Genomic DNA, 72,089 nt, shown 5'->3' with positions numbered 1-72,089 from the left:
ACTAAGTTGATGTGTTCAATTAAGTTCTTTGTCAAACAAATCGGAAATCGGGAAACAAACTGTTGGACAATAAGTAAGACATTGTTCCATGTATTTGTCCGGCTGATATCTCGAACAGAGGATTATATGATCACTTTTCTTAAATGGCGTATCATCATCTTCTCAGTTCTGAGAGACCTTGAAAGAGCTACGATTGCCGATCGGTTCCTGAAGTATTGTAGTTATAGTTATTAGACTTATCCAAGTGGGAGACTGTTGGATAAGGTGTCTAAGTCCATAACTATTTCTGGTATGTACTTGACCCGACCCGGCATGGTCCATTTGGGTTGCATGGCACCATGCAATTGGATAGACTAAATGAGAGAAATAACACTTGTGGATTATTAATATATTATAAGTTCTAATATATTAATAATATTATTTAATTAGTTTGATCTAGAATTAATTTAGAATTAATTAAATGATCAAAAGATAACTAATTAAATATATGGGTTGATTATGTAAATTATGCATAACTTGTATAGTGGGCTAAGAGGCTCCATGGATTATCAAGTTGGGTTAAACCCATAGGATGCTCCATGGATGCTCCATGGGAGTTACAAACCCATGGGTCATGGAAATGAAGAGTCATGACACATTAGGGTTTACATGGTGTAACCCTAGATGTGTCAACACTATATAAAGAACCCATGCTCCACCAAAATCGGTTGCACACAAGAATCAAGAGGGCTAGAGCCGATTTTGCAAGTGTAAGATTCTCTCAAAGTTTACTCCTTTGCATTTGGTGTTGTGTGAAGCATTTGAGGCATCACACTTGGGGTGCTAGGCTCACAAGGTTTCAAGGATCATAATCAACAACAAGGTAAGTTATTCTATCTTTCATTCAAGTTAAAAATGTTCCCCATGTATGCTAGATAGGAATATAACCTTGGAATTCAACTTTGCATGATAATTAGACAAACATAGATCCAAGGTTATTAGGGTTGCATGTACACTTAAGAAGTGTTAGAATGCTCAAAACCCATCACTGAAGGAGCAGCATCAGGCACCGGCACAGTCTCGGCCGGCGCCTAAGCGGTCTAAGACTGCTGATGCACGATCTGGGGGTCAGTAGAGCCGCACTTGTGGAAAGTGTGGCAAGGGTCATTCGGGAGTTTGTAGAGCGGGAGGTGGGTGCCACAAATGTGGCAAGGAGGGGAACTATGCCAGGGACTGCCGCCAGTCCGCCCCTCCAGCAGACATGAGGATTTGTTACCATTGTTATCAGGTTGGTCATGTGAAGACCAACTGTCCACAGGTCACCGCCAAGTCGGCACAGGGTTCCGCGCCAGCTACTGTGAGGATTGGAGATGGGAGGCCAGTCAGGGTGGAGCCTCCGAAGGCTCAGGGTCGCGCCTTCCAGCTCACGGCCGAGGAGGCCAAGGCAGCACCGGATGTGGTTGATGGTACGTTTTTATTCTCTGTCTCAGTTATTGTATTGGTGTTATGCTTATTGATTGTACCTGTGGTTAGGTATGTTTTTAGTGAATTCCTTGACCGCTTTGGTATTATTTGACTCGGGGGCGAGTCGGTCGTTTGTATCTCAGACCTTCTCTAGAGGGTTCAGTATGACGATAGATGATCTTGAGTGTCCGTTGCGAGTTTCGATCGCCAACGAGCACGGGGTTTCTGCTTCTTCGGTCTACCGGGGATGCGAGTTAGAGATTTTCGCGGTGCCTTTCCCGATAGATTTGATTCCTATCCCCATGGGGGATGTATGCGTGATTGTAGGGATGGATTGGCTTAGCCGTTTCAGCGCCATGATCGATTGTGAGGGACAGCGGGTAGTAGTTTGAACCCCAAGTGGGGGAGAACTGGTAGTATATGGTGAGGGCACCAGGTCGGGATCAGGGTTTTGTTCGGCAGCCAGGGCTCGACAATATATTCAGCACGGGTGTGCCGGTTATTTGGCGTATGTGATAGATACGCGGACTAGAGAGCAGCTCTCAGTTTCAGAGGTTCCGGTGGTTAGATAATTTGCTTATGTGTTTCCGGAGGAGTTACCCGGAGTGCCTCCGGAGAGGCAGGTTAAGTTCAGGATTGATCTAGTGCCAGGTACTGCCCCTACCGCCAAGGCGCCGTACCGTTTGGCACCGCCTGAGATGCAGGAGCTATCATCTCAGTTGCAGGAGCTGCTTGGTAAGCAGTTTATTCGCCCGAGTAGTTCACCCTGGGGAGCACCGATCCTTTTCGTCAGGAAGAAGGACGGATCGCACATGATGTGCATTGACTATAGGGAGCTGAACAAGTTAACGGTGAAGAACCGTTATCCGCTTCCGAGGATACACGATCTTTTCGATCAGCTGCAGGGTGCATCTTAGTTTTCCAAGATTGATTTGAGATCAGGATACCACCAGGTCAGGGTGAGGGAGGAAGACGTGGAGAAGACCGCGTTCTGGACTCGTTATGGTCATTACGAGTTCGTGGTAATGCCGTTTGGTCTCACCAACGCGTCAGCAGTGTTCATGGATCTGATGAACCGAGTTTGCAGACCGATGCTCGATCGCTCGGTCATTGTGTTTATAGATGATATCTTGGTGTATTCCAAGACCCGAGAGCAGCATGAGGAGCATCTCAGGGAGCTGCTGGAGATACTGCGACGAGAACGGCTATATGCCAAGTTCTCGAAGTGCGAGTTTTGGTTGCGAGAGGTTCAGTTTCTCGGACATCTCGTTAACCAGGAGGGGATTTTGGTCGATCCAGCCAAAGTGGAGGCGGTTATGCAGTGGGAGACTCCGAGATCTCCCTCAGACATCAGGAGTTTCTTGGGTTTAGCAGGGTATTATCGGAGATTCATTCGTGATTTCTCCAAGGTTGTCGTACCCCTCACTCGTCTAACGAGGAAGGGGGTGGATTTCCGGTGGGGCCCGGAGCAGCAGGGGGCGTTTGAGACCCTCCGACAGTGTTTATGCGAGGCGCCAATGTTGACACTTCCCGAGGGAGTGGAGGACTTTGTGGTATATTGTGATGCGTCCATCACAGGCTTGGGGGCAGTCCTTATGCAGAGGGGACGAGTGATAGCTTATGCATCGCGACAGCTGAAGCCTCATGAGACGAGATACCCCACGCACGATCTCGAGTTGGGAGCGGTTGTCTTCGCTCTCAAGATTTGGAGGCACTATCTGTACGGGGTCCGTTGTACCATATACACGGATCACAAGAGTTTGAGACACATTATGGATCAGCCAAACCTGAATATGAGGCAGCGCAGGTGGCTGGATGTAGTCAAGGACTATGATTGTGAGATCCTTTACCATCCGGGTAAAGCGAATGTGGTTGCGGATGCTCTGAGCCGCAAGTCAGCTGGGTCCTCGACCCCAGCCAGGTGTATGAGGATAGCGGTGGATTCCTCGCTGGTGGGTTTGGTCAGGGATGCTCAGGTTGAGGGTATGAGACCAGAGAACTGGAAGTTGGAGAAGATTAAGGGCGAAAGCGCCCGGTTTGTTCAGGATAGCCGCGGATTGTTGACCCGTTACGGTCGGGTTTGGGTTCCGATGTCCGGAGGGGTCCGACAGACGGTGATGGAGGAGGCTCATAAGTCTCGCTTCTCTATTCATCCGGGAGCCACCAAGATGTACCGTGATCTGATTTCGAGTTATTGGTGGCCGGGCATGAAGCGAGATATCACTTGGTTTGTTGAGAGGTGCTTGACCTGTAGGATGGTCAAGGCCGAGCACCAGAGGCCGCATGGTAAGCTGCAGCCCCTGGAGATTCCCATGTGGAAATGGGAACGGATCGTGATGGATTTCATCACGAAGTTGCCAAGGACGGCAAAGGGATTCGATGCTATATGGGTCATTGTGGATCGATTGACTAAGAGTGCCCATTTCCTAGCCATACGGGAGAGTTCGTCGGCGGAGAAGTTGGCCGACCTGTACGTCCGCGAGATTGTCTCTCGCCATGGGGTTCCAGTTTCCATAGTTTCCGATCGGGATGTCCGATTTACCTCCCGTTTTTTGGCAGAAGTTCCACGAGGAACTAGGTACGAGGCTGCATTTTAGTACAGCGTTCCATCCGCAGACTGATGGGCAGAGTGAGCGGACCATACAGACCATCGAGGATATGTTGAGGGAGTGCGTCATTGATTTCGGTGGGAGTTGGGATTCCCACCTACCGCTTGTAGAGTTCGCCTACAACAACAGCTATCATTCTAGTATTGGCGCCCCGCCTTTCGAGCTGTTGTATGGGCGGAAGTGTAGGACCCCAGTCTGTTGGGGCAGGGTTGGGCACAGGGTGATGGGTCGGACAGAGGTAGTTCTGCAAACTACTGAGATGATGTGACAACCAGGAACTTCAATCTTGTAAAATTAGTCAATTCAATCAATATTCAATTTGTTTTGTTGATTTCTGATGCTATTTAAGGGTTCATTAAAGTGTTCTAAGCTGGTATATAACCAAGGTTGAGTTTAGGAATGAGTCAGAGTGTTGAATAGTGATAAAATCGGGTCATACACACCTCTTGGAGGAGTGTACGGCCGTACACATGGGTGTGCGGCCGCACACCCACTCCTTTGGCAGCACACACTCTTTTGGGCAGCACCCTTACCTCTATATAAAGGGTAGCCCCCTCCCTTTCATTCCTTTAGCACTTTGGCAGCACACAACATCATTTCCTCTCAAGTTTCTCCAACTTTGAACCTCCCAAAGCTTCAAAAACGTGAGTAATCCATCCCTTAACTTGTTGTGCATGAAGAACCTCTTGATCTAGGCCTTGAACCATGAAAGTCCCGTCATGTTCTTCATCTCTTTGAAGGAGTGCGGCCACACACTCATGTGTGCGGCAGCACACTCCTGTGTACGGCAGCACACTCATGTGTGCGGCAGCACACTCCTGTGTGCGGCAGCACACTCATGTGTGCGGCCATACACACACACCATAGGACCTCAAACCCATTTCTAAGACCCTAAACTTGTATTACAACCAAGTATGGGCCTCGGACACTTCATGGATGCAAGTATGGACCTTGAAAACACCTCAAAGGCACCTTCCATCATGAGTGTATGGCCGCACACCCATTGGGCCGCACACCCATGGCCGTACACACCTATAAGGTGGCCATACACCTCCCTCATGCAATCCTTTGAGGTCCTAACACTTAGTGCAAGTAGTCCCAAGTTCTTAGTGTGGTTCTTCATCACATCTAGTGGTGAAATATCATCATTTGACTCCTTGATGCGTCATTACATGTTAATTAGGATCAAATCGTGTTCAAGGCTTCACTTGAACATCCCGCTTTCCGTATTGATCTTTCATTCGAATCGCTCGAGGTGAGTTCATGCGCCTACATTTTCCTTGTTTTTAATGTTTTCAGGGGGGGATACAAGCCAAACTCAAAGTATTTTATTAAGTTTTAAACTTATTAATGCAGTCCAACGATTTCCACGTTAATAACATATTCGGATATTTTATCTCCTTTTGTAATATGTTGAGCATAAGGGAAACTACTATTTTGGAAATCTAACTTCATAGCTTTCAGAAAGGTTTTTACAAAGCAGCTCCATATCAACTCTAATAAACTATAATGGGTATAGTTTGGGATAACCCTCTAGGCAGTCTCTACTTAATCAGATTTTCATAAATGAATATATGTAAACTATGGCAGATTTAGTTTATGTTATATGTTTTCTCAGAAGTATAAAGTACATTTATTCAAGGATAATTACTGTTTTATACTGATTTCTCGCTAGTAAACTAGATTATACAGAATTGTGAGGCGCTACTTCAATACTGTACCCTTAGGTGTATAGTGATAAAATCCTTTTAGTATAACCAGAGTCTCCTAGAGGGAGAGCGTGAGATTTGTGAATAGATCTATTCGGGACTGACAATCCCACATCTGAACTGCTAGCTACAGTTAGGCGGTCACGCCCGGGGTGAACAAATGTCATTTAGCTTAACGCCTGAAGAACGTTATAAAGGTTTTTCGGTCATATCAAGTATGGTTATACGACTCGCAAATAAGTATAAACTAACTTTGTTTACGGACTCTACCCTTCATTAGTTTTATTTTGAGTAATAAAACCACTTTTATATATATACTGATAGTATTCATGGATTTCTAAAACTGGCATCTCTACCTCTAGGACAGATAACATGTTTTCTAAAACTAATGGTTTATCACCTACTAATAGATACTCTTTCTAAACTACCGTTCATAAGAAAATATAGAATTTTCTTGAGGAACACTCTTCAAAGGAATCAAAGAACAATTTTTCTCTAAAACTAAATGCTTATGAACTCACTAGCTTTATGCTGATATTTTTCAAACTGCTTGTATTCTCAGGGCAACGATAGACAGGTACCTTCACTCACTTTTGGAAAAGCCGGAGCAATAAGAGCCATGTTTTCTATATTATACACAATTTTGATGTATTTAAAACAACTTTCAAACTGATGTAAACACTTTTCATATTTGTATTCAATGTTTGGTTGTGTTTACTATGCTTGCTATCAAATGTTGTGATACTACACATGACTTCCTTCACCCCGGAACGATTCCGCCATCACGGTTTTGGGGTGTGACAGATTGGTATCAGAGCCCTTGTTTATAGCGAACTAAGTATACCGAAGCTTACATGGTATACAAATATAAATATTAAGGGGCCTAAACGCTCTAAACTAAAAGTATACTTACAAAAATACAACTATTTTTATAAGAGTATATAAGTATACCCGAGTATCAGAATTCGTGTCATTAGTGGAACACTCAAAAAGTATTTGGATGTTGGGACACTACGGTCAAACCTGGGCAGTTATGTAATCATGTTTTGGGTGAATATAGCCTGATCAACTATATTCAGTCAAAACATGACCAACATGTGCTTAAGAGTGACGGTGGTGTTACAACAGGCCTAAAACTTACCAACAACATTTACTAGAAAATACTATAGGAGTATTTCGCTAGAGCCAAATTCAGTGAGGAGATTCATTCTTAGTATTACTACCTATCTATTTCGTAGCGATAACTTAGTTACATTAGTAACCTTTCCTGCTTATCGCTTGGTAGAACACTTGTATATCAGGACGAGATATATTTTGTTTCATATATCTTGAGGACTTACCATCCTCTTCTTCCTGATTGTTTCTAGAAGATGATGCCTCCCCGACCAAGACCCATCAGAAGAAACAACAACACTCCGCCACCACCACCACCCCCTCAGTTCGACCCCATCATGTTTCAAGCCGCAGTTACAGCCGTCGTGACTGCATCAATGGCTCAAGTGAACTCAGGTGGGGCCGAAGGTGGGACCAACCCTCAAAGGCAAGACGGAACCCAGGGACAACAAAAGGAATGTTCCTACAAGGACTTCATGACCGCGAAACCCATATCCTTTGCCGGAAACGGAGGAGTCATCGCTCTGACTCGATGGTTCGAGAAGCTCGAATCCATCTTCGAGATTTGCGCCTGTTCCGAAGCCAACAAGGTGAAGTTCGCCGCCCGCACCTTCACCGACAGAGCTTTGACCTGGTGGAATGGTCGAGTCAAAACCCTAACCCTGCCAGTGGCTAATGTCATGGGTTGGGAAAGACTGAAGGAGCTCATGCTTGCGGAATACTGCCCGAGGGGCGAAGTGAAAAAGTTGGAGCACGAACTCTGGAACTTGAAGATGAAGGGTTCCGACATCACTGCCTACACCGCTAGATTCTGTGATCTGGCTCTTCTCTGTCCGGGAATGGTTACCCCGGAAAGCAAGAAAATCGAGAGGTACATCTGGGGACTGACACAGCCAACCAAAGGAAATGTCCTGGCTGCTAGACCGGCCACATTTGAGAGCGCCAAGGATCTGGGACAAACTCTGATCGATCATGGAATCAATCTGGATGAGGCCTCAGCGGTCGCCGAGTCACAAAAAGAGAGTGGTGAGAAGAAGAAGAAGTTTTGGAACAAACGCAAGGGCCAGTCTCCTCAGGAGCCCTCCAAGAAGCAACAAACAGTGGTAGTCCACGCTGTTACTACTCCTACTGCTACCCCCACTGCTGTTCCAACCACCCAAGCTCCTACCGGTGGTTATTCATGGAAACTACCTCTGTGCAACAAATGTACCTTTCATCATCACGGACCCTGATGTGATTTGAATTGCAACAACTGTGGAAGGAAGGGACACACGACCTGATACTGCAGAGCACCAGCCCAACCAACCAATTCGACTCCTGGAGCGGGTGCCAGCCAAGCATGGTATGGATGTGGAGAAGTTGGGCATTTCAAAAGAAACTACCCCAAGGCGACAACAGGTGGCAATGCAGGAAGGGCGCTGGCAATGGGTCAGGAGGAAGCGGTCGCTGATCCTACCGTTGTTACGGGTACATTCCTCCTTGACAACTCTTATGCATGCATTCTTTTCGATTCCGGTGTGGAGAGGAGTTTTGTTAGTCATGCATTCAAACATCTAATCAAATGTCAATCCAAACCTTTAACCGAAACGTTCACCGTCGAGATGGCTAATGGAGAGAAAGAGAGCACGAACGAAATATTCATAGGCTGTACTCTTACCCTAGACAATCACTCCTTTCCCATCGATCTTATGCCGGTATCTATCAAGAGTTTCGATGTCATTATCAGTATGGATTGGTTGAGCCCCAATCGTGCTGATATCCTTTGTTTTGAAAAAGCTATTCGCCTCAACCTTCCCTCTGGCGAAGCCCTCATGATTTATGGTGAAAAACTCAGTTCGAACCTTTGTATCATCTCGTGCATCAAAGCTCAGAAGTACCTGCGGAAGGAATGCCATGCGTTTCTAGCTCACGTCGTTAATGAGACGCAAAAATTTAAAGACCTCGAGAGTCTTCCCGAAGTCTGCAACTTCCCTGATGTCTTCCCTGAAGACCTCCCAGGAATTCCTCCCGAACGTCAAGTCGAGTTTCGTATCGACTTAATCCCCGGAGCTACTCCTGTAGCTAAGTCTCCCTACCGTTTAGCACCAGCAGAGATTCAAGAATTATCCAGCCAGCTCAATGAGCTGATCAGCAAGGGGTTTATAAGGCCGAGTTCCTCACCTTGGGGAGATCCGATCTTATTCGTGAAAAAGAAAGATGGATCCTTTTGGATGTGCATTGACTACCGAGAACTGAACAAGATGACCATCAAGAACCGATATCCCTTACCTAGAATCGACGATCTCTTTGACCAACTTCAGGGAGCCAGTTATTTCTCAAAGATCGATCTAAGATCAGGGTACCATCAGTTGCGAGTCCACGAGAATGATGTGCCTAAGACAGCATTCCGAACTCGCTATGGACACTACGAATTTGTAGTAATGCCCTTTCGTCTGACCAACGCACCGACAATATTCATGGACCTGATGAATCGAGTGTGCCGCCCTTTCCTGGACAAGTTCGTGATCGTGTTCATCGACGATATACTTGTCTATTCACGGAGTGAGAACGATCATAAGCAACACTTGAGGCAGGTGTTGGAAACATTAAGGGCAGAAAAGCTATACGCGAAATTTTCAAAGTGTGAGTTCTGGATTAGGAAAGTAAATTTCCTTGGTCACGTGATTAGCAAAGAAGGCATACACGTGGACCCTTCCAAGATCAAAGCGATAGAGAATTGGTCTGCACCAAAGACACCCACAGAAATCCGACAATTCTTGGGTCTCGCAGGCTATTATCGCAGGTTCATCCAAAACTTCTCCAGAATCGCTAAGCCTCTAACCACCCTAACACAGAAAGGTGTAACCTTTAGTTGGGGAGTCCAGCAAGACACTGCATTTCAAACATTGAAGCAGGCCCTGTGCAGCGCACCTATCTTGTCTCTACCCGAAGGGACGGAAGACTTCGTGGTCTATTGTGATGCATCCAATCAGGGTCTAGGCTGTGTGCTCATGCAGCAAGGAAAGGTCATCGCCTACGCCTCGAGACAGTTGAAAACGCATGAGGTCAATTACACAACTCATGATTTAGAGTTGGGAGCAGTGGTCTTTGCGTTAAAGATCTGGAGACATTATCTCTATGGAACCAAGTGCACTATCTTTACTGACCATAAAAGCTTGCAGCATATCTTCGACCAGAAGGAGCTAAACATGAGGCAACAGCGATGGGTTGAGCTACTCAGTGATTTCGAATGCGAAATCCGCTACCATCCCGGCAAGGCCAATGTGGTGGCAGATGCCCTCAGCCGAAAAGAGTACTCAGGTCGTAGAGTGAAGGCACTGACCATGACTATCCATTCCCATTTATCCGCACGAATCATGGATCGGGAAGTCAAGCGTACGAAACAGAGTCGCATCCCGATAGTGAAGGTCCGCTGGAATGCCAAGCAGGGTCCTGAATTCACTTGGGAGCGTGAGGATTCAATGAAACAAAAGTACCCCCATCTCTTTCCAAGTTCATAATTGTACTTTATCCTTAAATTTCGGGACGAAATTCCCTCTAACGGGGGGATGATGTGACAACCCGGAACTTCAATCTTGTACAATTAGTCAATTCAATCAATATTCAATTTGTTTTGTTGATTTCTGATGCTATTTAAGGGTTCATTAAAGTGTTCTAAGCTGGTATATAACCAAGGTTGAGTTTAGGAATCAGTCAGAGTGTTGAATAGTGAGAAAACCGGGCCATACACACCTCTTGGAGGAGTGTACGGCCGTACACATGGGTGTGCGACCGCACACCCACTCCCTTGGCAGCACTCACTCTTTTGGGCAGCACCCTTACCCCTATATAAAGGGTAGCCCCCTCCCTTTCATTCCTTTAGCACTTTGGCAGCACACAACATCATTTCCTCTCAAGTTTCTCCAACTTTGAACCTCCCAAAGCTTCAAAAACGTGAGTAATCCATCCCTTAACTTGTTGTGCATGAAGAACCTCTTGATTTAGGCCTTGAACCATGAAAGTCCCATCATGTTCTTCATCTCTTTGAAGGAGTGCGGCAGCACACTCATGTGTGCGGCAGCACACTCCTATGTGCGGCAGCACACTCATGTGTGCGGCCATACACACACACCATAGGACCTCAAACCCATTTCTAATACCCTAAACTTGTACTACAACCAAGTATGGGCCTAGGACACTTCATGGATGCAAGTATGGACCTTGAAAACACCTCAAAGGCACCTTCCATCATGAGTGTACGGCCGCACACCCATTGGGCCGCACACCCATGGCCGTACACACCTTTAAGGTGGCCATACACCTCCCTCATGCAATCCTTTGAGGTCCTAACACTTAGTGCAAGTAGTCCCAAGTTCTTAGAGTGGTTCTTCATCACATCTAGTGGTGAAATACCATCATTTGACTCCTTTATGTGTCATTACATGTTAATTAGGATCAAATCGTGTTCAAGGCTTCACTTGAACATCCCGCTTTCCGTATTGATCTTTCATTCGAATCGCTAGAGGTGAGTTCATACCCCTACATTTTCTGTGTTTTTAATGTTTTCAGGGGGGGGGGATGCAAGCCAAACTCAAAGTATTTTATTAAGTTTTAAACGTATTAATGCAGTCCAACGATTTCCACGTTAATAACATATTCGGATATTTTATCTCCTTTTGTAATATGTTGAGCATAAGGGAAACTACTATTTTGGAAATCTAACTTCATAGCTTTCAAAAAGGTTTTTACAAAGCAGCTCTATATCAACTCTAATAAACTATAATGGGTATAGTTTGGGATAACCCTCTAGGCTGTCTCTACTTAATCAGATTTTCATAAATGAATATATGTAAACTATGGCAGATTTAGTTTATGTTATATGTTTTCTCAGAAGTATAAAGTACATTTATTCAAGGATAATTACTGTTTTATACTGATTTCTCGCTAGTAAACTAGATTATACAGAATTGTGAGGCGCTACTTCAATACTGTACCCTTAGGTGTATAGTGATAAAATCCTTTTAGTATAACCAGAGTCTCCTGGAGGGAGAGCGTGAGATTTGTGAATAGATCTATTCGGGACTAACAATCTCATACCTGAACTGCTAGCTACAGTTAGGTGGGCACGCCTGGGGTGAACAAATGTCATTTAGCTTAACGCCTGAAGAACGTTATAAAGGTCTCTCGGTCATATCAAGTATGGTTATACGACTCGCAAATAAGTATAAACTAACTTTGTTTACGGACTCTACCCTTCATTAGTTTTATTTTGAGTAATAAAACTACTTTTGTATATATACTGATAGTATTCAAGGATTTCTAAAACTAGCATCTCTACCTCTATGACAGATAACATGTTTCCTAAAACTGATGGTTTATCACCTACTAATAGATACTCTTTCTAAACTACCTTTCATAAGAAAATATAGGATTTTCTTAATGAACACTCTTCAAAAGAATCAAAGAACAATTTTTCTCTAAAACTAAATGCTTATGAACTCACCAGCTTTATGCTGATACTTTTTAAACTGCTTGTGTTCTCAGGGCAACGATAGACAGGTACCTTCGCTCACTTTTGGAAAACCTGGAGCAATAAGAGCCATGTTTTCTATATTATACACACTTTTGATGTATTTAAAACAAGTTTCAAACTGATGTAAACACTTTTCATATTTGTATTCAATGTTTGGTTGTGTTTACTATGCTTGCTATACAAATGTTGTGATACTACGCATGACGTCCTCCACCCCGGAACGATTCCGCCATCATGGTTTCGGGGTGTGACAGATGATACAGCAGATTAGACAGCGACTGCAGACCGCTCAGAGTCGGTAGAAAAGTTATGCCGACCGACGCCGATCTGAGCTGGAATTTCAGGTGGGTGACATGGTTCTCCTGAAGGTCTCACCCTGGAAGGGGGTGATCCGCTTCAGGAAGAGGGGAAAATTGGGTCCCCGTTACATTGGGCCGTTCAGGGTTGTTGCCAGGGTTGGCAGGGTGGCTTATAGGCTAGAGCTTCCGGAGGAGCTTAGCCGGATCCACAGCATATTTCATGTTTCACAATTGCGGAAGTGCATCATGGACCAGGAGGCAGTGGTATCGTTGGATAACATTCAGGTCGATGAGCGCCTGAACTATGTGGAGAGGCCTGTAGCTATTTTGGAAAGGAAGAAGAAGATTTTGCGGAACAAGGAAATACCTCTAGTAAAGGTGCAGTGGGAACATCGGAGGGGATCCGAGTGGACATGGGAACCGGAAGCGGAGATGCGCGAGCATTACTCGGCATTGTTTATTCCAACGGACTTCGAGGGCGAAGTCTAGTTCAAGTGGGGGAGAGTTGTAACGCCCCGATTCCCAGGTATTGTTTAAAGAAGATTTATGGGGTAAAGCTCTACTCGACGAGTTGGTTGACCTACTCGTTGAGTAGGTGTGGGGTGGGAGCGCGTATTAAGTGACCTACTCGACGAGTCCATATTGGGACTCGGCGAGTAGGAGCTGGCAATTGAAACCCTAGATTCTGGGGTTTGCACCCCTATTTAAGGGAACCTTAGCCTCCCTTGGGCCTCTTTACAGTTCTAGAGAGTCCTTAAAACCCTAATTCGTGTGTGTGTGTGTGTGCCATTGTGTGATTGAAGCTTGAAAAGAGGATTTTGGAGGGAGAAGGCTTAGAAGAGAAGGGTATTGGAGCAAGTGGAGTGTGGGAATCAGCTCTTATCTCAGTTGTCATCTTCTGGAGGTAACCAAATCGCCTTTTTCCTTGTGAATCTCTTCTATTGGTTGAGTTCTAGGGTTTTTGGTGAAATATTAAGTTGAAAGGATGAGTTATGGGCTAGATCTGAGGTTGTAACTTCAGATCTGGACCCTCCTTGGATTCTAGAATCATAAAGTTGTTGTATTGGTTGTGATTGAGGTCCCTCTTGGACTTGACGCTCCATTAAGAACTTGAAATAGACATTTACAGTCTTTATAGCCATACATGCACGTAAAGTTTGCAACTTTACGTGATAAGTATGTCCTAGAAGCTTGGATCTGTGATTTGGAGCCGCTGCATGGCTCAAAACAAGTCTGTATGGAAAGAGGACTGAATGGACTCGGCGAGTCGCAAGGTTGACTCGTCGACTCACATGAAGATGGCCGTGAACTCGACGAGTTGGATGAACAACTCGGCGAGTCCGATGAAGATCACCATAAGACTCGACGAGTTGAAGAACAACTCGACGAGTCGGATGAGTTTTCCCTAGGATATGTATGCATGTGTATCCGTCGAAGTTGCAAGGAGGGAACTCGACAGATGGCCTGAAAGTTTGAACGAAAATCGATGGAACTCGACGAGTCACCCCGATGACTCGGCGAGTGGGATGTGCTTCAAGGCACTCGGCGAGTAGCCGAGGGTACTCGGCGAGTTGGGGTCAACATGCACTGTTGACCTTGACTGAGGACTTTGACCAGGGGTTGACTAGTGGGTTATGGAGTACCTGGTAAGGTTAAGGACTTATGGGTATATTGTATGATGGTCATAGGTGGTGGAGCCTGTGTCAAGTGATCCGAGGGTTGGAGTTTATCTTCTGAGTCGACATCTGCGAGGTGAGTTATCCTCACTATATCAATAGGGTCTACGGCACCAAGGCCGGCCCTTTATGATTTACATACTGGTTTAGGATGGTTGCTATGTTATTGCTATGCTAGATTACATCCTGGTTTAGGATGGTTGCCATGTTATTGCTATGCTAGATTACATCCTGGTTTAGGATGGTTTCCATGTTATTGCTATGCTAGATTTCATCCTGGCTTAGGATGGTTGCTACGTTAGATTTCATCCTGGTTTAGGATGGTTGTTATGCTAGAGATCGGTTAGATCGGTTGTTATGGTATGTTACATACGGATTTGATCTGCTAGATCGGAATCAGGATAGATAGTATGTTATGCCTTATGATCGGTAAGGATTGGTATGCTAGTGACCTGCTAGGTCGGTACTCTCATTACGAGAGGATTCTATGGTTGACGATCAGTGTGACAGATATGTTTGATGTTGTATATGCCAGTATATGATAGTTATGCAAACATGGTTATTTTCTTGATTGGTTGGGTTGAGGCGGTCCTGCTTTGTGTTGTAGGCCAACATACCCTATGAGCGGTCCGGGGAGACTGCAGGCCCACGAGGCGGACCAGTCATGCCGAAGGCTCGGGATAGATTCAGATAGACTGTAGGCCTGGTAGGGCGGTCCAGTCAGGCCGATGGCCTAGTACAGATTAGATAGACTGCAGGCCCAGTAGGGCGGTCCGGTCAGGCCGATGGCCCAGTATGCATGATTGTTTGATTGATTGTTACAGATATGGTATTGTGAGTGTGGTATTGGTATTTTGGGGGTAGCTCACTAAGCCCTTGGGCTTACAGTTTTCAGTTATTGTTTCAGGTACTTCAGGAGATCGTGGCACGGCAAAGGCGTGACCGTACCGCTCCTCATCCTTATGTTCTGATTTTGGGACGCTCTGATGGATATTGATTTGAAAACATTTTGTAAATGATACTATTTGACTTTTATTAATGACTTAAAAAGTTTGAATTTGGCGTGAAATTTATGGATGTTACAATTCATATAATATATTAATAAATCATAATTAATCCTCTCTCCATAATTCATCCTATCAAGTTGCTTTGGTGAAGGCAACCCAAAAGGACCATGCACCATCGGGTCAAGTACATACCAAAATAGTTATGGACTTAGACACGAATCCAACAGTCTCCCACTTGGATAAGTCTAATAACTATTCTGCGTATGACTTCAGATCCTGATCCGCAATCGTAGCTTTCAAAAGCAGCTGTCAACTCTGATCTTATCAGATATGCGTCCTTTAGATAAGGGATCATATATTCCTCCATAGATATCGTATAGACGTGAGACATGGATTGAAATCATTCTCTCAGTCTATGTGTTGTTTCCCTATTTCCGATTTATGACAACTGACTAATTGAACAAATCAAATCAGTCCTGACCCGGCCGAGCACTTTCCTTTGTCATCACTAAATCATCGAGGGGCCCACAGATATCGCTTTTATCCCACTTTGGGTAAAAGGAACGGAGAAACTTTGATTCAATGCCCGCTTGTACTCACTCACCGAATCACACACAACAATACGTTTTATAACACCAAGTTACTAGTGCGTTTACATATTATGAATGTGTAACCAACTCGCAATATACAACTCACACATCTCGGTTTCAAGAATATAAGATATTATCGTCTCACCAATCACTCGTGATAAAATCCATGAAGCGATCCAAGTGAGCGTGGTTTTAATCCAATGCTCAAATCATATTCGTAAGCACTCATGAACGTCGTAGCAAACTTTTGCTATGTTTAGTACATTTTAGACAATCTACAAATGAATTCATGACAATCTTCTTTCATACCTACTTCCAAAGTATGAGCGACTGTGGAACGTTCAAATAATTCGATTATTCTCAAATAACTCAATTATTTAGGAAGTCAAAACATGAAAATTAAAACACAAGAATAATACTAATCTTATATGGCCCCAAACTTTTGAGTATAAATAAAACACTTTTATTTAATCACCATATTGATTACTCATTTTTTCTTGTTTTGGGTAATCAACTTCTTGCTTGAATTATAACAACAATTGTCCCATGCTCTTAGCATGCACACTATGTTTACTTATGGTCCTTACTCTTGTGAAATAGTATAATTGAACAACATTTTCAATCACACTCATTTTACAATTTCCAATCCTTACCACAAGTGTAATAATACCAAATTCTTGCCACTTATAGAATATGTTAGAATCTAACACTTTATGCAATAGTCCTTTTGTAATGTCATGGCACAAAAGTCACCAAGACTCGGCCAATGAAATTACAAAATGCTCAATTGGAGATTGTTACAAGACAATTCCATAGACATGAAGTCTCACATTCAAAGTACATTCCTTTGAACATCCTTCTTGCATAAAAGTTTTTCTAATCTACACATAAACTCTTAACGTCCAACTCCTATAAGGAAACATTTCCATATTTGCCATATGACAACTCATTATTAATAGAATCATATCTAATAATAATAATGTCGATATGGTCCTTCCATTACTATACTTCCAACTGTTCACAAGCGACCAATCCTTGGCGAACTTTAGATTATCCTTGACAGTTGTTTAACTAATTCAATCAAATCCGATTCTAGTCCTCTTTCCCTCTTAATTCCCTAGGGATTCAGAAAATTTTAGAACGGTCGAATATTACAATGACATGATACTTTACCAGTCTTTTGCTATAATATTTCTATTTGCCATGTTCTCACGATTCGAACTATGAAAAGGGATGTCGTAATCATAATCGAGTGTGAGAACGCAACAAATATTTCCATATATAGAATTCTCTTACGTTGAATCCTTTCAACATAACATCCATATATCTTTTTGACTAAATTTGAGTAAAATTTTTCGATCTAAACCTTTAGATTTGAAACGAAGTATAACATTCTCTCCCTTAATTATAGCAAAACAACTTTTCAACCTATGCAACTTTGCAAAGTGAAACTTTTGTTTTCTATATATAATATTGCTAACTTGCAATAATAATCATGCTCCCACTAACATGATGATTATATCCATACCAGCATAACATTTATGCTCCCACTATCTTTGACACGTATTCAGAAACCAGCTAAACTTCTAGAAAACAATACTTATTGACTTCTAAAGTTCATTGTTTCTAATACGATATGCTTTGATAAGCTTTTATCTAAGCATCTCAAACTCATACACCTTACTTTAGACAGCTCATATGTGTGTCTAAACAATTCCAGAACTTATAGCAATAAGTCTCGATTGTTCAAACTAATTGCCAAATTTCACAATTCGAACTATGAAAAAGGGATGTCGTCATCATAATCGAATTTGAGAATGCAATTTACATAATCGCTATCTCCTTAAAATCTCTCTTAGTGAAAGCGTTTCCTCACAATCATTTTCATGAAGGAGAGAAACCTTATGACACTTAGATATTATGGTGCATGTGTTCCTATCCATGCAAATTTGTCATAAGCATAATCGTAAGATAATGTTTGTGACAAATTCAACCTTTTATGGACAGAACTTGTTCATTCTTAATTTCTTGCCATCAAGGGACCCACCATTGCTTCCAAGTTATTTAGCAACTCACCTATGCCAGTCAATGTACTTTCATTGATCAAGGTGTTTGCCCTTATGTATTCAATTGGGAACTCGTAGAACTCATACGCATAATCAGTCAACTGGATTGGCACAAAAAAAAATTTGTCAACACGATAGATTATAATCCTCAAGTCGTATGCTAGTGTTTATTAGGTTTACTTCTTGATCTGTTCTTGAAACTTTTTCAAGATCTTTAGAGTCCCACTGACCTCTTGACATATAAGATTCTCTTGTCAAGAAATATTTCTTAACAAACAAATACTCAAGAGTTAGTGTGTGTCTTTATCAAGACAAACCTAATCACAATTTGGTTACTAGTTATTCTTTGTCTTATCCAAGACATCACAACTTACCAAAATGTGCTTTGTGTAAGAACATTCCTACTTAAGATTATGTCACTCAATTCACAATCTTGGAGTATGACTCTAAGAATTGATTTTGGTACGAAGTATGAATCACCTTATTGACTTAACCATTTTGACAATTCTCGATTCCTCTTCCTAGTTATACTAGTGCACTAAGGTGTCCTTAGAGGATGAACTGTAATATGGTTCTTATAATCTTTAAGAGAATCATAAAACACGATACAAAAGTACTCTCCCTTCTTCTTAGATTGGAGAACCTTTTATCTTTCTGCCTTCATTGATTCTTCTTATTCGTTCTGCCATTCATTGAAGCTTTTCAATAATTCAGAATTACACTTAATGTTGTAAGCATAATCACGTTTACTAGACTTTTAGTAAATCATGACGAATAAACTCATCGTTCTTTATGGTGGACTTGACCAGTGCACAACATTGTGTACCAGATCTCCTAGTCCTTCACTTGACTCACATACTTATGCAAACAAGGAATTAGTCTCAATTTCCCAAATACAAAGGTTCTCATTCATCACACAACACCAGTTGCATGATTCCAAGTTTCTGTCCTATTGAAACTTGGGTGATGAGAAACTTTCCTCATTTGGTAAATTTCTGACATTACCACAAATAACGTAACTAAGAGTCAAATCCATTCACAATATTGCTAATAATAGAACCATTCAAACACCAATTTTTCATAAAATCCATCACAAGGAAACATAAATAAGATAAATCAATATTTATCTTATTGCGGAAAAATATTGTCCTTACAACACGATTAAAAATGAGAAACTACGCAAATATTATCTAGCAATCTATCCTAACTCTAAAGTAGTAGCTAAAACAATCTGATCTTTGAATCAAGCGATCAAGATCCATTTCTTCATGATCAGATTTAGCTCACTTCTTTCCTTTTAAGCTTCCTTTCCTTTCTTTGATCCTTCAAAACATCGAAATGTAATCTTATCACATCATTTTTTTAAGAATCTCCAAATAGGAACTTAATAGAGTTAGATAGTGGATTTTTACCTGAAGCAGAGTCATACATCGTGACTCTCCCATCTCTTAGATCTCTCAGGTATTCAGGGCAGCTTCGTAACCAATGCCCCTTCTTTTGGCAGTTGAAACACATGGATTCTTATGGAATGGTACACGGGACTATCTCAGACTCAGCTTTTCTCTTGCATAGAGAAAAACTTTTCTGGAGTTCCAATGTTTCCATTGCCCATAGAGGGTTGGGATATTCATTTACCAGACAAATTTGCTGACCAGTGCGCCAAATCATTTCTGATTTAGCAGCAATTAGCAAATAAGTCAAATCAATAAGTGTCATGTCGTGTTCCATCATATAGTACTATCTTATGAACTTACTATATGATTCGGGAAGTGGCTTAAGAACCAAGTCAACAGCCAACTTCCTTTAAACATCGACACCTAACAATCCCAATATATCAATATGTAACCTTTTATCCAAGACATGAGCACATATAGACTTTCCATTTTCATGTCTTTTGCCAATAGGGCTTGAGCGACCTTGAACTTTTCAAGTCATCGAACACGTGGGTCAGGGAGAATTGTTGGAGGAGGTGGACGAAATGAAGCATGATTTCCATTTCCACAATACAATCGTGGAACATCATCTTTACGTGGAAAACCATTTCCAACGGATTTAGGAAGACGATAGTTGTCAGACTTTGACATCTATGAAACGGGAGAAAAATCAAGTTTAATTGATTGAGTCCTTAATAAAACACCCAAATGAGATATTAAGGCTAGGACCCAACACAATATCCTATAAATTGGAAGATGGATGCTGTAATCCAACTCGCAGAACATTTGAAGGTAGGTAAATGATGATTTACCAATTTCGACCATGAAAAACGAAAAAAGGTTAAGTTTTAAATGAATTGAAACTCCTAGATCTTTTGAGATTCATTGAACTTTTCAATGTCATGTTTAATCTCGATTATGCCCTTCATTTATGACTGGGATGCCGAGGTTCACAAATAAGGTGTGAATAACCATGCGAATGTATGTGGTGCCCTCAATGTTACAATCACCTAATCGACGTGCCGGTTAACCACACACGCTCCATCGATCTATGACAAACATCGAGTCATCCTTCGCTACCAATGCCAAACCCAACTTAGTGTGCCAGTTAACCACACACGCTCCACTAATTGTCTCGACAAGGGTACAAAGTATAATTCCATGGAATTGCATCGATTTCACTTTTTCCTAAAGTAACTAAGACTTGGGAATTTAGTAAAAACATTTAGTTACTTTATTCATTATACTTTTAATGAGGAGAGGGTTTGCCCTATCCTACCCGTTCGGCTAACGACCCTCCACTAGTCAAGAGTGCGGTGGGTAAGAGTGGATACCCATTCAATCGCCATTTTATAGGCAATTTCCTTAAACACCCCTTATAGACCAGCTTCGTGAATGAGGCCTACTAACGGTAAGACTAGCAGTTTAAGTTATACATATATAGTATTAGACTTTTAATGTTATATATAGTATAGGGTGTATTTTACACTTTTAAAATACTAGGTGGTTAATTTAATAAATTATACCTTTTAATTTAATTAAACATAAACCATGTCATTATGGATTTATTAACTCTCTTTTAATTATACCTTTAATTACTTAATAAAACCATAAGGGTGTAATTTGAACTTTTTCAAAACTAGGGTTTTAGAATTTAAAGTTTCAAAAATTAAACTTTTAATCAAAAATTTAAATTCCAAAACTTGAGGGCTAGTTTTGAAATATTTCAAAATATTAGGGTTTAACTATTTAAATTTCAAAATTAAAACTTTTAAGGTTCAAATTTAAACTATAAAACCTAATGGTTGAAAAATTGAAACTTTTCCAAACTTTATCAAGAACATTCTAGATCAACAATTCAAATAAGGCAATTAACAATTAATTTGGTTATCTAATTTTGACCTAGTCCAATTACTTGCAAGATAATTCACCAAATAACTAAAATAATTAAACATTATCTTATAAAGCAACAAATATTTGATTAATTGGAAATTATCTACTATTTCGGCAAGGATCTTCACTCAAAATCAATAAAAATCGGATTTTACTAATTAAAAACGTTTATGGTAAGTATCCCAAGCCAAAACAGCAAGAAAATCGCAAAAAACGCTGCCAGACCCTTTGACTCGTCGAGTCTAGGCCTGGACTCGTCGAGTACAGTCGACTTGGCGAGTCAAGCAGTCAGAACCTCAAAAATTCGATTTTTAAGCAATTTTCGATCAATTAAGCATCAAATTCATTAACAAACAACCCTAGGCTCTTATACCACTGATGGGTTATGAGCACTACAACATTCTTATGGTGTACATGCAAACCCTAAAGCTTTGGATCTAGTTTGTCTAATGAACATGCAATAATCATCCAAAGCCATAAACCCTAGATCTAGCATGTGATAATCAATATAAACATAAGAATAGGGTTTAGATCTTACCTTTGATTGTTATGTAGCAATAACAATCTATTCCTTCTAGTAATAGGCTTCTAAAAGCTTAGAGTCACAAATGTCACTCCAATAATGGCTCACAAACACCAAGAGCAAGAGGATGAAGAAGGAGAAGAGGAGAGGCACTCAAAAACGTCTAGAAAGCCTAAGGAATCAGTAAGCCCCGTTTTTGGTGCCATAGGGGTGCTTAAATAGTGAGGCTATTAGGGTTATCTAACAAGGAAACCCTAATTTGACTGCTTAGGCCCTAAGCAACCCATGGACTCCTCCTTTAGAGGCCTTGGACGATTTCTAATGGGTTTCCCCATAGAATTCGTCCACTCCTCTAATAAGGAGTCCAATAGCCCAATATTCAACTATCACACAATTGACAGTTCTAGTCCCTTAAGTTTAATTAATCTCTTTTAACCACAAAATTAATTCTTAATTAATTATTGACTAATATTAATTAAACAACATGATTTATCCTTTAATATATTATTAATATAATATATTAATAAATCATAATTAATCCTCTCTCTCCATAATTCATCCTATCAAGTTGCTTTGGTGAAGGCAACCCAAAAGGACCATGCACCATCGGGTCAAGTACATACCAAAATAGTTATGGACTTAGACATTAATCCAACAAATTTAACTTTGCTACCTTCAGGGCATGAGCAGATGTCGAAAACTGATTCTGTTTTCTCAATCCATTGGCTTAAAGCCATGACTCCCCCAGTCCCATTAAAGGTCCTAGGTTTGCCGTTTGTAAAGTCCTTGTAAGAACACTCTCGTGGGTGTCCTTGGCTTTCACCCTGATTGGAGGGATGCACACCACTCCCTAACCCACTAGCACCAGTGGTATTTATTTGCGATATGGCAGCTGCCACAACTGCAGTGACCGCTACCTGAAACATAGCAGCATCAAATTGGGGAGGTGGTGTTGGCGCAGCATTAACATTATTACGCCTTGGGTTTCTCTGTGGAGACATCTTTTACTAAAACAATTAAAAGATGAAAAGATAGTAAGATATGAAGAGTAAATATGAATTTGATATCTCTGAACTAAAACACTTAGCTCAACATGTATGTTGTAAGGAATTGATAATAGAAGTCTACTACAAGCATCAACTTGTAAAAAGGATGATATGAAGTTGAGTGGTTATTTTTCAAAAGAGATGAAAATGCATGTCGATTTTATTGGTATATTAAATACTTAGAGTTCTAAAAACATGACCCAGAAGCAGGTCTACAATATACCAAGGTACTGAGAAAACATCGACATCATACCGACCTACCGAAAAATTAAATTTTCGCGGTCAAACTATAAAACATGAAATATTTTTAACGCTAAGACATATCCGTAGACTTAAACTATATTCAAAAAAGTGAGTAGATCATAATCTACTCGCGAGGAGTGTTGTTCTACTTCCTACTATATTCGACCCTAAATTTGGCCAACTGGCGTTCTATTTCAAACATACACCTTTCTTGTGTCGCTTATCGTTCTCGCAGTTCTCTAACTTCGACTTGGGATGCCGCCAGTTCCATCTACAAGAAATTTGTAAGATTACTTGTTGCTTCAAGGTTGTCTTCTAGGTTGCGAAGGCGAACTGTGTTAACTCTAGTAGCAGCATCAACCTGCATGACTAGGTTGATGGCAGCTCTTCCCTATTCATCGTTACGCGCAACACGACGAACTAACACTGGGAGGGCTCTATCTACTGAGCCTCCTGCCTCAAGATTATAGATGCTTCGGTCTCCCTGGTAAGGATGGTTCCGACCCTGCTCATCACTCCACCTATCTAAGTTCACTGCCCACAGAGGCGTCGGGCCTTGGAAATTCTGACGAGGATTGGGATTCTGGGCAACTTGAGGTGGGTTATAGGCTTCTGATTCTGAATCAGCATCTTTTGGGAAATCTTATTCAAGTCCTCTTTTATGGGAACTACAAGATCATCTTCGGGCTCTGCATCGATCCATCCTCCTTTCCCTTGATTGGGAAAGTACGGGTCTCCGGGTAGATGGAATCCAGCCATTGATATCTATGCGAGAATTGGGATATAAGAAATATCTAATAAATTTAATAAAAGCAAGTAAACATATTCAAGTTTCCATATAAGAAACTTAAGTTAATAGTTAATGTATTATGTATGGTATGACTCCTAATGGATCCTTCTATAAGCACATAGTGTATACTAGTTATATATAACTTGGGTCAAATAGACCTTCGAAGAAATAATCCTACTCTATATCCACATCTAAACAAGGAAAAGGAAGTATAGCTAGACCACCCGTTCTAAGTCTATAAAACCTTAATCATATATAAATGTTATGTATGCACTTAGTACTTATAGACCTACCAGCAAAAGTCCTTTGTTTTCACATAGTTTGTTCTTAGTATATAGTGCCTAAAATACTCCTATACTATTTTAACTTTATGTTATGTTCTAGAATTTCTTCTGTATATGTTGTTGGTAAGTTTCAAACTTGCAGCAACACTACCATCACTACCAAGCACATGTTAGTCGTATCTCAAAGAAATATAGTTGATCAGGCTATATTGATCCCAGGTATGATTACATAACTATCCAGGTTTGACTGTAGTGTCCAACATCCAAATACTTGTGTATTGTTATGACTGTGATACTGTTCTTGTATGTATAAGTGTTAGTATACTTCTTGTAAAAATACTTAAATTTTAAAAGTATACTTGTAGTCAGAGCTCTTTATCCCCAATGTATTTATAGTTTGTATATCTTTTATGAATTGATATACTTAGTTCACTATAAACAATACTCTGATACGAATTTGTCACCCCCCCCCCAAACCTGACGATGGAAACGTCCGGGGGTGGATGAATTGATGTTAAGTATCACAACACATGCATCATAGTAATCAAAGTACAATAACCATTGCATTAATTAGTATAAGTTTTTACATATGTGTTCAACCAATGTATATTGACACCAAAAATATAGTAAAATCTGCTAGATGCAACTCAAAACTGCTCCGTCTTCTCAAAAGCTCGGGGATGTACTTGTCTACTGGTTCCCTAAGATACAAGTATTTTGAAAAAGAGAGTATCAACATAAAAGTTGAGTGAGTGCATAAGTATTTATGTTTGAAAGCTTGTTTTCTGTTCCTTGAGTATGTTTACTGTTCCAGAAAATCCTATATTTTCTGATGTAACTGAAAAGTAGTTTTAATCCCATAAAACCGTTATGTGTAAGTATTGTTGTACTTATAAAGTAGTGTAACATAGTTTTAGTTCACAATAAGACTATAAAAAGCATGTTTTATGTATTGTATGTTTCTCTGTTTTGTAAACTAGTGTTATGTATTTGTATTCCTTTGTAATACTTGTAAATGTGAGTGTGCCTGGCTCCACCAGCTGTTATTGTAAACTGTATTCTTGTAAAACCAGTACTTTGCAATTGTACTAATATTTAAGTAATTATATACTAATCGTATTGTTTAATATCTTTTTGTGAGTTATTAGAACCATACTAATGATTGGATGGCCTGATACGACGCTTTGTAGGCGTCAGAACTGTTGATAACAATTGTCACTCATAGGCGTGCCTGCCTGACTGTAGCTAACATTCTGAGTGCGCGATTGTCAATCCCATATAGATCTATACACATTTGTCTCGTTCCCGTTCATGGATTCTGGTTATAATCATCAGGACTTTAATAGTGTTGCTTACTCAAATTAATAAATAAGCCAATTAACAAATGTCTCTCAAAAACCATATTGACGATTACTTGTATAATAATGAAAAACACAGTCATTCTAAAATAAACGACTGAAAGTATGTTCCTTGATTTGTACCCTTGAAATGTAATGTAAGTTATACACACGTGTTTAGTTTTCAATCAAATCTTGTCTTAGCAAAATAGTGTAACCTTGAATACTTGACTTAGTAAAATAGTGTTCTTGAATCATAAATTATACCTATTATAATTTATATGCACGTTCTGTATTAGTATAAACTGTTCATTATACCTATTATAATTTATATGCTCGACATGTTACAAAGGGTGTTGAAACTGAATGAAACAACTTTTATATTTATATACATATATAATATATATATATATATATATATATATATATATATATATATATATATATATATATATATAACTAAAATTTAATTGACATTCAGACAAATAACTATACCCTAAGCCCACATCCAAACAAGGAAAAGGAAATAAGGCGAGTTATTAGTCCTAAGCCCTTGAAATCTTATTTATATATATATATATATATATATATATATATATATATATATATATATATATATATATATATATATATATATATATATATATATATATATATATATAGATAAATATGATTTTTGGCAATATAAGTTTGAAAAGAGGATTTAATGTATTTAAAAGAGTTAATAACATTTGAAAGGGTTTTGGTGACTTGATGTCATTATTGAAATATTTAGGAATCCTTTGTTTGTAACACAATTTCCTTGTGTTAGACTTGTATTCCCTCCCTTAAAACTGTAAAAATAGTGAAAATGCAAGGGTATGAACTCACCTTTTGTGAGTGATTCGTTTGAAGGTTCGATATAGGATGTTATTTCCACGAGTGAAATCCCGTAGCAAAACCGAGTCCTAATTAGCATTTTATGTAATATACATGTATACAATTAGTGAACATATTTGGCAAATATGTTAAGGAAACAACCTAATATGTAAGACTCACTTACAAATAGGGGTGTTAGAAGCAAATTGTGAGGCTGTTTAGAGTTAACGGCCAAAAGAGAGAGTTTGCAGCCACCTTTAAGTGTGTGTTCTTGTTGTTCTTGGTGAAACCAAGAAGATTCAAGGGTTTATGGCCCAAAGATATGAAGATTGGAAGATTCTTTCTTGTAGAAACGAAGAACACTCGGTGTTCTTGGCAAGATCCAAAGGAGATTCGAAGGAATTTGGATGATAGTTGAGAGATAATGAGAGTTTTCGGTTGATGTTTTTGAGAGAGAAGTGTGAGTTTTTGGCTAGAAGTGTAAGAATGAGAGAAAAATCCGGACTTCTCGTATATATACATGCGAGTTTGCGGCCGAAAACACTTCCTGAGGAGATAAGATCCGAGGGTTTGCGGTTCGAGGAGTGGTTCTCGGTTGTGAACCGTTTGCGGCTGCAAACAGTTTGCGGCCCTCTTCGGTTTGCGGTCCAAAGAAAAGAAAGAAGAAGAAGAAGCGAGGGTTTGCGGTTGCGAAGATCCTCGGAATTTTGATGTTCCTACTTCTTAAATTCTACAACACTTTTACCAAGTGTTTAAGTGTATCAAATATATAAATTTAACTTTATTAAATTAAATAATTCATAAAGTTTGACGAGAGTTGACTTTTGTTGACTTTTACAAAGAAGAAAAAATAACGGGTTGTCACAATGTATTTGTAAAATCATTAATAAAGATTGAAAATGTCATCATTTGTAAATAACTTGCGACTTACTTTGGTAGTAGAATAATTAATGAAAGTCATAATGAATATAACATTCTTTTTACTTTTTGTACATGACCATCGAATTCATGTAATTTGATTTTTTAATGTCTAAGACCAGCAAAAAGGAAAAGTGAATGTCTACGGAATACATATTCACACTGTTTAACCTAAGTTCAAAAAATATTCTTCAAAATCGATATTGATAAATATAGCTGAAGATGAATCATAATTTTAATTCACCTATATAGATGTTTATTGGTTTATGATTACAAATGTATTTTTTTTTTATTTTTTTATTTTTTTTTGTATTTTTATCATGTTATTATTATCTTTTTTTTTATTACATTGTTTTTTATTGTGTTATATTCTTGTAGGATTCCAAATGTATTCAATGTGTAATCTATATATTGGGTTTTATTCATTTATAATTATAAGTGTATTGGTCTATACATTGTGTTTTAACATTTCTAACATTTATTGTTACTTATAATCATTCATGATAAACATAATATGATTAAATAAAATATTTAAAAATTATTTACACATATGTTTTAATTTATTAATGGATATACCAGAACATGATTTTTCAATGAGTAAAATATCAAAACTACTAAATAATATACTTAAATATGTTTTTAATCATTCTGAGAGAAATCGTATGAATCAATATTAAAGGATTAGTTAGAAAAAAAAATGGAATATCTCCTGTTATAATAAAAAAATCATTAAATTTGTTTTTAGGTAACAATCAAACATAATGCCTAAATTTTATATGTTGATTGGTCAAGAATTATTCTCGTGTTTTCAATCCTTTTAGGGTTTTCAATTGATTCTCTCTCTGTGTGTGTCTATATATATATATATATAGAGAGAGAGATAGGTTTTTTTAAGAACACTATATATAATGGGCGATGATTTTTCCACAGTAATTTTTACTATTTCCACTGAAATATTAATATAATGACCAATATACCCTTCATTTAATGAGTGTCAAAAAAGATTGGGATTCTCTCTCAAGTAAATAAGGGTATAACTGTTTTGGTCATGTTGATTCAAACGGAGGTGAATGTAAGAAAAAACACATGATCACCCGACTGTCTTTTGTTATTGTCATTTTGGAGTTGCTCAACCATTTAGTCTCCAAGCATTTGTTCTTCGTGATTTTCTGCTGGTTTGGTATTGTCTTGTCTTCGCTAATACGAAAGGACAATGCTCATGAAATAGATAAACTATAATGTTATTTTGTGATGTTGTCTTAACATTGATATCTGTTTCCCTGGCCATAAATCTATACAACTTCTTTTCAGCCAAATGAGTTGTTTTAAATGAGTTCGTTGCATCCCAACACAAAGTTATAAGTCTCTAATTTCGAAGTGGTTTCATTGGTGAATTCTTCACACAAGGATTTTGTCAAAGTTCATCGTTGTGCCTACTAGCTTTTTTTTTTTTGAACTGGCAAGAATTTTATAAGCCATTAGGAAGGCAAAATAAACATCAAGTCTTTACATCAATGGAAAAGAGAGATACACAACTATGCATCTAATTTCTCCATTTTCCCCTTATGTTTAAGCCATAAAAAGACCAAAGATACAACATTATCAAATTTGAATGCAGGGGAAGATCTTTTCCAGTTGAGAATCAAGTTGTTTCTGGTCTTCCATATGCTCCAAATTGCACTGTATCCAATGACTAAGAGTAATCAACGGAAACAATTTCACCTTGACCTCTGATGCATGTGAGCACGTAATCAACAAGTGTCAACAGATTCGGCTGTTTTTGACGGGATTCTGTCATAATATTTTAGACCAAAAAAAACACGATACCTTAAGCAGGACAATAGAGACGCATCAAGCTTTAGCTTTAACATGGTGTGCCCTCAATGCTTTGATGTTTAGAAACATCATGTTTTGCAAATATGGTGTTCCCATTAGTCTGGTGCCTTAAGAGTTAGGATCCCGTATTCTAGCTGACACTTTATAATTACTTCTAGTTTATATTTTGTTTATGGTTCATTTGTACTTTCTTCCAACTTTGTGCTGGTTTTTAGTTTTTATACATATTGTCGTTTCAAAAAATAAATAAATAATTCAACCCTTATTACTGTTATCTTTCTATCGATTGGTTGGTGGATATTTCCACTCTTCAATTTTGCATCAGTTCATCCACCCCATCATACATTTCAAACATGCGGTTTTTTTTCTGCCCTTAGCTTTCGTTTTAGTTAATGTACTGTATAAATTCCCATATCATGTTGTTGCTTATTTATATATAATATTGGCCATTAAAAAAATAATTATGGTGGGTGATTCCAAGATGATAAAAGCATGAGAATCACAAGAGAAACATTAATTCTAATCGTATTGGGTGATGAAAAATGATTTGAGGAAAAAAAATAAGTTGGGATTATCTGGATTGTTTCGAATGAAACTGATGTGAGTTTTTTCTAAACAAAGATTGGGATTCTCTCTCTTAAGTAAATAGGGGTAATTTAGTCATAAATTAATTTCTTCCGTTAAAATATCATGTGCAAATATCAGCTCTCATATATAATGAATGCAAGGACAATTTATGACCAATCAAAATTAATTCAATTTCCCTTAAATAATAATCTATTTTCCGTCCATTTAAAATATATTTCAATGGTACTATACTGGTAACTCATACTATGCATTCACAGTCCAACCTTAATAATCTCCTATTATTATGAGTGATTATCTTTCCATATTTCACGATATTGAATCCGTTACACAATTATCAGAATAAAATTTTTGTTATACCCGAGATTGTGTTCATAGGATACGATAAAATAAAGAAGGTGTACAGCACCATTGAAGAAGGCAAAAAAAATGTATTGAATTTGCTAACTTCGATTAATTTATTATTCCATACATTAAACCATATGAAAATATAAAAGGATTAAATATGACTAACGATAAATCTTTTGGTATCGATCATTGACTAGTACTGGGTTCATTAAAACTCTTGAATGGTGTTGATGATGATTCAGCAGTAGTTGGCATCGTTAATATCTGCTTGCCCTTGCCCATCACGTGATCTATATTAGGTTGAACCGTAGATGGAAAGTGTGATGTCCTTATGGATTCTCATTCTTGTTCAACTTCCATCATTGTGGCCCTATCTTTCCCCTTTATACACAAGCATCGCATAGCAAGGTTAGCTAGTGCCAATAGTTCATCCGTAGTACCCTCGTTAATGACCATTTTATCAAAAATCGAGATCACACATCCTTCTTCCATAGTTGAAATGAAGTGCGCAGCCAACTGTGTTTTTTGACCGGATGTAGTTTGGAACATTGGTTTTTCCCCGGTTAAGAGTTCAACCAAAACAACTCCGAAGCTGTATACATCACACTTTTCATTAAAGTGCTCAGTCTGCAAGTACTCTGGGTCAAGGTAGCCAACGGTACCAATGACCATAGTAGTCAAACGAGTCTTATCCGGTGATATATTCCTTGAGGTTCCAAAGTCAGAAATTTTGGCCATGTTATTATCATCTAAAAGTATATTGCTGGTTTTAACGTCTATGTGGTATATCGGGATGGAAGTTCCTGAATGCAAGTGCGCAAGTGCTCTTGCAACCTCAGTAGCGATTTGTATTCTCATTTTCAATGAAAGTGGAAATTCATTGGCTTCTTTGTGAATGCGGTCGTATAAGGTTCCATTTGAAACGAATTCCGAAACAAGTAAAGGAACCTTGGTCTCTAGGCAGCATCCCAATAGCTTGACCACATTCCGATGAATGACTTGGGATAAAATCACCACCTCATTGATAAATTGTTTATTGATTAATTTTTCTTGTTGGCTTTCAACAACTCTTTCTGATTTCTTAACAGCTACGGTTCTTCCATCAAGTAGCATCCCTTTGTAAACTGTACCTTGGCCTCCCACACCAAGAATTCTCTTCTCACTGAAGCGGTCAGTGGCTTTCTCTAATTCATGTAAAGAGAAAAGCATAGTTTTGCCAACTAAGGATGGGTCGGATTTTTCTTGTTGTTCTAGTAGTCGGCCCCCATTCCGTTTAATATATCTCATTCTGCGTCTCCTGGCTATTGCTTCGTTGATCACCTTGTACGAGGCATAGCTGATCGCCAGAAGAAAAACTACACCGATGCTTATGCTAATACCTGAATTAAGGACAACACGACATCAATTTTTTTATCTATTTGAACATAAAACATGAATTTTCAATTTTGTACCAAATGAAATATGTTTATGTTTAATTTATTTATTTATTTTAAAATCAAATCTAATCTATTTTTAAACAATCTAAATAACCATCAATCGCAAGAAAAAAGAATATCTGATATATGATATCGATATTCAATTTATAATGGTTTACTTTTGTTTAAATAAAGTTAATTATCTTACAAAATAACAATATTTTTATTTATATTTATTAATAACATGTTTGGAATTGTCCATTCCTTTCTTTCAAACCAAATAAACGATGATAATTAAATATAATGATTCATTTCGTTCAATTATGTACGTTTCTTCATTACATTCATGTATTATTTCATTCTATCATACAAACTAGATCTTTTGTAATTATACTTGAATAAGAGATCATACTTGGACAAATATCAATTTTAGTGATCCAAAAACCAAAATAGTGGTTGAGAAATGAGAAATCGACATCTAACTAATAGTTTGGAAAATAATTTTCAAAATATCCGTTTTATTAATTTTTTTTAAAGATTATGAAAAGTAGATAATAATCCTAATACAAACTTCATCAGCTCCTCTCGAATATAATCTGTATATGGATGATAAACCATTACCTAGAATAGCACCAATGGATAACGTGGGTTTAGAATGTCTTCGATTACCCTTCATGACGTGAGAACAAACGAACTCGTATTCGCTAATCCTGTCATAATCATCATATACATCATAGTATTCACACGCACCTCCGTCCTCTGCACACCTTGCACATTTTTCATCATCTGAAAGCACGTCATATAAGAAAATGTCCCTTGTTAAAAAATGTTCACCCTAGAAAAGTAAAACAAAAAATTAAATACCAAATACAAAATTACATACCGTAGCATCCATCAACTAAATAAGGATTTCCTTTATTGCTCATTGGAAAAACGCATTTCCACGACCTGATTGAACCACCATTACCCGTATCAGCTTTGAAAATATTAAACCCCGAAAAACAACACTCTATTTGACTGGACTCACGCTCTGACAAAGTCCACAGCAGTGATATGGGGATGTAAGTGTTGTCCCCGGCAACAGATTTGCCAGAAAACCTTCCCTCATCATATGACTTCTTGTCCACCAAGTAGGCAGACCAACAAGCTTCATCCCCACCCTGTCTTTCCAAGCCGGTGAGATCCATGCTGTAACTCTTAAGATAATAAGGAAGTCTTGTTTGGCAACAAGTAATGCCAAGGCACTTGTCTTTCACGCCAACACTCTCATTGCGACAAGTTGTTGAGCAACCGGTGACTGCAGTCCCTTGTTCCAAGATGACCGCATTACCACAACCCTCTACAACTAAAAGGTTGTGTAATCTGGAAAAAAGAAATGGGCTGCTTTCACCAAGTTCAATGCCCAATATTTTGTTGGGGTTGAAACACACTTTTATTCAGAACTAGAACAAAAGAGAAGAGCTTACACGCTCAATATTACAAGAAAAGAAACAACCCTCTAATACTCACTCTAAGTATTACACACTATACTCTCTGTTTTGTGGTGTCTTACAACTGAGGTTAGAGCCTCTATTTATACTTAAACAAGCCTACAATTACTACTGCTACCATTTATTGTGTTCATTATGTGAACATACGAAGTTGCCATTTGAGTTCTTATTGTCAACATAGATAGAGGCGCAGCTACTGATGTCAGGTTCACACCAAGTCTGGTTTACACTCACATTCTCCCCCTTAAACCGAACTTGGCTAGAGATTCGTCACGCCGATCATGTTTCGCATTTCACTATGTTTCACGTATGCTAAAGCCTTTGTAAAGATGTCCGCCCGTTGATCCTTCGAGTTGACATATTCCACTATAATTTGCCCACGTTCAACACATTCTCGTATGAAGTGATAACGAATGTCAATGTGTTTGCTTCGACCATGAAACACAGGATTTTTCATCAATGCGATTGCTGACTTGTTATCGACATATAAGGTGATAGGCATAATATGATGTCCCGTGAGCTCCTTCACGAGATTAGCAAGCCAAATGGCTTGACATGCTGCTGTTGTAGCTGCCATGAACTCGGCTTCACACGTGGACAAAGCAACAGTCTTTTGCTTTTGGGATTGCCAAGTTATCGCATTCCTTCCCAGATAGAAAATCATTCCACTTGTGCTCTTGCTATCAACATAACCTTCTGGTTGGGTGACATAAACCTCCTCTTTGAGATCTCCATTGAGAAAAGCCGATTTGACATCGAGATGGTGGACAACCCACCCATGTTGAGCTGCTAAGGCAAGAATGAGCCTTACGGTGTCAAGTCGTGCTACCGGTGCAAAAACTTCATCAAAGTCGACTCCTTCCTTTTGTACAAATCCTTTTGCTACAAGTCGAGCTTTATGCTTCACCACTTTTCCCAAGTTGTCTTTCTTCACTTTAAACACCCATTTCAAACCGATTGCTTTGTGTCCGGGTGGCAAATCGGTAAGTTGCCATGTCTTGTTCTTCTCGGTTGCATCCAACTCTGTTTGCATAGCCTCCTGCCATGCCTTAGAGGTTACCGCCTCTTTAAAATTCAAGGGTTGATCTGCTGCAATCATCAACAATTCTTCGGGTTCAAGGAACACATTTTCGGTTTCAGAATAAATATCGGTTAACGGACGCAATCCCCTTGGCCCAATCTCACTAGAAGGGCTTTCCATATGGGGCGAGGTTGAAGAAAACGGGGCTGAGACAGGAGTATGTGGAGCTGGTTCAGGCTCGTCAAATTCAGCATATGGTTGTCCAACTTGGATAACATCGATTCCTGGGCTGTTTGGTTGTTCCGGATTGATTTCGGGGTCATTTTGAGGTGTTTCGAGGTGTAATTGGGGTTGTGGTTCAATTATGGTAAAGGTCTTAGGAGTCGCCATCTCTTCTTCTTTGTTTTTGTACCAATTCCATTCTTCTTTTTCGTCAAAAACAACATCGCGACTAACTCGCAACTTTCGGTCTTGCGGATCAAACAAACGGTTGCCTTTAGTTCCATCTTCCACACCTAAATACACCATCTTCTTACTTCGATCATCAAGCTTCTTCAAGTGACCACCTATAAGTTTAGCAAAAGCAACACAACCAAAAACTTTTAGATGTTCAAGGTTGGGCTTTTTGCCAAACCATGTTTCATAAGGCGTCTTGTCGGGAAGTACTTTTGTTGGTAGGCGGTTGAGAAGATAAACTGCATGTCTAACTGCTTCTCCCTAAAACTCTCCCGTAACATTTCTACCTTTGAGCAGACTTCTTGCCATGTCCATAACGGTCCGATTTTGCCTTTCTACAACTCCATTCTGTTGAGGCGAATATGGTGTCGTAAGATGCCTTTGAATACCATTTTCTTCACAAAATAATGAGAATTCTTTTGAAGTGAACTCTCCCCCTCGGTCCGTTCGAAGTGTCTTTATTTGATAACCCGAATTCTTTTCAACCATCAACTTGAACCGTTTGAAAGCGCTCAAGGCTTGAGACTTCTCCGATAGCATGTAAACCCACATCCACCGGCTAAAATCGTCTACTAAAAGGAGAAAATATTTACTCCCTCCAACAGACGTAAGTGTGATCGGACCACATAAGTCCGCATGAACAAGTTGTAGAGGTTTTTGAGCTCGAAAAACTGCATGATCCGGGAAAGGAATTCGGGTTTGTTTGGAAAGAACGCACCCTTCACATACTTGGTTTGGGTGCTCAATCTTTGGGACTCCGATTGCCATATTCTTTTCGGACAACTTCTTTAAGGCGAGAAAGTTAACATGACCAAGTCTAGAATGCCATATCCAAGCTGGTTCGTCTTTTGTTGCTAAAAGACAAGTCGGTCTACCGATCCTTAAAGCAGTTTTATATAACCGGTTTGGGGATCGTTTAACTCTCAAAAGTAGAGTTTTGTTTCTGTCAAACAATGTCAGATCCGACCCATCCATTATGACCCGACTCCCTTCCTCCGTCATTTGTCCAAGACTAATAATATTGTTTTTTAGACTTGGAATGAAATATACCTCATTAAGGAGTCTTTGGTAGCCATTTTTGCTATCGAATAAAATCGACCCTTTTCCCAAAATAGCGACGGTCGAACCATCCCCAAATTTCACATGGCCCGTAACGTGCTCATCTAGTTCCCGAAACTTTGAGCGGTCTCCAGTCATGTGATTGCTAGCACCATTGTCGAGATACCATACCTCAGACTCGACTCGACTTTCTCCCGATGCAAGAAGATTAACACAAATCTTCTCTCTTAGAGACACTTTTTTGTGTGCATATTCTTGTGAGGTTGCCATCATTAAAATAGGCTCTTCTTCGTTGGCTTGAGTGAGGTTTGCCTCCTCACCTCGATTCTTGTTTGGACACTCCGAAGCATAATGACCAAATTGTTCACAAGTAAAGCATTTGATTTTACTTTTATCCTTTTGAGAAGGATTATGGTCATTCCGATTTGTATTGTACTCGCGACCACCTCCTTGGCCACGTCCACGACCTCGGCCTCGTCCCCGGCCTCGGTTACCATGTCCTCCTCGTCCTCTTGAAGTGTTTGACGAGTTTCTCTTGCCAATTTGCTTCGAACGAGATGCCCACTCGGCATGTGTAAGCAATAGAGAAGGTCCTTCTTCTTTTTCTCCATAGCTTCGAAGTCTCTCTTCATGGGTCTTAAGACGACCCACAACTTCTTCCACCGTCATATTCTTCAAATCTCCGAATTGCTCGATCGATGTTACGATTTGTATAAATCGTATCGGTACGGCTCGCAAAAACTTCTTCACAACCGTAATTCTTCAATCTTTTCACCAAGAGATCGAATACCGGTTACGATAGTATTCAATCTCATGGAAAAATCATCTACCGATTCACTGTCTTTCATCCGGATCACCTCGAAGTCACTTCTCAAGGTTTGAGCTTTAGCCTCCTTGACCCGATCGGCTCCCATGTGCATCATCTTGAGCATTTCCCATGCTTCTTTAGCTGTGTCCTTCTCAGCTAACATCAGAAGTACGTCCTCTGGAATTGCTTGATTAATAGCCGCAAGAGCCATCCGATCTTTACGTTCGTCCGTTTCTGCATTTTTAATTACATCCCATACTCCTTGTGCTTGTAAATTCACTCGCATTTTTATGGCCCACACCGCGTAGTTCATCTTCGTGAGCTTTGGATAGTGTAACGTAACGCTACCGCCTTTCCCGGTCCTTTGAAAACTTTCAACTCCGGCTTGAGAAGATGACGAGGTTGGTGTAGTCATTCTTGGCATATACTTGGGCATACACGAGTAAGAATATATTTTTTTTCTTTTTTTTTTTTTTTTTTTTTTTTTGAAGTACGGGGACCAATATGAACTTATCAGAAGTTCAGGGGGCAAACAGAACTTTTACAGAAGTAAAACAGGGGCTAAATTCAAATTTTTCTGAAAACGGGACCAAAATTGCAATTTTTCTGAAAAACAGGGGCTAAAATTGCACTTTCCGGAAGAACAGGGGCTAAACTGCAATTTCCAGAACTTTGGTCAGCTGCTGACGTCACTGCTGATGTCACTGCTACAGTGCTGCTACAGTACCGTCTTCTCTGGCGAACCCTGGTTTTTCCGGCGACTTTTCCGGCAGATTTGACCAACTTTGACTGGTGATTTGGAGGTCTTCCGGTGGTCAAAAAATTCAAAAAAAAATATATTTTCGGAATCCTCAGAACGAGACCTTTCCAACGGTGTACTCCGAAATTGTTTTTGAGACAAAAAAATTTCGACCAAAAAACAGAGAATGCTTCCCCCGGAGCTTAACCAAGCTCTGATACCACTTGTTGGGGTTGAAACACACTTTTATTCAGAACTAGAACAAAAGAGAAGAGCTTACACGCTCAATATTACAAGAAAAAGAAACAACCCTCTAATACTCACTCTAAGTATTACACACTACACTCTCTGTTTTGTGGTGTCTTACAACTGAGGTTATAGCCTCTATTTATACTTAAACAAGCCTACAATTACTACTGCTACCATTTATTGTGTTCATTATGTGAACATACGAAGTTGCCATTTGAGTTCTTATTGTCAACATAGATAGAGGCGTAGCTACTGATGTCAGGTTCACACCAAGTCTGGTTTACACTCACATATTTGATTGCTAGTACGGATACGATTATGGCAGTCGGAAATCATTGAGACATTAACTGTTACCGTTTGGTATTGTAAGTTTACTTCTAATACCTGCACGTTGTTGAGTGCAGGTAGATATGGTGTTGACCGGTTGCAATCAACATTGTACCATTCAGACACAGAACAATTTACCCCAATCCCAAAAGGGTAGGGGATTATCACATCCCCGCACATAACTTGGCAACCCGGCTTGGTATATTTTAGATCACTTGCTGATGTTGTTTTTAATAAAAGGAAGATGAGTAAGTGGTAAGCTTGGAATAACTTCATTTTCGTGAGATTAAATGGATGCTTTTTTTTTTGAACGAGTGAGAAACGACGATTAATACAAAAAATGTGAGCATATATCTATGAATAAATGGTGGCATGCATGGAGCTATCTATATATAATGCATGGTAAATTACATAAATGAATGGTCCATGTGCGTGGTTGTTTGGCATGATTAGTCCTAATTATAATTCAATTTCTTTTGCATAGTTGGTCCAATTAATTGACTCCATCAAAACACACGTCTACGACGTATAAAAAACGATTTTATTATTATTATTATTATTATTATTATTATTATTTTGTATATAAGAATGTTAATGAGACGAGTATTAGTGATTTTAATTTCATTATATATATATATATATATATATATATATATATATATTAAAGCGCATGGAAGGTTTCAACAAGAAACTTTTCATGTTTATAATTTTAACACTATATTTTTATTTTTTCTTAATTTTGCCATTAAAGTTTCAACAAACTTTTCATTTTTATAATTTTGCCACTTTATTTTTATTTCTTCATATTTTTGCCACGAAACCTTCCATGTTTATAATTTTAACACTATATTTTTACTTTTTCTTAATTTTGCCACTAAAGTTTCAACAAACTTTTCATTTTTACAATTTTGCCACTTTATTTTTACTTCTTCATATTTTTACCACTAAACTTTCACTTTTACTTCTTTAAAACCCTTTTTCTTTATTCTTTTATAATTTTACCACTTTATTTTTATTTTGTTATAATTTTGCCACTAAAGTTTCAACAAACTTTTCCTCTTTATAGTTTTGGTACTTTATTTTTACTAATTTTGCCATTAAAGTTTCAATAAACTTTTCATCTTTATAATTTTGGCAATTTATTTTTACTTCTTTATATTTTTGTCACTAAACTTTCACCCGTGCAAAGCACGGACCTTTTCCTAGTTATTATAAAACCAAGTCTAAAAATCGGTTCCATCCCGTATGCCGGGTACCTGGTATATTAATTTCACGTATATTGGTGTTGGGGAACCGGAACTGGAAACGCCTTGGAACCGCCGATTCTCGAATCCGAACCACCTTAAGTGGTTTCGGTTCCAATTCTTATTTTTACAGAACCGCTACTCTATTGCTCGAGCGTACCGGCAGCTGCGGCGTATGTATAATCATAAATGATTATATGGCAGAGAGGTATAATCATATATGCTTATATATGTTTATACGTATATGCCTAATCATAAACAATTATACATATATGTCTGTACATAGATTGAGTAATCATATATGATTATGACAATCTATGGCAGAAGAGGTGGTGGTAACAGTGGTGACAGTACTTTATTTGTTATCTTGAATAGTGTCATTTAAAATTCTTGATTTTAAGTAATTTTTTGAACCTTTAAGGGTTTTAAGAAACATGCACATATTTTTTGTCATGTTATTGAAGCTAATGATATTTTCTAATCCCGATTTTTAATACGTAGCGAATTATATATTGACGTTATCGATAACTTCTTGTAAGTGTATAATAGATATACTTTTATAAGTTTTTAAAAATTCAACAAATTTAGTGAACCGGCTATCCGGTATTGGAACCGCTACTTGTCGGTTCCTGGTGCCAATATTTTAGGAATTGTCGGTTCCGGTTCCTGATAATTAAGGAGGGTACCCACCTTTACTCATCCCTAGTTGTAACGATGTTCATGAGAAAATTGAGTTGAACAGAAAAATGCAATCATCAAAGCCCAAAATGACAAAATCGATCTAAGTGAAACTAATTTGTTAATTTTTTTATAACTATTGGTATGGGTGACATATTCTACATTTATTTTTACTATGTTCAATATCTTGACTAACAGTTAACATCTTGAGTGATATCCAAGATACTATTATCTTATATCTTGATGTTATCTCGCATATTTCTTATGTTTTTGTTATATATGATTAAATATCCACTACAAGAAAAGTCTATTTTAGTGACAACCTAAAATTTGGTCACTAATAACATCATTTAGTCACCATATATTAGTCGTCACTAAATTTTGGTAATACTACAAATGTAATGACCACAATCAGGATGGTCGTCACTCACCCATCACTAAAATGTAGAATAAAGTTTAAATGTATGTCATTGCAAGTATTAGTGACCAAAAATAGTGGTCACTATATTGGAGTCTTAGTGACAAAAAATAGTGGTCACTGGATTGGAGGGTTAATGATTAAAAATAGTGGCATTGGAGAATTAATGACCAAAAATAGTGGTCACTGAATTGAAGACCCGGTGACCAAAATTAATGGTCACTGAATTAAAGAATTAGTGACCAAACATAGTGGTCACTGGCTATTTATATATTTATAAGTTGAAAAAAAAAATAGTAACTACAATTATAGTTATTGAATATACGATTGAAAATTGCAAAAAAGTTAGGACCATATAATAATGATCACCAAACAAATTTCATTATAAATTTAAAAGCAAAAATGAGAACTGTAAACTCATATTATGTAAATGGCCACGATGATAGTTTGTTCGATTAAAGAGCATTATGATAATTTCACATTAATGATACAGTGTTAGATAGTATGGTGTCATTACATAGCTTCTCATAGTAGTGACTTTTACCCATTTGATGTTAGGGTAATTTCTTAATTTGGTATAAAGGGGTTTGGAGTAATAAAAATCCTAGTAAGGTTCTTAGCGGAAATGATTAAAAGATGAAGGGGTAATAGCTTAAGTACGATTAGTTGAGGATGAAATTCTAAAAAATAAATGCAAAATGTGGTTATCATCTCCATTACGTATTTACGCTATACAGACCTCACCTCGCTTTCCTTTGTCTGCATCGACCACCGCCACCATCCTTACCTCGCTTTCCATCTTCCGTCGGCGATTCTTCCTGGCGCTGCTACCACATCGAACATCACCACTTTCTCCTTCGTTCACTTCAATATCGTGCTCTAAAGTTTGAAGCCCTATTTTTCCCAATTGAAGCTTCGATTATCATTTCCCCAAAGTTTGATTGATTAAGGTGTGATTAGGGTTCGAAAAACCTCAATTGGAGCTTAATTCCTCGCATTTGATGTTGCGTTCATCATTACTTAACGTCGAAGGTAATGTTATCCTTTCCTCAATCTCTCTTCTCTTCTTCCTCGTTGATTGCTCAGGGACGGCATCCTCCTCCACCTACTCTTATAGTTATGTACTCCATTCTGACTCCTGTTCACAATCACACACTTACACCGGACTCGACGAGCCCCCTTACTAGACTCGACGTGTTCAACATTCAGGATACAAAAACTGAGCTCAAGGCACTACCAGATCACTTGGAGTACGCATTTCTTGAAGATGGCCAGCAAAAACCTGTAATTATAGCTGCTGATTTGGCCAAACATGAGAAGGAGAGCCTTGTGGGTGTACTAAAGAAGAGGCAAGGTGCTATAGCATGGAAGATAACCGACATAAAGGGAATTAGTCCGGCCTATTGTTTCCATAAAATCAACTTAGAAGATAGATCAAAAGTTGTAGTACAACGCCAAAGAAGACTCAACCCGAACATGCAAGAAGTTGTGAAAAAGGAGGTGGTGAAATTACTAGATGCCGGAATCATTTATTCGATCTCCGATAGCCCATGGGTGAGTCCGGTCCAAGTGGTTCCGAAGAAAGGAGGTATGGCGGTAGTGGCTAATGAAAACAACGAATTAATTCCAACAAGGACGGTAACCGGGTGGCGAGTTTGCATCGACTGTAGGAAGCTAAATGAGGCCACATGCAAGGATCACTTTCCATTGCCTTTTATCGATCAAATGCTTGAGAGGCTTTCCGGTCATCTTTATTATTGTTTTCTCGATGGGGTTTCGGGGTACTTTCAAATTCCAATCGACCCACAAGACCAAGAGAAGACAACTTTTACATGCCCAAGTGGAACATTCGCATATAGACGCATGCCTTTTGGGTTATGCAATGCACCAGCTACTTTCCAAAGGTGCATGATCGCTATCTTTCCTGATATGATCGAAAAGTTTATGGAGGTTTTTATGGATGACTTCTCGGTTTTTGGGTCCTCTTTTGAAGATTGCTTGTCCAACTTGGATCTAATGTTAGCAAGATGTGAGAAGACCAACCTTGTCCTTAATTAGGAGAAGTGTCATTTTATGGTGAAGGAAGGAATTGTGCTAGGACACAAGGTCTCAAGGATGGGGATAGAGGTGGATAGAGCAAAGGTGGACACTATAGCCAAATTGCCACCTCCAACAAATGTCAAGGGGGTAAGAAGCTTTTTAGTCCATGCAGGGTTTTATAGGCGCTTTATTAAAGACTTTTCGAAGATCACAAGACCTGTGACTCAACTTCTTTTGAAGGACGCCCCATTCAACTTTTCTAAAGATTGTCTTGAAGCATTTAATTTGCTGAAGGAAAAGTTGACTACTTCACCTATTATGGTAGCTCCAAATTGGAGTCTTCCTTTTGAGCTAATGTGTGATGCTAGTGACTTTGCGATGGGAGCTGTTTTGGGACAAAGAACTGACAAGCATTTTCAGCCAATCTATTATGCAAGTAAGACCCTGAACCCAACACAAGAGAACTACCCTACTACAGAAAAGGAGCTACTAGCAGTGGTTTTTGCATTTGATAAATTTCGCTCATATTTGGTTTTGTCAAAAACCATAGTTTTTACCGACCATTCTGCCCTTAAGTATCTTTTTGCTAAACAAGATGCTAAGCCAAGGTTGATTCGTTGGGTATTGCTACTACAAGAATTTGACATTGAAATACGAGATAAGAAGGGGATGGAAAACATGGCTGCCGATCATTTATCGAGATTGGAAAACCCGCACTTGGAAGAGTTAGAAGAAAACAAGATTGGAGATGAATTTCCCGAAGAGTATTTATTGGTTATAGCAGGAGAGATTCCATGGTTTGCAGATATAACTAACTATTTAGCTAGTGAATGCATCCCAAAAGACTTGACCCGCCAACAAAAGAAGAAGTTCCTTTCAGAAATCAAGTATTACTTTTGGGATGAGCCATACCTCTTTCGTAGCTGTGCTGATAGTATGATAAGAAGATGTGTATACGGGAAAGAAAGTCGGGAAATCTTGGAGCATTGTCATAGCGGGCCCACCGGAGGACATCATGGAGCGCAATATACGTCCAAGAAAGTTTTTTATTCGGGTTTCTATTGGCCTACTATCTTTAAAGATGCTACAAAATTTGTCAAAGAATGCGATTCATGCCAAAGGTCGGGAAACATTTCATCACGCAACGAGATGCCCCAAAATAGCATTCAAGTTTGTGAAATATTTGATGTTTGGGGAATTGACTTGATGGGACCTTTCCCAATGTCAAAGGGAAATAAATACATTTTGGTAGCAGTCGATTATGTATCCAAAGGCACAAGCATTACCCACGAATGATGCTCGAGTAGTGGTACGTTTTCTCAAGAAATTATTTTCAAGATTTGGAGTTCCAAGGGCTCTAATTAGTGATCGAGGAACCCACTTCGCCAATGATCAATTAGCTAAGGTGTTGCAAAAATATGGTGTCCACCATAGATTTTCGATATCCTATCATCCTTAAACGGGTGGGCAAACTGAAGTTACAAATAGGGCGTTGAAGAGAATATTAGAAAGATCGGTTGGAAGTAATAGAAAAGAGTGGTCGGATAAGCTTGATGATGCACTATGGGCGTTTAGAACAACTTTCAAAACACCTATTGGTACTACACCATATCGGTTGGTTTATGGGAAGAGTTGCCACTTGCCAGTTGAGATTGAGCATAAGGCATTTTGGGCTTTAAAAATGTGCAATTTTGATTTGGCTGAACTTAGAAACAACCGATTGATGCAAATGATGCCCTTAAAGAACTACGGAATGAGGCATACACTAGTTCCTTGATTTACAAAGAAAAGACCAAGAATTGGCATGACAAAAGACTCAAGGGTAATAAGGACTTTTATGAAGGACAAAAGGTGTTACTTTATAATTCAAGGCTCAAACTATTTCCGGGCAAGCTTAAGACACGATGGGATGGTCCATTGATAGTAAAGAAATTTTTTCCACATGGAGCTATTGAGCTAATATCAAGAGATGGAAGTCCTTTCAAGGTCAATGGTCATAGGGTGAAAAGATATGAAGAAGGAATTCTGAGAAAAAAAGAACTTGAAGAAGGGCTGCTGCTGGAAGGGATTACATCAACGTAAGCGGGAAGGAGTCCAACTAATGACTCCTTAAAAAGAAGCGCTTCCGGGAGGCAACCCGCGTTTAGAGTTTGCTTTCTTTTTCTTCTCTTTTTTGTTTTTTTATTATTTTCATTTTGCTTAGGATTTGTTTTTAGCAATCTTCTTCTGTGTTTAAAATGAATGCTATTTTGAGGCATCTCGTTGCGTGATGAAATGTTTCCCGACCTTTGGCATGAATCGCATTCTTTGACAAATTTTGTAGCATCTTTAAAGATAGTAGGCAAATAAAAACCCGAATCAAAAACTTTCTTGGCCGTATATTGCGCTCCATGATGTCCTCCGGTGGGCCCGCTATGACAATGCTCCAAGATTTCCCAACTTTCTTTCCCGTATACATATCTTCTTATCATACCATCAGCACAGCTACGAAAGAGGTATGGCTCATCCCAAAAGTAATACTTGATTTCTGAAAGGAACTTCTTCTTTTGTTGGCGGGTCAAGTCTTTTGGGATGTATTCACTAGCTAAATAGTTAGCTATATCTGCAAACCATGGAATCTCTCCTGCTATAACCAATAAATACACTTCGGGAAATTCATCTCCAATCTTGTTTTCTTCTAACTCTTCCAAGTGCGGGTTTTACAATCTCGATAGATGATCGGCAGCCACGTTTTCCATCCCCTTCTTATCTCGTATTTCAATGTCAAATTCTTGTAGTAGCAATACCCAACGGATCAACCTTGGCTTAGCATCTTGTTTAGCAAAAAGATACTTAAGGGAGAATGGTCGGTAAAAACTATGGTTTTTGACAAAACCAAATATGAGCGAAATTTATCAAATGCAAAACCACTGCTAGTAGCTCCTTTTCTGTAGTAGTGTAGTTCTCTTGTGTTGGGTTCAGGGTCTTACTCGCATAATAGATTGGCTGAAAATGCTTGTCAATTCTTTGTCCCAAAACAGCTCCCACCGCAAACTCACTAGCATCACACATTAGCTCAAAAGGAAGACTCCAATTTGGAGCTACCATAATAGGTGAAGTAGTCAACTTTTCCTTCAACAAATTAAATGCTTCAAGACATTCTTTAGAAAAGTTGAATGGGGCGTCCTTCAAAAGAAGTTGAGTCAAGGGTCTTGTGATCTTCGAAAAGTCTTTAATAAAGCGCCTATAAAACCCCACATGGCCTAAAAAGCTTCTTACCCCCTTGACATTTGTTGGAGGTGGCAATTTGGCTATGGTGTCCACCTATGCTCTATCCACCTCTATCCCCATCCTTGAGACCTTGTGTCCTAGCATAATTCTTCCTTCACCATAAAATGACACTTCTCCCAATTAAGGACAAGGTTGGTCTTCTCACATCTTGCTAACATTAGATCCAAGTTGGACAAGCAATCTTCAAAAGAGGACCCAAAAACCGAGAAGTCATCCATAAAAACCTCCATAAACTTTTCGATCATATCATGAAAGATGATATTCGCATATTTAGCTATATTTTTATGTTGGATTTTTATCATTTATTGGCTAATTAATTGCATATTATGGACAAAAGATACTTAATATTGTTCAAATTATATTTTCAATCCAAAAAAGAACCTCGGAAGCAAAAGGAAGCAGGAGATATGAACGAAAGCTCGGGAACGAAAGAAAGAAGAAAAAGGCTTAATTCTGAAGCTACTCGGTGAGTAGGGTCGTCTACTCGACGAGTAGTCACGAAGGTTCGTGAAGCAACACGTGGAGTCCTTGACGTATACGGATTCCATAAGGGGGACTCGACGAGTAGCCCCTGTTTTGAGAAAACTATAAATAGATTTCACAAACCCGAATTGAGGACTCTCTGGATTTTTTGGTGGAAACACTTGGCGATCAAGGAAGCCCTTGGAGCTTTGGAAAACGTTGAAGAACCCTAATCCTTCATTCTTAAGAGATTAAGGCACTTTAGGTTTAATTTTCCACTTTTCCTTTGAATAGAATTATGTTAGGTTTAATTGAATTCGTTTTTAAGCTTTCATACACTGAAATCATGAACTAATTTCGTTAGTTTCTGTTTGGGGAAGACAATTTTGCTCTTATGGTTTAATTTACTCTTTTGATTAATTGTTAGTTGGTGATATTGTTAAATTAAGCTTGTTAAAGACCCTTATGCATTAGCCATAACTATTTTATGTTAATTGATAAGTGATTAAGCTGCATGAACATCTCTTATTTGCTTATCTCATATAATTTATGTGAACACAATACTATATGCCTAGGAATAATGAACATGAAACTAGGATTAATTAGAGAATGAGTAAATTAATGTGTGAGCTTGTGTGATACACCATCAACAAGAGGTTAATTGAATCACCAAATTTAATTAGCTAACTACAAGTCTTATTTAACCCGAATAATTAACCTAGGAAAACTATTAGTTTAATCAACTGGCCATTGCTTGAATTGGTATGTTTTCTAAGGATTAGTAATAGCGAACGCGAATCTAATCACCAGAGTCAGTAACCAATAACAATTAATCTATTATATTATCATAAAAATTAACCATAGGAGTAAATGAGTTGAACCTAAACATAAACCCTTTTTGATCATTGAATTTAGTTTGTTTTTACGTGTTTTCAGCTTTTAGTTGAGTAGTTAAGTTTTAGTTAAGTTTCTAGTTTTGCAAAACTAGAGAAACCCCTATTCTCTATTACTTGTTTTTAGTTAATTCTAGTTTTTAGTTTTAATTTTCCGTTCCCTGAGTTCGATACCCTACTTATTTAGCTACACCATAATTGATAGGTCCACTGCCTTTGTGTTTCAATTTTATAATTAAAAGTAGAATTAAAACTAGTTGAGTTAACACACATCAAGTTTTTGGCGCCGTTGCCGGGGAACGGTTCAAAAATTAGCACTAATTTCTAGTTTTATCGATCCATTGTGTGAGATTTATCTTGCACAAAGTTATTTTTAGGTAATTTAGTTATTAGGATTAGTTTTAATAGTTTTCTGTTTCAGAAATTTAATTAGAATTTTTTCTGTTTCTGCCTTGAACTCGCCGAGTGCAGTCGAAGCTGCTCGGCGAGCTTATCGCTGTTTAACACTTTTTATTTTTATTTTCTTTTTGTTCTTTTTACGCGTTTTTCTTACTTTGGTTGCAGTTGTTACATGACCCGAGGATCCAATACGCCTTTGGTTCCTCCACTTGAAGACCCGAAGTCCGCTCTAAAGAAGAACAAAGTAAAAGCCGTTGGAGAATCCGCTTCTTCAAAGAACTCACCTTTGAAGAATCTCAAATCCGTTTTTAGCAAGAAAAAGAGCAACAAATCAGGAGCATCCAACACCTCTTCCTTGGCAAACGAAGACCCAATCAAGGAAGACATCGTGAACGAGTATGAAAGGGAAAAAAGCGAATTTGAAGAAGGTAGCGATCTAGAAGGTGACTTTGACAACACCATGGCGAACATCGATGAAGTTCCCATGGGCGAATGGAAGAAGAGGATACGAGATGACACCGGCCCGGGACTTGTGCAACCCGCAATTCCCGCGACTGCCACTTTTGAGCTTAAGGGTCACATACTTGCTCAACTCAAGGAGATCCCCTTCTACGGAAAAGACCACGAAGATGCCTATAAACACTTGGATGAGGTCAATGATGAAGCTGATTATTTTAATGTTCCAAATGTACCTCGCGAAACCCAACTGATTCGTATGTTTCCAGTTACATTCAAAGGTGCTGCAAAGGATTGGCTCAAGTCACTCCCTCCCGGATCCATCACTACATGGGCTAAGATGAAAGAAGAATTTATTGACCAGTTTTGCCCACCTTCGAAAATAGCCAAGTTGAAGAAAGCTATTGCCAACTTTGAACAACAAGCTGGAGAGTCCCTTTATAAGGCATGGGAGAGACACAAAAGTCTACTAAGGAATTGCCCAGATCATGATCTTAATAGCCAAAAAGAAGTCTCCATTTTCTATGATGGAGTCAATGTAACAACTAGGCAGCTCCTTGACTCGCAAGGACCCCTCACAAAGAAGGCACCCCCGGTGATCAAGGAATTAATTGAGGAGTTCTCTAACACTCTAGAGAATATCATAACCCACGAAATGAAGTAAGTAGGGGGGTAGTGAACACTGTTAACGATAACATGGCGGCAATGATGGCTAAACTAGATAGTTTAGATAGGAGGATGACTAAGATGGATCAAAAAATCAATGCTATTCGAGTTGGATGTGAGAATTGTAGAGGACCTCACCTCACTAAAGATTGTGATTTGGATGAGAATGGAAACAAGAAGGCTCAAGTATTCTATTCAAGTGGCGACAAATTTGATGATAATTGGCGAAAACCGAAGAAGGAATGGCTCCCGTATGACGAGTACAAAAAGGCAAAGGAGGAGAAATTCAAGCAAAAAGAACGGGGTTTCTATCAAAAGGAGGAACCGATTATGGAAAAGAGAGCTGATTTGGAAGAGATGCTTACAAGATTCGTAACAACATCCGAGAAACGACACAATGATACCGATGCTACACTTAAAGATCAACAAAATATGTTGAGAGAACACCAACTTATGATGAAAGTGTTGGATATAGTGTCTAAGTCCATAACTATATTTGGTATGTACTTGACCCGAACCGGCATGGTCCATTTGGGTTGCATGGCATCATGCACTTGGATAGACTAAATGAGAGAAATAAGACACTTATGGTTTATTAATATATTATAAGTTCTAATATATTAATAATAAGAATAATAATATTTAGTTAGTATTGATCAATAATTAATTTAGAATTAATTATGTGATAAAAAAAAAGACTAATTAAATATATGGGTTGATTGTGTCAATCATCCATAACTTATATAGTGGGCCAAGGCTCCATGGATTATCAAGTTGGGTTAAACCCATAAGATGCTCCATGGATGCTCCATGGGGGTTACATAACCCATGGGTCATGGAAATGAAAGGTCATGACAATTAGGGTTTACATGGTGTAACCCTAATTGTAACATACTATATAAAGAAGCTATTATTCACCATTTTCGGTTACTAGAGTGGAAAAAGAGGGCTAGCCGAAAATCCAAGTGTTCTTATTCTCTTAGAGTTTATTCCAAGTGTAGTTGGTGTTGTGTGAAGCATTTGAGGCATCACACTTGAGGTGCTAGGCTCACAAGGTTTCAAGGAATCATAACAACAACAAGGTATGTATTTCTAGCTATCTCTTTTATTATAACGTTCCCCATGTATGCTAGATAGGTTTATGAACCTTGGAAAAAGTATTTTACATGTATCTTAGACAAACATAGATCCAAGGTTTTCTAGGGTTGCATGTACACTTAGGAGTGTTAGAATTGCTCAAAACCCAACAGTGGTATCAGAGCCTAGGCTTGCTTGTTTGATACTTGATGCAAAATAGTGAAAAAGGTCGATTTTTTGTTGTCTGCATGATGAACTCGCCGATTCCATGGGGGGAATCGCCGAGTTCATGTGAAAACTCATCCTACTCGTCGAGTAGGTTCGTGCACTCGACGAGTAGGAGCCTTAGAATGCAGTTTTTTGACTTTTGCTGCTGGAAATGGACTAGAAACATTACCCTAAACTGTTTTGTTATTAAACTTGTTTTAGATGGTGTAATGGTTGTTCTAATCCATTTACAATGGCCAATATCAAAATTCCATGATGTTATGATTCTTGAAATTCTTGATAATCATGTTCTTGAACTTATGAATTTAGATGATCATATGAATTATTTGTAACCTCCATGTTAGTTAATTCTTGATCATTATGTGTTTTAATGGAGGCCATAACTTGTCCTCAAGTTATGGAAAAACCAAGAGTCACACTTGAATTAAAACCATTAAAAGAACACAAGAGTTATGAAAATGAAGAGTCTTCATTTTAATACACAAATAAAATCATAAATTATGAGAAATGAAAAGTTTTGAAAGTTTACAAAACTTGCCCTCAAGTTTTGGAACAAGTAAAGTCATAATTAAAACTTTAGTTCCAACCCTTAGAATTTTAAATATTAAAATTCAACCCTTATACTTTATAATATTATAAGTGAATAATAATTATATATGTATAAGATAAAAGTCGTTTTACCATTAGTAGGCCTCATTCACGAAGCCGGTCTATAAGGGGGGGGGGTATAAGGTTGTTGCCTATAAAATGGCAGCTTAATGGGCGTTCATTCTCACCCACCGCTTCCTTGATCGGTGGAGGGTCGTTAGCCGAAAAGGTAGAACAAGGACTTATAAATTCTCATAATAAGTATTATGAATATACTAAAGTAACTAAACATTTATAAATTCCCAATCTTAGTTACTTTAGGAAAATGTGAATAAGGTGCTAATCCATGAAATTACACTTTGCACTTTTATTAAGTCGTTAGTGGAGCGTGTGTGGTTAACCGGCACACTAACTTGGACTTATCAAGGTAGGTAAAGGGTGACTTAATGTTTATCATAGTATCGTTGGAGCGTGTGTGGTTAACCAGCACTTCGATTGAGGGGTAATACATTAAGTGTACCAAGTAATTTGCATGGTTACTTCACACCTTGTTTTGTGATCCTCGGCATCCCAGTCACAAAACCTGAAGGGCACACTCGAGATTGAAACATGCCATTGAAAAGTTCAATGAATCTCAAAGAACCTAGGAATTTCTAAACCAATTAAAACCTAATAAGATTTATTCCGTTTTTATGGTGGAAATTGGTGAATCGTCATTCACCTACCTTCAAATATTTTATAGCTTGGATTACGACATCCCTCTTCTAAGTTATTAAATATTGTGTTGGGTCCTAGCCTTAATATAGCATTTGGGTGCTTTATTAAGGACTATCCTGAAATCTAATCTAAACTTATTCTTTCATTTCAGATGTCTTCTAAAAACAATGCTTCTGGCTCAAACGCTATTGGCTCCTTCTCTCTCATGAACCTTTGTGGGAGAGTCATCTTTGATAGATCCAATTTTATGGATTGGATCAAAAACATCAGGATGGTCACTCGCTATGACGACAAAGAATATGTCCTTGATAAGGAGCTGAAGGAGATTGATGAGTCAACTGCTACCCCAGAGGAGATTGCTGCATTTCAGGCACATGAAAGGGATGCTACCAAAGTAGCATGTATCATGAGTGCCACAATGACAGCTGACCTCCAAAAGTCCTATGAGGACTATTACCCTTTTGAGATGCACATGGACTTCATGGAGCGATACCATCAAAGTGCTCGTCAAGAGAGGTATGAAATAATCTCCTCCATGATAACCACCCAAATGAAGGACAATGAGTCCCTCACGACCCACATACAGAAAATGCAAAGATTTGTGGATCGCTTGAAGAAACTGAATGTTGACTTTCCTGAGGAGCTAGCAATAGATATCATTTTGCACTCCTTACCTTCATGTTATGATCAATTTAGAATGACATACCACATGAATAAGGAAGAAGTTACACTTAGTAAACTTCAAGGACTCTTAAAGACTGCAGAAAGTAGTCTTAAGGGTAAGTCGGGTGTTACTACTCCTCCTACTCCTACTGCGGCTAATGTCTTGGCAATCGGGCATGGCAAAGGTAAGAAGAGAAAGAACCCTTCTAAAGGTACCAAGGGTAAGACCCTTGAAGGCTCCTCTTCAAACAAAACCAAGAAAGGTTTTGTCACTCCTTCTGCTAACCCTAATGAGGCTGAATGCTTCTATTGCCATGAAAAGTCGCACTGGAAGTGAAAATGCCCTAAATACCAGCAAGATCTTAAGGATGGGAAAGTAAAACCCAACCATGCAGGTATATACACAATATTGTCTAACAACTCACCTCATTCTAAGTCTTGGGTCCTTGATACAGGTTGTGGAATTCACATATGTTCTGATCTGCAGGGACTAAGAGGAAGTGAGGATTTGGAGCATGGAAAGATAAACCTCATCATGGCGAATAGGAAAGTTTCACCTGTCACCAAGATTGGAGTTTATTCCTTGTTACTAGATAATGGGTTTACATTAGACTTGAATAAATGTTGTTATTCGCCAGAAATGGCAAGAAATGTTATTTCCTTTCATGCATTGTATAAACAAATTTTCACCTTTTATTTTGATAATAAAAGTGGTGGTATTGATGCTTTATATAATAGTGTTCTTTATTTTAAAGCATTACCTTGTGATGGTGTGTATGAAACTGTATCCGTTGAAGATAACTTAGGAAATAATGTATTGTGTATTGATTCTTCCACTAGCTTAGATAAAGCATCTTTATGGCATTGTCGTCTTGAAATGTAAGCAAGAAACGCATAGGCCGACTCCAAAAGGATGGAGTCTTGGAATCATTTGACCTAAAGTCGGATGATAGTTGTGAATCTTGTCTACTTGGAAAAATGACAAAATCACCTTTTACTGGCACTTGTGCTAGGGGTGAAGGTGTGTTGGATCTCATACACACAGATGTGTGTGGACCCTTCAGAACCGCCACTAGAGATGCTAATCGCTTTTATGTGACTTTTATTGATGATTTTAGTAGATATGGATATGTCTACTTAATCAAACATAAGTCGGAAACCTTTGATAAATTCAAAGAGTTTAAGCAAGAAGTGGAAAATCAGTTGGGCAGGAACATTAAGATGCTTCGATCCGATCGAGGTGGTGAGTATCTTAGTACCGAGTTCCTTGACTATCTTAAGGAATGTGGGATAGTCTCACAATTGACACCTCCCAGAACAGCACAGTTGAATGGTGTAGCTGAGAGGCACAATCGAACCTTTTTGGACATGGTTCGTTCCATGATGAGTCGAGTTTCGCTACCAATCTCATTTTGGGGGTATGCCTTAGAAACTGCCGCCCATATCCTTAATCTAGTCCCTACAAAGAAGGTTGCCAAAACACCTCACGAGATGTGGACTAGAAAAGTTCCAAATCTAGACCCCATCAAGGTTTGGGGTTGTGAGGCTTTCGTGGGACGCGAGACTCATGACAAGCTCGAACCTCGAAGTGAGAGGTGTATTTTCATCGGCTACCCACAGAAATCCTTTGGTTACATCTTCTACAGACCCAGTGATAATGTGGTCTTTGTAGTAAGAAGAGGAGTCTTTCGAGAGAGAGAACTCATAAGCCAAGGAGACAGTGGGAGGCAAGTTGACCTTGAAGAAATTCAAGAGTCAAGCGGTGAAGGAACCTCAAACCCTAGCCCTCAACCTGAGGAGGAAACTCCTGTTGAGCCGACTGAAGAGTCCATACCTCTGAGGCGTTCCACCAGAGTTAGGAATGCACCTGAACATTATTATGGTTTCCATATTACTGCAGAAGGTGATACCCTTATCAGTGATAATACACTGACAAATCTGGAAGAGCCTAACAGCTACACGGAAGCCATGGCAGGCCCTGAGTCTGCTAAATGGAAGGAGGCTATGGATAGCGAGATACAATCCATGTATGACAATCAAGTTTGGAACTTGGTTGACAATGTACCAGGTCGTAAGACAGTAGGGTGCAAATGGATCTTCAAGAAGAAGACCGACATGGATGGTAATGTACACACTTATAAGGCACGACTGGTTGCAAAGGGTTATTCTCAAACCCCGGGAGTTGATTATGATGAGACCTTTGCACCAGTGGCCAAGATTAAGTCTATTAGGGTTATGTTAGCCATTGCTGCATTTCATGATTATGAAATATGGCAAATGGATGTCAAAACCGCTTTCCTTAATGGAAAGTTGGCTGAGGATGTTTACATGGTTCAGCCAGAGGTTTTTGTAAGTACATAATACCCTAATAGAGTGTGTAAGCTTGAAAAATCCATATATGGATTGAAACAAGCACCTCGCAGATGGAATCTTTGCTTCGATGAGAAAGTCAAAGAGTTTGACTTTTCGAGATGTGAAGATGAATCGTGTATATATGTCAAGGCTAGTGGGAGTATAGTTAGCTTTTTGGTACTGTATGTGGATGACATACTGCTCATAGGAAATGACATCCCAACCTTGCAGGAAGTGAAATCCTGGCTTGGGAAGTGTTTCGCTATGAAAGACCTAGGAGAAGCTGCCTATATCCTCGGGATAAAGATTTTGAGAAACAGGAATAAAAGACTAATTGGATAAAGTGCTGAAGAGGTTCAGTATGGAAAATTCCAAGAAAGGAGATTTACCTATTCAGTGTAATGCCAGACTGAGTAAAACTCAGTGCCCAAGTACAGATGAAGAGATAAATGAGATGAATCGAGTCCCATATGCTTCCGATGTAGGCTCGATCATGTGTGCTATGACTTGTACTCGTCCTGATGTTGCTTTTGCTTTAAGAATGGTTAGCAAATATCAGAGTAATCCTGGCAAGGCTCACTGGACTACAGTAAAGAATATTCTCAAGCACCTGCGAAGGACTAAGGACTGGATCCTTACCCTTGGTGGGAGTGATGACTTGAAAGTAGCAGGGTATAGTGATGCTAGCTTTCAGACTGATAGGGATAATTTTCGCTCTCAGTCGGGCTGGGTCTTTACTCTAAATGGAGGGGCAATTACTTGGAAAAGTTCCAAGCAAGATACAGTGGCTGATTCCACTTGTGAATCAGAGTATATAGCAGCAAGTGAAGCAGCAAAGGAGGCTATATGGCTAAGGAACTTCATCGGAGACCTTGGAGTTGTACCAGCTATTAAGGAGCCCATGGAAATTTTCTGTGATAGTGAAAGTGTAGTTGCCTTAGCAAAGGAACCAAGGGATTACGGGAGATTCAGGCACATCGACATAAAATATCATTTCATCAGACATCGAATAGAAGAAGGAATCCTCGTGGCAAAGAGGGTATCATCAGATGAGAACCCGACAGATCCCCTCACGAAGGGACTGAGTAGGGTTAAGTATCTTCAGCATGCTAGGTGCATAGGGCTAAGATATGATATGAGTTTTTAGAAGTTAGATAATTTTGAAATATGTAAAATGTAATTGACATTTGATGATAAATAAAAGTTGTTATTTATGAGTAAAGTGTTGCTATCTCTTGTCAATCATTTACTAGTATTTATTTTTGCATGTTTTGACTTCCAGAATAATTATGTTATGGTATATATCATATTATTCAAATTCTCCACAGTCAATCATATGTTGGAAGTACATATGAATCGAGACTGTCATGGGTTGGTTTGTAGAGGTCCAAGATGTTGGACAAAGGGGGCTACAACACTCATGAGTGCTCATAAGTTCTGAGTATTGGATTCAACCCACGCTCACTGGTATCACTTCATGGAATTTATCTCGAGTGATCGTGAGACGGTAATATCATATAAGTCTTCAAACCTAGACATATGATTTGTTACCTATGAGTTGGTTATGCATTGATTGTACGAAAACGCATTGGTAACTCGATGTTATAAAACGTACCTTTGTGTGTAATTCAACAAGTAGTAGAGCAAACATATGAGTCGAAGTTTATCTGTTCCTTCTTGGATTAGAAGCGATATCTGGGCCCCTCGATGATTTTGTTTTGACCCATATACCGGGCCCGGTCAGAACTTAATTGATGTGTTCAATTAAGTTCTATGTCAAACAAATCAGAAATCGGGAAACAACTGCTAGACAATAGAAAGACATTGTTCCATGTGTTTGTCCGGCTGATATCTAGAACAGAGGATTATATGATCACTTATCTAAAATGGAACACCATCATCTTCTCAGTTCCGAGAGACCTTGAAAGAGCTACGATTGCTGATCGGTTCCTGAAGTCATACTTGCAACTATAGTTATTAGACTTATCCAAGTGGGAGACTGTTGGATATAGTGTCTAAGTCCATAACTATATTTGGTATGTACTTGACCCGACCCGACATGGTCCATTTGGGTTGCATGGCATCATGCACTTGGATAGACTAAATGATAGAAATAAGACACTTATGGTTTATTAATATATTATAAGTTCTAATATATTAATAATAAGAATAATAATATTTAGTTAGTATTGATCAATAATTAATTTAGAATTAATTATGTGATCAAAAGAAGACTAATTAAATATATGGGTTGATTGTGTCAATCATCCATAACTTATATAGTGGGCCAAGGCTCCATGGATTATCAAGTTGGGTTAAACCCATAAGATGCTCCATGGATGCTCCATGGGGGTTACATAACCCATGGGTCATGGAAATGAAAGGTCATGACAATTAGGGTTTACATGGTGTAACCCTAATTGTAACATACTATATAAAGAAGCTATTATTCACCATTTTCGGTTACTAGAGTGGAAAAAGAGGGCTAGCCGAAAATCCAAGTGTTCTTATTCTCTTAGAGTTTATTCCAAGTGTAGTTGGTGTTGTGTGAAGCATTTGAGGCATCACACTTGAGGTGCTAGGCTCACAAGGTTTCAAGGAATCATAACAACAACAAGGTATGTATTTCTAGCTATCTCTTTTATTATAAAGTTCCCCATGTATGCTAGATAGGTTTATGAACCTTGGAAAATGTATTTTGCATGTATCTTAGACAAACATAGATCCAAGGTTTTCTAGGGTTGCATGTACACTTAGGAGTGTTAGAATTGTTCAAAACCCAACTGAAAGATCAACAAGCTTTGCTTAGGAATCAGCAAGCATCTATTCTCAACATAGAAAAGCAGCTGGGCCAACTTGCACAACAAGTGAATGAGAGAAGACCGGATGGAATTCCGAGCAATACCGAAAGTAACCCGAAAGGCGCACATATAAACGTTGTCACAACTAGGAGTGGGAAGATTATAACCCCTCTGGACCCTATTCAGAACGAAGATCCGAAGCTGGTACAAGAGCAGGAGGCAGAAGGGCAGAAACAAAATCAGACCCAGCTGAACCCAGACTCTACTCGCCGAGTACAGGATATGGAGTCGACGAGTCCGACACCTGATCAGAAAATTATGCCTCTTGTTAAGCCATATCAGCCTCCACTGCCATATCCAGCCCGAGCTAGACAAGAAAAGAATGAAGAAGACTACCAGAAGTTCCTAGAACACATAAAGGCTCTTCAAATTAATATACCATTCATAGAAGTGGTTGCTCAAATGTCAAAATACGCCAAATTTCTCAAGGAGCTTCTAACTAATAGAAGGAAGATGGAAGAAGTGAAGAAGGTGGTCCTAAACGAGAACTGTTCAGCTGCTATGTTGAACAAACTTCCTAAAAAGAAAGGAGATCCGAGAAGTTTAACATTGCCCCGCCAATTTGGAAACTTAGCTACCATTTATGCATTAGCTGATTCAGGGGCAAGTGTAAATCTCATGCCTTACTCATTTTTCAAAAAGTTAGATCTTCCCGAGCCAAGGCCCATTCGTATGGCAATACACCTAGCAAACAAGACGGTTACATTTCCTAGGGGAATTTGTGAAGATCTTTTGGTGAAAGTGGACAAGTTCATGTTCCCCGCAGACTTTATAGTTTTAGACATGGAAGCAGATCCCCAAGTCCCGATCATATTAGGAAGACCTTTTCTTAATACAACAAGTGCTATCGTCGACATGCGAGATTCTAAACTTACCCTTCGGGTAGGAGACGAATCAGTCACTTTCGGAGTTGATCAAGCCATGAAGCATGCAAGGAGTAGCGATGACACGTCATTTTCGATTGACATGTTGGAAGATTGGAATGAAGAAAAACCAAGCAAGTCCACCATCTCATTTGAAGAAGAGTTTGATGCTAAAAAGGACCTGCTGGAATTAGAAAGACTGCTCGAGGAAGCTGATTATAACTATCTGATCGTAAGTGCAGAAAGCTCGACTCGCCGAGTAGCCTCGACCGACTCAGCGAGTCCATTTGAAGAACCCCGAACAGTCGCGAATATTACACCGGACTCAACGAGTCCCCTTACTGGACTCGACGTGTTCAGCATTCATAACACAAAAACTGAGCTCAAGGCACTACCAGATCACTTGGAGTACGCATTTCTTGAAGATGGCCAGCAAAAACCTGTAATTATAGCTGTTGATTTGGACAAACATGAGAAGGAGAGCCTTGTAGGTGTACTAAAGAAGAGGCAAGGTGCTATAGCATGGATGATAACCGACATAAAGGGAATTAGTCCGGCCTATTGTTCCCACAAAATCAACTTAGAAGATGGATCAAAAGCTGTAGTACAACGCCAAAGACGACTCAACCCGAACATGCAAGAAGTTGTGAAAATGGAGGTGGTGAAATTACTAGATGCCGGAATCATTTATTCGATCTCCGATAGCTCATGGGTAAGTCCGGTCCAAGTGGTTCCGAAGAAAGGAGTTATGACGGTAGTGGCTAATGAAAACAACGAATTAATTCCAACAAGGACGGTAACCGGGTGGCGAGTTTGCATCGACTATAGGAAGCTAAATGAGGCCACATGCAAGGATCACTTTCCATTTCCTTTTATCGATCAAATGCTTGAGAGGCTTTCCGGTCATCTTTATTATTGTTTTCTCGATGGGTTTTCGGGGTACTTTCAAATTCCAATCGACCCACAAGACGAAGAGAAGACCACTTTTACATGCCCAAGTGGAACATTCGCATATAGACGCATGCCTTTTCGGTTATGCAATGCACCAACTACTTTCCAAAGGTGCATGATGGCTATCTTTCATGATATGATCGAAAAGTTTATGGAGATTTTTATGGATGACTTCTCGGTTTTTGGTTCCTCTTTTGAAGATTGCTTGTCTAACTTGGATCTAATGTTAGCAAGATGTGAGAAGACCAACCTTGTCCTTAATTGGGAGAAGTGTCATTTTATGGTGAAGGAAGGAATTGTTCTAGGACACAAGGTCTTAAGTATCGGGATAGAGGTGGATAGAGCAAAGGTGGACACTATAGCCAAATTGCCACCTCCAACAAATGTCAAGGGGGTAAGAAGCTTTTTAGGCCATGCGGGGTTTTATAGGTGCTTTATTAAAGACTTTTCGAATATCACAAGACCCTTGACTCAACTTCTTTTGAAGGACGCCCCATTCAACTTTTCTAAAGAATGTCTTGAAGCATTTAATTTGTTGAAGGAAAAGTTGACTACTTCACCTATTATGGTAGCTCAAAATTGGAGTCTTCCTTTTGAGCTAATGTGTGATGCTAGTGACTTTGCGGTGGGAGCTGTTTTGGGATAAAGAATTGACGAGCATTTTCAGCCAATCTATTATGCAAGTAAGACCCTGAACCCAACACAAGAGAACTACACTACTACAGAAAAGGAGCTACTAGCAATGGTTTTTGCATTTGATAAATTTCACTCATATTTGGTTTTGTCAAAAGCCATAGTTTTTACCAACCATTCTGCCCTTAAGTATCTTTTTGCTAAACAAGATGCTAAGCCAAGGTTGATTCGTTGGGTATTGCTACTACAAGAATTTGACATTGAAATACGAGATAAGAAGGGGATGGAAAACGTGGTTGCCGATCATCTATTGAGATTGGAAAACCCGCACTTGGAAGAGTTAGAAGAAAACAAGATTGGAGGTGAATTTCCCGAAAGACTTGACCCTCCAACAAAAGAAGAAGTTCCTTTCAGAAATCAAGTATTACTTTTGGGATGAGCCATACCTCTTTCATAGCTGTGCTGATGGTATGATAAGAATATGTGTATACGAGAAAGAAAGTCTGAAAAGCTTGGAGCATTGTCATAGCGGGCCCACCGGTGGACATCATGGTGCGCAATATACAGCCAAGAAAGTTTTTGATTCGGGTTTTTATTGGCCTACTATCTTTAAAGATGCTACAAAATTTGTTAAAGAATGCGATTCATGCCAAAGGTCGGGAAACATTTCATCACGCAACGAGATGCCCCAAAATAGCATTCAAGTTTGTGAAATATTTGATGTTTGGGGAATTGACTTCATGGGACCTTTCCCAATGTCAAAGGGAAATAAATACATTTTGGTAGCAGTCGATTATGTATCCAAAGGCACAAGCATTACCCACGAATGATGCTCGAGTAGTGGTACGTTTTCTCAATAAATTATTTTCAAGATTTGGAGTTCCAAGGGCTTTAATTAGTGATCGAGGCACCCACTTCGCCAATTATCAATTAGCTAAGGTGTTGCAAAAATATGGTATCCACCATAGATTTTCAACATCCTATCATCCTCAAACGGGTGGGCAAACTGAAGTTACAAATAGGGCGTTGAAGAGAATATTAGAAATATCGGGCAGATAAGCTTGATGATGCACTATGGGCATTTATAACAACTTTCAAAACACCTATTGGTACTACACCATATCGGTTGGTTTATGGGAAGAGTTGCCACTTGCCAGTTGAGACTGAGCATAAGGCATTTTGGGCTTTAAAAATGTGCAATTTTGATTAGGCTGAACTTAGAAACAACCGATTGATGCAAATGAATGCCCTTGAAGAACTAAGGAATGAGGCATACACTTGTTCCTTGATTTACAAAGAAAAGACCAAGAATTGGCATGACAAAAGACTCAAGGGTAATAAGGACTTTTACGAAGGACAAAAGGTGTTACTTTATAATTCAAGGCTCAAACTATTTCCGGGCAAGCTTAAGACACGATGGGATGGTCCATTGATAGTAAATTTTTTTTCCACATGGAGCTATTGAGCTAATATCAAGAGATGGAAGTCCTTTCAAGGTCAATGGTCATAGGGTGAAAAGATATGAAGAAGGAATTCCGAGAAAAGAAGAACTTGAAGAAGGGCTGCTGCTGGAAGGGATTACAGCAACGTAAGCGGGAAGGAGTCCAGTTAATGAGTCCTTAAAAAGAAGCGCTTCCGGGAGGCAACCCGCGTTTAGAGTTTTCTTTCTTTTTCTTCTCTTTTTCGTTTTTTTATTATTATTTTCATATTGCTTAGGATTTGTTTTTATCAATCTTCTTCTATGTTTAAAATGATTGCTTGAGGGCAAGCAATGCTCAAGTGTGGGGTGGCATACATTTTATTTTGAAAAATCAAATTTTGCACAGAATGAAAAACTCGACGAGTCTCTAAGTCAACTCGGCGAGTCCATTTCAGAAATCCTGAAAAATCGCTGAATCAGGCATCTACTCGCCGAGTAGGTCCGCCTACTCGACGAGTCCATATATTACCCCAAAAAAAAAGATTTTTTTATTTTACATTATGTAAAAAAGGGGTTTTTACGCTAAATTGCAAACACTTTCAGCCATTCATACGAGTCGCCACCCCCATACTCGACGTGCACTCTCTCAAGCCTTCATCTTGAATCTTCTCTTCTTTTTCGAATTCAACCAACAAGGTAACAACTTTAGCTCTTAATCCTTTACAAGTTTCGATCTTTGGTGAAATATCACCCTTAATTTCTAGAAAATCCCGATTTTGGGAAAACTTGGATTTTAGGGTTTTGATTTTTGACAAATTAGGACGTTTTAGACGTAAGTTTTTACAATCATATACTCCTGGAACATACCGAAGCAAACCCCTAAAATAATTTATGGATTTGGCTGGTTAATTTCATCAGAACAGATCTGGACTCCCGCAGTTCGTCCTACTCGTCGAGCAGTTCATGGACTCGGCGAGTCCATGCTGCTGATGCCTAGTATTCTGCCATTTTTAATATTTTCGGTATTTTGCTTGTGGTTTTCTTGTTTCTTTGCTGTGTAGGAACCATGTATAGGAGAGGTCAAAGCTCACGAGGAGGTGGTTATGGGGACATCCCATGGTTGACTTTTCCAAGCATCACCAACAAGTCTTCACTCACACGTACAAAAAGCAAGCTGGAGGCTTTGAAGCGGAAGGAAATATATGTTCCTAATGAGTTGGACTGGTCATGGATAGGGCAAGCTGGGTTGGAAGAAGCGCTGAACCATTATTTGGTCAAGTCTTGTGAAGTTAATGGGGTACAAATAATCTGTGACGGGTGGAGTCGGTTGTTCAAGCTTCAAGAACCCGTGTATCAAGAGCTTTGCTGGGAGTTCTTTGCCACCATCTCTCTCCGGGGTGGTGACGACTACTATAGTCTGAATATTATTTCATTCTACCTTGGAGGAGAGTTTCGCCAGTGCAGCATGGCGGAGCTGGTGTGGAGGCTTGGTATTTATGATCAGAATGAGATCATGTCCGAGACTTTTGAGTCATTCTTGGAGTAGTGCCACAAAGACTTACCTGAGGATGTGGTTGCCTCTACTTGGTGGACCACCATTGCCAACCGGGTTTACATTCCTTCATCCGCCCAAGAGGGGAGCATCCGTTCCCCGATTCATCACTTAATACATCGTCTGATCGCGAGCTTTATAAACATGCGAAAGGATAACGATAAAGTCCCCACTCTCGACATCTTTTACATGTGGAGTATTATCACTCATAATGTATTTTGCAATTTGCCATATTGCATGGCAAAATACTTGGCAGAGGGGGCAGTTAAAGAGCGGGTGACTTCAAAAATCAATGGTGGCATGTTTGTTACAAGGCTTGCGAGAACTTATGGTATTTTGGACCGACAAGAGGCACGAGCATTGACTATGATTCCTACTCCTCCCTTCAGCACAACATTATTCAGGAGGGCTAGGATCATTGAGGATTATGGAGGGGGCATGTTAGTATTCCAAATGATGATTAACCATTAGTACTAGAGGAATCGGGGAGGAGGGTGAGACAAAGGAGAGAACGGGTGCCACAAGATCCACCGGTTATTCCGGTGGATGAGGAGCTACCTATGGATTGGTATAATGTTGAGCTGCGAAGATACCAAGACGACCTCAGGCGGGGCGTGAACTATGTCAATGAGTCATTTGCTTATTTGTTTGAACAAATGCATTTTGCACCAAGGCCCGGATTCCCGTATGTGTCGAGTTGGGATGAAAGGGTGCAAGCGAGAAGAAACCACGCGGGTGGAAGTGGAGGCGGAGGAGATGAAGACGAGGAGGAAGATTGATGCTTTATTTTATTGTGTTTGTGATGTTTAAGACTATTTACTTTTCTTTGTTTTGGGTGTTGAACTTGTAGGATGTTTAAGTAGGAATTTGTTTTCTTTTATCACTTGTGGTTGTTTTCTTTTCAGATTGAAGGATTGGATGCATGCAAGAGTCTCAATTGTCAAGGTTAGAGTGAGGATCGGGTCTAGATGAGAATGTGCTTGAGTTTAGGGTCGAGTCCGTTCTCAAGGAGGGTCTTAGAGTGTTATTTGTTGAAGAAAAATGAAGAAAACACACTGAGTTATCGTACCCAGCCATATCAGAAATGGAACCCAAAAGCAGAATATTTATATTTCTCACTCAGCGATGGACTCACCGAGTGCACATTACCTACTCGACGAGTCCGAGTTCAATTCCACGATTTTTTTGCTTGATACGTTGCAACTCGTCGAGTTGTCGTATAGACTCGACGAGTTTATCACTTTTTCATTCTCAAGGCTTATATTCTGCTCATATTGCTTAGAGTTTGATTTCTGGAGATTTCCGAGTATCTTTCCTGTATTTTTTGGAGCTTTCCCACACAAGATATGACACCCAAGGCATGGATGAGCTGTTCCCATGTCTAAAGTCATTTGAAGTGGAGTTAAAAGAGAAGAAATACCGACCTCGCCACTACTACCCCAGGGGAGTTTGTTCCAATTCTCTCTTTATTTTCTTATTTATCATGCATAATATGCAATGGGGACATTGCATAAATTAAGTGTGGGGTAGGGGGTTGGTTACATTAGCTAAAATTTTAGTTAAATTTTGAATTTTTGCATTAAAATTGCAACGGCTAAATTAGAAAATTTTGGTAAAAGCAATTAGGGTTCATGCTAGTATTATGTTCGATGATTCTTTGAAGACCCAAATGTTTAGTTGAGCCAATATACGTTATAATGCATTTGTAGCCTCCTTTATTCTAGTGAAATCATGGGACAAAAACACAACCTCGCTTAGTTTGAGGGATGCAATAAGTTTAGCATCGTGTACTTGAAATGTATCCAGGAAAATTATTATCCTTAATCAATAAAGGTTGAAGTTGAGCGCCCTTGCTTAAGCATGTAGGTATTGAGTGAAAAAAGTGAGATACATGTAAAAAAAAGAGAGAGAATTACAAGCAAAGTTGTAAGAATTTTGGAGCAGTTAAAGTGAAGATCAAAAGATCAAAATTCCAAAAGTTCAAAAGTTGAAAATACCCAAAAATCAAAGAAAATCAAAAAGGTGGCAAATTTGAAGAATTCAAAGAAATCAAAGTTCAAATTATCAAGAAAGTGAAGAATTCCAAAAAGCTCCATAGTGGTATCGAAGAATTGTAATTTTTAGAATATGTATGCTTGGGTTGCTCAACCAAAAACACCTTGATACTAGGAGGTTTTCTACGGATGGATTCGGAGGGATGCATAAAATGAGCATTGTTCGGAAAAAGTGGGCGAGTGTTTATGAGGATTGTGAGTATTTAGAATTAAGGGGGGTCCTTAGGAAAATTATTTAGACACAAATGCATGCGTTGCGGTCTTGACATAATGGCTGGGTTGGATTGGGATTGTCTATGTAATAGTAGTGTGCTTAATTTCAGTTTTGCTTGGGGGCAAGCAAAAGTCAAGTGTGGGGTATTTTGATATTTGCATCTTTAGTGTCACACCCCAAAACCAGAACGGCGGAAACATTCTGGGGCGGAGGACGTCATGTATAGTATCATAACAATGCAAAGTAGTAAATAAGCAACAACATCATCCGTTGCATTAATAGTATAATTTCATACAAGTGTGTTCTTTAATAGTAATAAGACACCAAAAATGAATAATCAAAATAAAAGACGAGTCTTGAAGATGCTCCGTCTTCTCAAAACCTGACATCGGTACCTGTCTACTGACGACCTGAGAATACAAGTTATTTTGAAAGCGTAGATCAGCATTTAAGCTGGTGAGTTCATTAGTATTTAATGTCAATGTTTGTATAAGTTTGAATGTAAATGTTTGTGAAAGTTTGAATGTAAATGTTCGTAAAAGTTTGAATGTAAATGTTTGTAAAAGTTTGAATATAAATGTTTGTATATGTTTAAAAACCCCTAGAAAATCCCATATTTCCTACTAGTATAAAAAGTAATCTTCTGCCAAGACCTGACTGTTTTGAATGTTTATTTCTCTATAAAAGTGGATGTTTTTCCCTAGTTTATAACTATCTTAACTCGAAAATAACTTGCTTTGACTTCCAAGTAGAACTATCACTATATGAAAGTAATGGGAAAAGTAAGTACTCAGGGGTCTTCAGAATTGACAACCCGCAGTATTAATTACCTGAAAACATATTTATTTTATTAAGGTCATAATGTGATAAGTAGTTCCCATACTAAACGTTCTCCCTACAAGAGATTCTGGGAAACAAGAGTGGCTTCCGCAACGAATTGCTAGGCCGTAGTATCCACATTAAAGTTATATGATCATGTATACCCAATTTATTATCACCTTTTGTTTAGAACAATGCGTTAGTGATCATTGATATAGTTAGATCCTGTAGTTGTTCCATGCTATAGCATCTTAGTATGTTCTTTCTCTTATAGTTTCTTAGTATGTACTTGTATATGATAGTATTCTCTATGTGTACTTGTATATAATAGTATTCTCTGTTGTAGTATTCTCTGTAATAGTATTCTCTGTTGTAGTATTCTCTGTCTACTACTTGTTTATGATAGTATTCTCCTAAACTATACCTATAATAGCTTACTAGTAATTTCCGTTATAGTATTCTTCTTTGTAGTATTTGAATGATTGACTGGTACTTTTATATCTACATATGTATACATAATATATAACTAATGTTTAGACGACCTTCGGACAACTAACCGATTACTCTAAGTACACATTCAAACAAAAAAAAGGAAATAAAGTGGGTTAGCAGTTCTAAGTCCTTTAAACATTACTTACATAACTATACATATATAGGCATGCATTTGACGATATATAAGTTAAAAGGAAGTTTTGTAAAACCTTTTGAAGAGTTTAATAATAAATATTGATGAGTTGATGTCAATTTATAAAACGATTTAAAAGTAGTTTGTTTGAAATATAGTTTGAAGTATATGAAATCCTATTGTTTGAAACACGGTTATAAATCACATATGATTGATTTAAATAACAAAAAGTAATACAAGACTTTGACTGCATACTTGAAAGTACGTGAAGTTGAATGTCTCACAAAACTTAGTATCAAATAGATTTACGTATGAAAAGTCCATTTGTTCTTGTATATGAAAGTATTTAATTGATATAGTACTTGTAGTATGTAAAATTCCATGGATATCTAGTAAACTATACCTATTATAGTTTTTCCAAATGTGTGATTCGATTGTATGATAAAACCTAGTGCCATATCGACTTTGTATGCAAGTATAACGTTTGTAATAATATTATTGAATATTTATACTCAAAATATAATTAAATTGTTTGATAATTATATAACATCATGTTTTTATTCTGAAAAGACAAGGTGTTTTTGCAATATGTGTTGCGTGCGAAGGTTTTCATATGATAGTTAAAATAACAGTATAAAATGCATAGCAAAGGATAGATATTTTCACACGATAATAACCAGGTGTTTACTTGTATTCCCCCCCTTAAAAGTATTTAAAAAAGCATTTAAAATGTATTTAAAGTGTGTTTGTAGGGGTATGAACTCACTTGATAGATTGAAGAAGGTGAGAAGAAAAAAAACCGAGCAGAACTTTGACAGGAGAAAGCGGATTTCTCGGGATTCTCGGGAATCTTGGGAGCGTAAAACTTCCTTCGGGACTTGGATATGAAAACCGGGAATTCGGGATTTTTCTTGCACGCAAAACGAGGTAAAAACGCAAGAGAACGAGAGAAAATGAGCAAAGAAACCCGGAACTCTCGCATCCCTTTTATAGGGGCTGGAACCCTCGTGTACGCGGGGCGTACCAGCGAGGTTACGCGGCGCGTTCGCATGCGTCATGGCTTACCGCATCCTCGGACGAAGCATTGGAGCGACATGGACGAACTGAGGCCTAGCATCCGAGTACGCTGGACGTACGAGGGTACGCTGGGCGTAAATCCTCTTGGTTTGTGTGCCTCGAACTTGTAAAATCCGCAACTTTCGTATACGAGCTCCGTTTTTGACGTTCTTTATATGAACGCGTAGGTGAGAATGTACTCTACAACTTTCATTTAGGCTTCGTCGGCTGGTTTTGATTTTATTTATTTATTTATTTATTTTTAATAGGCCGGGACAGGAACAGTCCGTTAAAAATCCATAACTTCTTCGTCCGACGTCCGTTTTCGTCAGACTTTTTACCGTTGTAATACCATTTATGAGATCTTCGATTCTCGTTTAGGTCATGTTGGCAAAAAGTCGCTCGATCTCGATTTCGAGTTTCTAGCTATCTACTGCTATGTCCGAAACTTTGAGAAATCATAACTTCCTCATATGAAGTCAGATTTGGGCGTTCTTTTTATGTATGTTTACGGTTTAATGATATCTATTACTTTCACTTACAAACTTAAGGCTAAAAAGTGTTTTATTGAAATTTCGCGTTTTTACGTTTAGTAGGGTTTTACCGGTTTTTACACGAATCTTCGGTTGGTTATAACTTCTTCGTTATAACTCGGATTCGAGTGATCTGGATATCTCTGAAAACCTTGAAACGATATCTATCATTTAGACAACCCAATTGAGACTTTTCGAAAATTTTATTTTCGAAGATATTTTATTAACTTAAAACGGGTTACAAGGTTCGACTCGAATTCGTTATATTGGCTTGAAATTTCAGGTTGTCACATTTAGCTAAATTTTTATGTTGGATTTTTATCATTTATTGGCTAATTAATTGCATATTATGGACAAAAGATACTTAATATTGTTCAAATTATATTTTCAGTCCAAAAAAAAGCTCGGAAGCAAAAGGAAGCAGGATATATGAACGAAAGCTCGAGAACGAAAGAAAGAAGAAAAAGGCTTAATTCTGAAACTACTCGGCGAGTAGGGTCGTCTACTCGAGGACTAGACACGAAGGTTCGCGAAGCAACACGTGGAGTCCTTGCCGTATACGGATTCCTCAAGGGGGATTCGATGAGTCAGTTGTCTACTCGACGAGTAGCCCTTGTTTTGAGAAAACTATAAATAGATTTCACAAACCCGAATTGAGGAGTCTCTGGATTTTTTGGTGGAAACACTTGGCGATCAAGGAAGCGCTTGGTGCTCTGGAAAACGTTGAAGAACACTAATCCTTCATTCTTAAGAGATTAAGGCACTTTAGGTTTAATTTTCCTCTTTTCCTTTGAATAGAATTATGTTAGGTTTAATTGAATTCGTTTTTACGCTTTCATACACTAAAATCATGAACTAATTTCGTTAGTTTCTGTTTGGGGAAGACAATTTTGCTCCTATGGTTTAATTTACTCTTTTGATTAATTGTTAGTTGGTGATATTGTTAAATTAAGCTTGTTAAAGACCCTTATGCATTAACCATAACTATTTTCTGTTAATTGCTAAGTGATTAAGCTGCATGAACATCTTTTAATTGCTTATCTCATATAATTTATGTGAACACAATACTATATGCCTAGGAATAATGAACATGAAACTAGGATTAATTAGAGAATGGGTAAATTAATATGTGAGCTTGTGTGATACACCATCAACAAGAGGTTAATCGAATCACCAAATTTAATTAGCTAACTACAAGTCTTATTTAACCCGAATAATTAACCTAGGAAATCTATTAGTTTAATCAACTGGCCATTGCTTGAATTGGTATGTTTTCTAATGATTAGTAATAGCGAACGCGAATCTAATCACCAGAATCGGTAACCAATAACAATTAATCTATTATATTATCATAAAAATTAACCATAGGAGTAAATGAGTTGAACCTAAACAGAAACCCTTTTTGATCATTGAATTTAGTTTGTTTTTACGTGTTTTCAGCTTTTAGTTGAGTAGGTAAGTTTTAGTTAAGTTTCTAGTCTTGCAAAACTAGAGAAACCCATATTCTCTATTACTTGATTTTAGTTAATTCTACTTTTTAGTTTTAATTTTCCGTTCCCTGAGTTCGATACCCTACTTATTTAGCTACACCACAATTGATAGGTCCACTGCCTTTGTGTGTCAATTTTATAATTAAAAGTAGGATTAAAACTAGTTGAGTTAACACACATCATGTATGAACACACACAATCGAAAACACATAGAAATACGCAATCACTTAGTGTCGGCTTAGCCCATGTGCAATATAGGCATTGGAAGATGCTCAGAATCTTAAGGGGCCAATTTTTTTTATTTTTTTTATTTTTTTTTGTAGTGTACACAATCGGCAATTTGTAGCCTATTAATCTGAATTGATCGATTGAACGAAGGCACGAACTGAAGCGGGAAGCCACATCACGATTCACGATGATCGACTAGTACTCGTTCGTTCGTTTAAAAAACAGCGATCGGCAAAGACAGGAGAAGGGTGAATCGTGAAAGCGATTCACCGATTCAAGCATTCAGCAACAACAAGACAGCAACTCAGCGGCTCAGCACCATTCACTCATTCAACAAGGGTCAACGATCTTGTATGAGAAATTGAGGATTATCAAGGGTCAATCATCTGACTTTATCTCCTGCTAATCAACTATTCCGTTAATATTTATGAGAAATTGAGGATTATCAAGTTTATAGTTGTCAATTTAATACTTGAATGATTCATACTTTCATAGATTATCAATTTAATAGAATATTTAATGAATTTAATATTTTATTATCAGTTTATCTACTATAGAAATTAGTTTAATAGAATAGTGAATGAATGAATTAGTTTCTAAGATTCATAGAAACCAATTTAGTAGTTTAAATTATGAGTTTATGTTTATTGTAAAATTGTTTATCAAATTATGTTTATTCGAATTTCTTGAATGTTGAAAGTTGAAACTTATGAACTTGTAGGGATGAAGTCTAAACAAGCATTCAGTTATCAAAAACGTAAAAAGAGAAAACCAGATGAAGAAAATAGAAAGGTTGATGCCGGTGTTGTAGATAAGTTTATCCATAGACAACCTGTTGAAGAGCACACTGAAGAGAATGTTGAAGAGCACATTGAAGAGCATGTTGAAGAGAACATTAAAGAGCAAGAGCATGTAGAAGTAGAAGAGACAGAAGAGCATGAGCCTATTAAAGAGCTTGTTGATATATATGATCTAAGAAGGTGGGAAAAACTTAATTCTGATGAGATTAAAATTTTGCTTGAGAAAGGTCCTAAAGAGATAATAATATTATGTATGGTCCCTACGATAAATTTGGTAGACGATTTTCTGCAGCTTTGTATACAAGAACTTTATCGAATTTGGAGAAGTGTGATAGAGAATGGATAGTATATTCGAAAGAGCCAGGCAGAGTATTTTGTTTATGTTGTAAAGTGTTTAGAAAAGGGATTTCGAAAGGTAAATTGGATGGTGAAGGTTATGCAGATTGGCACCATGTTACCACTAGGGTTAAAGAACACGAAATTTCTTTGGATCATCTTACAAATAGGAATAAGTGGTTTGACATGCGTAAAAGATTGAACTTGAACAAAACAATTGATAAAGTTTAACATGAGCAGTTCAAGAAAGAAAGAGATTATTGGAAACAAGTGCTTTTAAGAATTATTGCACTAGTGAAGTTTCTTGCTAAACATAATTTAGCATTTCATGGATCCAATGATAACTTGTATAAAAAGGTAACTATAAATTGTAATTTTTTGTTCCAGTACCACCAAAAATCTTTTTGTAAATTATGATGACTGATTCCACTTCTTATTTGTTAATTGTATTTAATAGGTAATGAAATTTTTTTGGGTGTCATTGAAATGTTGGAAGAGTTTGACCCGGTTATTAAAGAGCATGTGCAACGGATCACAAGTGAAGGGATTCATGTACATTATCTTGGCCACCTAATCCAAAACAAACTAATATCTTTGCTAGCTGAAGAAATTAAAAAAGAACTTATCAAGAAGATAAAGAAAACAAAGTACTACTCAATCAAACTTGATTGTACTCCCAATTTAAATAACCAAGAACAAATGAATATAATAGTGAGGTATTTAAAGTTATCATATAATTTTGTTACTATCGAGGAGTCTTTTTTAGGTTTTTTGAATGTTGATGATACCTACAAAAAAGGATTATTTGATATTACACTTGAAGAGTTAAATTCTCTTGGTCTTCAAATTGATGATATGCGTGGTCAAGGCTATGATAATGGGGAAAACAGGAAAGGAAAACACCAAGGAGTGAAAAAGAAATTTTTAGATATAAATCCTTGAGCAATTTACACTCCTTGTGGTTGCCATTCTCTTAATCTAACATTATGTGATATGGCTAACAAGTGTGTTAAGGGAAAGAACTTTTTGGATTCATACAACATATTTATACTATCTTTGCAAATTCTACTAAGAGGTGGGAAATTTTGAAAGATAATGTTAAAGCTTGGAGTCTTAAGTCATTGTGTCAAACTCGTTGGGAAAGCCGGGTTGAGAGTGTAAAGTCTATTAAACTTCAACTTATGGATGTACGGGAAGCTTTACTTCAAGTTTGAGAAAAAGATAATGATGCTGCAATTGCAAGTGAAGCAACTTCACTAGCATAAAAAGAACTTAGTGACGTTGAATTTTTGCTATCAACTATTGTTTGGTATGAAGTACTAAACCATGTGAATATTGAGAGTTAGAAGTTACAATCAAAGGATATGCATCTTGATAATGCTATTACAGAAATAAACAAATTGATTGGGTACTTCAAGGATTATAGAGAAACTGGTTTTTCAAAAGCGATTGTTGAAGCTAAGGAGATTTTTATTGAAATGGGTATTGATCCAATATTTCCACAAAAGCGTTTGATTGAAAGGAAAAAAAGGTTTGATAAGAGTTCAAGTAGCGAAGAAGATTCATTTACACCTGAAGAGAATATCAGAGTCAATTATTTCTCATACATTGTTGATCAAGATATTTCTTCTCTTGAAACAAGATTTGAACAATTTAAAGAGTATGATAAAGTATTTGGTTTTTTATTTCCACATAATTTGAGGGAATTAAAGATAAAGATCTTAAGTTATATTGTCATCGTCTTGAAAAAGCACTCAAGTTTGACGAAAGATCGGATATTGATGCCGAGGAGATTTATATGGAGTTGAAATTATTTAAGAC

General features: G+C 38.4%; 1 non-coding gene and 1 pseudogene across 1 annotated transcript; both read right to left on the bottom strand.

Moving 5' to 3' along the window:
• Window positions 1-30,304: 30,304 nt before the first annotated feature.
• Window positions 30,305-37,958, bottom strand: LOC145158009 (wall-associated receptor kinase-like 2; annotated as a pseudogene).
• A 9,972-nt stretch (window positions 37,959-47,930) lies between these two features.
• LOC145161768 (small nucleolar RNA R71) lies at window positions 47,931-48,037 on the bottom strand. Its single transcript, XR_013738643.1, has one exon. It is a non-coding gene; the product is annotated as a small nucleolar RNA R71 (small nucleolar RNA).
• Between the last annotated feature and the right edge of the window lie 24,052 nt (window positions 48,038-72,089).

Source organism: Lactuca virosa, chromosome 2 (assembly GCF_052849685.1).
Source record: "Lactuca virosa cultivar CGN04683 chromosome 2, Lactuca_virosa_CGN04683_v6, whole genome shotgun sequence".
NCBI lineage: Eukaryota > Viridiplantae > Streptophyta > Magnoliopsida > Asterales > Asteraceae > Lactuca > Lactuca virosa.
The sequence above is the reverse complement of the archived record's forward strand: the minus strand, read 5'-3'. Positions and strand labels throughout refer to the sequence as shown.